The 69,210-nt window shown below is 51.4% G+C and overlaps 7 protein-coding genes across 7 annotated transcripts; 4 read left to right on the top strand and 3 right to left on the bottom strand.

Annotated features, from left to right (window-relative positions):
• Positions 1-10,369: 10,369 nt before the first annotated feature.
• LOC100907001 (NADH-ubiquinone oxidoreductase 75 kDa subunit, mitochondrial-like) lies at positions 10,370-10,840 on the bottom strand. The gene is made up of 2 exons (XM_003745947.1): positions 10,619-10,840; positions 10,370-10,513 (listed from the first exon to the last, which is right to left on the bottom strand). The coding sequence occupies exons 1-2, from the start codon at positions 10,838-10,840 to the stop codon at positions 10,370-10,372; spliced, it is 366 nt and encodes a 121-aa protein (XP_003745995.1).
• Positions 10,841-14,854: 4,014 nt separating this feature from the next.
• On the bottom strand, positions 14,855-17,448 carry LOC108864560 (leucine-rich repeat-containing protein 4C-like). Its single transcript, XM_029112222.1, has 5 exons — positions 17,254-17,448; positions 16,752-17,027; positions 16,276-16,458; positions 16,052-16,163; positions 14,855-15,876 (listed from the first exon to the last, which is right to left on the bottom strand). Exons 1-5 carry the CDS (start codon positions 17,446-17,448, stop codon positions 14,855-14,857), a joined length of 1,788 nt encoding a protein of 595 aa, XP_028968055.1.
• A 14,234-nt stretch (positions 17,449-31,682) lies between these two features.
• On the top strand, positions 31,683-32,782 carry LOC100903374 (uncharacterized). The gene is made up of 4 exons (XM_003745925.1): positions 31,683-31,904; positions 32,079-32,238; positions 32,362-32,504; positions 32,661-32,782. Exons 1-4 carry the CDS (start codon positions 31,785-31,787, stop codon positions 32,748-32,750), a joined length of 513 nt encoding a protein of 170 aa, XP_003745973.1. The 5' UTR covers positions 31,683-31,784; the 3' UTR covers positions 32,751-32,782.
• Positions 32,783-36,494: 3,712 nt separating this feature from the next.
• On the top strand, positions 36,495-36,914 carry LOC108864559 (larval/pupal cuticle protein H1C). Its single transcript, XM_018640506.1, has one exon. It carries the CDS (start codon positions 36,495-36,497, stop codon positions 36,912-36,914), a length of 420 nt encoding a protein of 139 aa, XP_018496022.1.
• Positions 36,915-37,975: 1,061 nt separating this feature from the next.
• Positions 37,976-39,623, top strand: LOC100903231 (periaxin). Its single transcript, XM_003745924.2, has 3 exons — positions 37,976-38,079; positions 38,357-38,532; positions 38,959-39,623. The coding sequence occupies exons 1-3, from the start codon at positions 38,028-38,030 to the stop codon at positions 39,571-39,573; spliced, it is 843 nt and encodes a 280-aa protein (XP_003745972.1). The 5' UTR covers positions 37,976-38,027; the 3' UTR covers positions 39,574-39,623.
• A 676-nt stretch (positions 39,624-40,299) lies between these two features.
• On the top strand, positions 40,300-42,537 carry LOC100906855 (uncharacterized). The gene is made up of 5 exons (XM_003745946.2): positions 40,300-40,311; positions 40,429-40,624; positions 40,712-40,858; positions 41,012-41,729; positions 41,798-42,537. Exons 1-5 carry the CDS (start codon positions 40,300-40,302, stop codon positions 42,222-42,224), a joined length of 1,500 nt encoding a protein of 499 aa, XP_003745994.2. The 3' UTR covers positions 42,225-42,537.
• A 62-nt stretch (positions 42,538-42,599) lies between these two features.
• LOC100906710 (dynein regulatory complex subunit 6) lies at positions 42,600-44,674 on the bottom strand. The gene is made up of 4 exons (XM_029112221.1): positions 44,561-44,674; positions 44,198-44,402; positions 43,962-44,117; positions 42,600-43,831 (listed from the first exon to the last, which is right to left on the bottom strand). Exons 1-4 carry the CDS (start codon positions 44,579-44,581, stop codon positions 42,600-42,602), a joined length of 1,614 nt encoding a protein of 537 aa, XP_028968054.1. The 5' UTR covers positions 44,582-44,674.
• Between the last annotated feature and the right edge of the window lie 24,536 nt (positions 44,675-69,210).

Raw genomic sequence — 69,210 nt, 5'->3', positions numbered from 1 at the left:
GTTTTTGAAAAACATCCGGGAAATACATGTCTGTTTAAGCTTGATTATAATTGGGTCCGTATTATGAACAAGTCAACGGACCGTCACGCTATCGATGTCCAGCTTGTCAGGATGGTTCATTTTTCATGCACAAAGTTGAACCAGGCGATCGAGAGATTGAGAAGTCGGACCATTTGACCTCGAATTCCGTCAAAGGTCAATCAATGGATCATACATGCATCGTTTGCGAAAATCTACATAATCTTCTCCGTCTCGTCCGAAGATTTCGTCGTCTTCGGAAAGGTCAGTACTCCTATCGCGCTTCCGAAACTTTCTCCAGGTGGTTTTCGCCGGATGGCAACTTGCTCACTTCTTCCTCAGTCTGGCGTACATTTCTGTTGACTGTTGACGTGGTTTCGAGACAGAGAGACGGACGGGCGATTTAGTGGTTTCTGAGAGGCAGTCTCCAAGAGACGAATATTCTCCAGAATGGTAATCCGGATGGCCATTCCGGAGAAAAAGGAAAGTACAAGGAGAAAAAATCGAGGTGCTTTTATTTTGCTTTTTTATTCTTCACGATTCCGCCATCGTAAACGAGCCATAATACACAGGTAATTCAAAAAGTCATCGGGAGATTCCCTTCCACCTGCATGAGGAGCAGTCACATCGTTGTTCGTTGTTTCCTCCGATTTCGCCGTCATAAGTGTAGGGACGACAAAAACAGCCCTCTCTGGGAGTTTAATACTTTCGGTCGCCACTTTTGCTTTCCTCTATGATCAGGCTGACGTAAGTGATGACAGTACCTAAGGTCTTCATGAGAGCACCTCGGTTCAAGCTGTAGAACCGCCAAGCGGTTATCTGCACGTCTTTGACATTCATTTGCGATAAGAGAAGCCTGATCTGGAAAAAAAATTATATCCATTGGAATTCAGCCGGAAACATGTGGAAGTTGCCGGGAGGATGCCTACCTGCTGCGAGTCGATCTCGGGGTTCGAAGTCTCCCACTCGCCCAGCAATTCGTTCAACAATCGGCTCAAGCGCCCAGGAGCTTCACAGACCATCGCGGTGGTCACCGTCACGAAAGTTAGGCACGAGATCATGTAAACGAGGTTTATGGTAGAACTTGCGGTCTCGAACGCGGATCCGCTCTCCATTAGTCCGCTCCGGTATCTCTGTATCAGGGGAATCCATTGTCATTCGCAGAAGGCGTTTCAGTCGGCTTACGTGTAAACACACTACAAAATGTTCCAACTTGATGTCGAACCGAAGGCATTCGATTCCGAGATGAAGGAGTAGGTACACAGCTTACGCGCACGAATTTCCCCGTTTCCAGACAGCATCCGATGACCACGCCGCTGTGGAATACAAGTCCCATCGGAGACATGACGCCATCTAGGGAGAGAACCAATTGACACAAGTCCGCATGCTGCAGTCGGAGCCGCGAAAATTCTCTCAGGGAGAAGGTGCTGGCTGTCAAGCATCCGATGAAATTCTCCTCTAGTTTCCGGAACTTGATGACGATCAACTATTGAGGATGAAATTCCCTCATTAGCTAGGTGCACAGTAACTGTAATGTTTCCGACACCACAATCGATAGTAAACAGAGACCAGAATCGAATGTCCTTTGTTCAGAATGCGCTCCGATCTGCTGATCCTCTGACAAGATTGAGAAAGTGCTTTGCTTCGACCAGAAGATCGCTCGAGATTGTCGTTGGCAGCTCCTCAAGATTGGCGACATTGATTATTATCGTTCGGATGCGAATCGCTTTCCCTCACATCTCGGTATGAGCAGATTTCCTGCATCGGGTAAAGCCTCGAGTGTCTGTGCTCCTCGGGGAATTCAATGAATGAAGAAGATACGAGTGATAAGACGAGATTGATCTCTGGTCGCGAGTTTTCCCGAGTCGAACTAGCCGCTCCTGAGCGGAAACTCCGTGGCTGCATACTATCCACGGCCCATATCTCTTACCAGCTGATTACATCCTTACGAGCCTTTAGGCGAATCGATAAGGTTCCCAGATTTTCCCGAGAATTCCAGGAACTGCGAAATATCGGAATTCTATCCTGCGTATCGAGGACATGAGTTCCGACACCAATGCCCGACAGTTTCTGAGTATTGCATGATGCCCCGGTATGACGCCGAGCGTCGAGGTAAAAGCCTCATCCAGACTGGCTGTTGAACACCCATTCCGGTATGGCTTACTGGTCTTATTGAAGGAACGCCAGAGCACGAGAGACTGAGTTCGAATAAAATTCCAAAATGGAATTTATTCACAAGCCCATCTTGCCGGCTGAGCCCATATCTTTCTGTCCGTCCCACGAGGCATGAAATCCTCCAGCAACGGATAAACGGTATCGACAGCGGGGAACAGCTATGGGAACTCGAGAGTGAGGCGTCGCGTCGTCTGTTTGACAGGGGGGAAATTCGCCGGAATACGAGAATAATTCTCCCGATCTAGGATTGAACGTTGGAGAATCCGATCCCTGCGAGCATACTCGCAATGAACTCAGGTAGGTATACGCGTAGATTGGCGCGGGTATCGGAATAGACTTGCTGGGTAATCGAATCAATGCGATGGATTCCTGATAATTACCACCGTTCGAATTCGCGAGATTCGCAAAACGAGAACTATACAATGCTGAACAATTCAAATTCTCGGAAATCTCACTAGATCAAGGGAGATATACGTGAAAATTGCTGTTGTAAGACCCGTGGAGATGATGAGCCGCTGCAACACGAGGTAGATCACGGAGATGATCGTGACCGAAATATAGACGCCAATGTTTAGCTCATCCGGATTCAGAAAGAGTTCACGCTCAATATATTTCGACACATTATCCTTGTCGAAAAAGGAAGCCAGGTCGACGGCAACCCGCGCGAAGTTGTATATCCACTGTGAGAGATTGAGGATCCGGACGAAGCGCATCAGCCTTGCTCCCAGCACACCTGGAAGCAATATTCTCTTCCGATCACGAAATTTACGCCTCTGAAAGACGGAGTGAAGATGGCCTCTAGTGAATGATAAAATGCCCGAGAGCCTCATCCTCACCGTCATGCGGGAATTTATCGTACATTTCCAAGACTCTGTTGAGTTTCTCTACGTTTCGGGTCTCATAGCCGAGAATCAAGAAGACGATGGACGCTCTGGCGAAGGTCGTGTCAGGTTCCAGTAGATGTCGAGCGAATAGTGATTTGAACGCGAAGGATCCCACGATTCGGACGAGAACGAATATCATGAAGGACCTTGCAATTTTTTTGTAGCGCAAATACCTCCAAACGGCGCTTCTGGACCTGGAAAACTCGCAAATACATATCTGCGCCTTAAGTTCAAAGTAGATAACTCTAGTCACGAGATAACTCTCGCGTGAGGATCGCAAGTGAGTCACCGCCCACCGGAGGTTCTACAGGAGCTCCTCTCCACAGTCAACATATTGTGTTTCTCGTTTCCGAGATGAGGGAGCTCCAGGATCACCTTGTAACTAATCCGCAGATTCAACCGAGATGACAGTCATGTAGAATAACGATCCACATCACGAGCGCGGAAATCAGCAGATATGCTTCGATGTCTGAGACACGAGTGCCTTATGATTAGGAGACTCCCATGGTAGCTATGAGACAGAACTTCAAGGAGAAGCTCCTGGAGCACACAGGGAGGCTCGCTTCGACACAAGAAGACTCAAGGCTCCTTGACAGAAGGATGGAGATCGACAGCCTCCCCCATCAAGCCTTCGATGGAGCGGCTGCAGCGTACCGAATGAATCCAGCGACGAAGATGAGTGTGCGCTTAAGGTTAGAGCTAATTCCCGAACGCACCTTTCGAATCCGACAGGTTTTGTGAAAGGTCCCACGGCCACCATTTCGTTGGTCTGCAGTAGAGGTGCGAGAAGTAGAGCGGCTGAGTGCACTGTCATGTTCTATGGGGTGAAGCTCAATGACAAAGCTACTCGGCCATCGTGTTCCTCGCTCCCAGATCGTTCTCTGCAAGGTCAGATCGGATTCTAGGCGCGCCAGTGGAACACTCACTATTTGTCACATGTGTCCAAGCTTGTATATGTTTATCGGAGTATCCAAAAGAGTGTCCCGCTAATAGACCTGGCATGAACAGGCTGAAGACGATGACGAGTATTCATTAATTTCCCCACCGCATGCTCAGCGAGCGGTCGAGGCAACGCCGACAGCCACAGCAGAGCTCCCATCAATTTCAATCCATGCGGACGGAAGGTGGCGAGCGATCAATTCCCCCCCCCTAACACCATTATGAATCAGCGTTAGGGACGGGGCTATATTTAGTCAGCCGGGAATCTTTTCACATAGGTACTCAGTTCAGACTCGAAACTCCTCATCGAGCTCACTCGTGATTTCCAAACCACTACAAGGGCGCCCGCGAGCATGTCTTCCGACTTGACAGGAATTGCGCACCATCAGGCGAGAATTTCCGGACGTCCCTCACGGTCTACGGCTTGGGGGGTTCCGTTTGGCAACCAGGTAGCGTGACCCCAGAGCTTCGCCGATTGACCATTCCCGCCACTGCGACGATCCTCGGAGATTCGTCTATTAGCGAGTCCTCTCGTCAGCGCTCTTTACAGCCAAGTGGCGCTGCCTGTCCAGAAAACTGTTCGTGTTTTCCCCCCACTGCCAAAGACTTTAGCACGGGCACGCGTGAGCGACGCGAATATGCCTCAAGCACGGTACATGATACATGATGCTGTACTTCAAGTGTCTGTCCTCTCGATTATTAAAGTATCGCTGAGTCAAATTGGAGTCTCGTGTCGGATTGCCGCTACAAGAGAGCTGCAATCGGACTCATCCCTCCTGCCGTATCAATGAATTCATCTTCCCAGAAAAGTGGATTCGATCGATCCCAGCCCAGAGCCGTCTCTCGATGAGCAGCTGCTGTTCGACAGTATTTTCACACTTGATAATCTGGGCGACTCGCTTCCCTTTTCGGCTCGCTTTTGAAAGCGGCGTCCTTCCGTATCTTCCCGATGATCCTCGTGCCGTCACCAACTCGAGAAAAATCTCATCTCTCCGTGCATCGGATAGCCATACATGATCTCCTACGAGTTGATTCCGAACGTTGCCGGCCAATATGGGGGGTGCGTAATGGACCAGCAAGTTATATGAGGCAAGTGATATGAGGACTATTCGAGCTATGCTTGTCGAAGATATCTATTCGAAAATCCTCCCGAAGGCTGGCGGCGATGTGTTGCTGGAGCATTCCTCCGTGGAAGAACGCACGAAAATGAAAACACGCATTGAGATAGAAAGAAGCTCGAGGAGGTTCATAATTGACGAAGGCGCGAATGTTGACCCTTCTCTCCATATACTCGGAATCCGAGCACCATATTGATGGTTTTTGTCGAATGAGGGAAGATGGCATTCGAAGCGGGAAGAATTGAGGATATCCTGTCGGTATTTAATTCATTGATGCAGAAAATGCACTAAATGATCACAAGGAGCTCTACATGTAGAATATCCATGATACATGTATGCAGTATATGCACAAGACGTGCAGAATATGCGCCAAACATGCAGAATATGCGCGAAACATGCAGAATATGCGCGAAACATGCAGAATATGCGCAAAACATGCAGAATATGCACCAAGCATGCAGAATATGCTCTGGAAACGCCCTTTCACAATCCGAAAATCGAACTTTTCCGGGCTAGACTTCACAGCCAACGTTTAATGTTCCGGGTACCGATATTCACATTGCGTCCGGGGACGTATCCATAGATAAAATGTACCCGGGAGGATCGAGGCCGAGTAATGCATATTCTTCCGGCAGCCCGGATCGAACCCACACCCCCTCACGCGCAAGCGGCAGCGAGTAACTAGGTAGCCTTGTGTAACCCGTGGGCGACGCATGTGACGTGACAGAGTTTTAGGAAGAGACCGCTCAGGATGTTTCCAGTGCATTTCATGAACGCAGCGGCGTCTGTGACGAAGAGGAGGACACGGTCGTGAAACATGCGCCCTCGCCACAAGAGCGCCAGGCTGTTGCAGAACAACAGAGCAATTGTAGTCGAGTTGATCTTCTCGACGGTTTCACAAGCCAACACCGCGGAATATCCGATAGCACTGGTCCGACGATCACGTTGGCGACGTATCGCCCGCATGAGTCCGTCGTCCCGTCTATCGAGACCCATTCATGATTTTCGCCTATAGCTAGGGCTTTCGAAAACCCGTCCCTCTCGAGAACCGTGGGTCACCGGTACCCGAGAACCGAGGGTCGAAAGCGAGAAGAACCTCCTTTCCTTTTTCTTTGTAGAGGGGAGGGAAATGCCTTGGTGCACACCTGGGACGAGTAGCCAGACCCCACCAGGCAGTGTGGGGCTCGCCTCCTTCCGTTTGAGGATGTGTCCAATGCTTTTTAGGAATTAGAGACCCGAAAATTATAGGACTTTTATCCACAGCATAGAGCTCGCGAAATCGAAAGGGAGTTGTCGTGTCTGGCTGAACGGAGCAAAACACGCTCAGTTACGGGAAGGAAGAGAGTGGTCTGTATTCCTGCTTCGATGTGACCTGACCCGAGCGAAACCCTCAGAAGAGTGTCGGTTGAGAAGATCCCGTAATCCTAGACTGCACCGCGTTCGACCTTATGATTCGTCTCACACCCGAGCTCCCGAGCGGTGAGTTCGTGGCAAGGAGGAGAAGAACACAAGGGACACTTCGCGACTTTGCAATGGAACCTCAAGCTCATCCACTTCTTCATCGACTACTAGCGCTCCCGGTCGCCGCTTGGCGGCGACTTGGTATCGCTTGACTCACTACACATGCGCTAGCTCCGAGTGCGCTGGCTCCGAGTGCGCTGGCTCCGAGTGCGCTCGCCTTTGTCGCGCGTGCTCTGGGTCGCCGTCCGTTCCCGTTTCCCCGTTTCCCCGTCCTTTCCCGTTTCCCCGTCCTTTCCCGTTTCCCCGTTTCCCCGTTTCCCACGTTCCCGTTTCCCCACTTCCCCGTTTCCCTACTTCCCGTTTCCCTACTCTCTCGTCTCCCCACTCCCCCGTGTCCCCGCTTTTATCCCGTATGTCCTTCGGAAAATCTATCACGGCTACAGCAATTTTCTGCGAGAGTCATTAGTAGAGAGACAGAGGCCAATGATGACGGCGACCCCCGACAGCCTTCTTCGGAGCTCCCGAGAATCCGCCCCCACATGGTGGTCCAGCCATTGAAAAATCCTGCAAATTCCCGTCTTTCCATTGATGAAATCCTTGATTCTCGATGAGAGGACCACTCAAATAATTTTCTCATGGTGGAAGGACCCATCACATGAGAACGACGACCCTCATATGACCCTCCTGAAACTCCCGGGAACCCACCCCTGAATTTTCGCGGCGATCGGTTCAGGCGTTTGTGAATTTAGCGAATTTCGGATTTCTCATTTTTTTCCCGAGATTTCGTATTTTCGTGGGTGGAGCACTCAAATAATTTTTTTAAGGTAGAAGGACTCATCGCATCGGAGAACTGACCCCCCTATAACCTCCGCTAGATCCCCCAGAACACGCTCCTAAATTTTCACGACGATCGCTTCAGCCGTTTTCGAGTCTATAGGGTAGCCCGGACATACAAACAGACAAACAAACAGACAGACATACGTTTTTATACATATACATAATTCCGGAAACCTTGCGTATTACATCTTCTGAAGCTCCCTCATCTTTCAACTTTTTTGCAAGTCTGCGCACCACTCTTCTTTTTTCTTCCTCAATTCTTCCTTCATTTTCTTCCTCTATCGCGGCGATTCTCCTTTCTTCTTCAATTTTCTTCCCCGACCTTTTCGAGTTCCCGCTTGAGCAAGTCTTCCATATGTTGCTTACGAACGGCTTCGTCGTGGAGACTCTTCTCCCGCGCTTCGTAAAGCTTCCTCTCGACACCGCTGAAGCTGATTGATTCGAGAACGGATTAAGTTCCCCTCATGCCTTCGACTTCCAATCCTTCCGGCAAGCTATCCTTCCCCGTAAAGCGGGACGAGTCAGGAAAGCCAACCAGCAATTCAGAGGGGCTTTCACTGTATGACTCAAATCTTCCACAGTTTCACCAATGGGTTTTCACCGTATGACTCAAATCTTCCACAGTTTCACCAATGGGTTTTCACTGTATGGCCACCAATGCCTTTGGAGAATTTGCTCAGCTCTATGAGATGTATCTCCGAATCATGGAGCCCCCGCCGTCTGGTGAGCCGGTCGACGTATTCGTAGGTGCTATGGTAGTCCTCTCCTTCAGGCTTTACGTCAAAGTTTACCGATCGCCTTCTTTAGACGAGCGTACTCCTGTCCTTTTCTGAGTTCTTTCTCGTACAGCTTCGCCCAGTAGTACAAGGCCTTTTTTCGTAATCTGGGCCGTACCCCACCTGGACTTCGATGTTGTAGTGCTTGCCCGTTTTAACCGTCGGCGTCGCCTTTAGGAAGGACAGGGACGGGGAAGGGTCCGACGCCGACTCTTACACGAGGGAAGATGCGATCGCCGCCTGGCAGCTCGGGTGGTCGGGGATAGCTCCCGGCCAGCCAGGATACTGGACGTCCCGACTTATCCCGGATCTGGGCCCTTGGCTCGACCGGAAGGACGGCAACCTCTCGTATCCCCTCGCGCAGCTACTCTCAGGACACGGCTCCTTTGCCAAAAACCTGTTCCGCATCGGGAAGATGGACTCGCCGGCTTGCGTGCTGTGCGCCTCGGGGGAGGAGGATGACGCCGCACACGGCTTTACGGTCTGCAACGGGACGCTAGACATCAGAGAAGAATTCCGGAGAAAGGCCAACTTTGCGGAAGGCGCTTCGTGTTCAGAGCCGGTTTCATGCATGCTCAGGGGCTCGGAGGAGTGGAGGTCGGTGGCTGGCCTCGCATGGGCAATAATCGCCCGGAAGGACCGCATACACGAGGAATGGCGACTCGCGCAGACGGCCGCCCCCACTCTAGGAGACGCGCGGCCAGCCGCTCAATGCATAATCTCGTTTTTACTGTTTTGTGCGTGAAGAAACAGGGTCGTCATCGCCGCGTTTTGGCCTTCTCTCGTCAAAAACGGCCACCTCGCCTCATCGTCGCTGGGCATCGCCCTCAGCAAACTGAACAATCGCGTTTTTCACTGTTTTGTGCGTGAAGAAACAGGGACGTCAGCATCAATAGAGGGGGAGCTGGCCACCAGGCCAGTCCCAGCTCCTTTCCGCCCTTCCCCCAGAAGGGTTGCAGAGGATAAGGGTTTTTTGTGGGTATTCACCGCAAGGCGCGAGTCCTACACTGCCGGTCCCCGAGAGCGTTGACATCACCTCGGCCCGTGCGTGCGTAAACGCATTTCTCCCTAACCTCCACAAAAAAAAGCTTGTCGCCTTTATATCGAGGATGGATTCTTCGTCTTCAATGAAATCCTTTACTTTATAGGGATTAAGGATTGCGAGCTTGACGACTTTATCCGCTCGAGAAACCACCGAATTGATTAACTCGACGAGAAGAACCTTGTTGTCGTACACTCCAAATATATTCCTAGATGCCATGTCGGAGCGAGGATCGACACTACGCCTGAGTGATTCCGATCCTCGCTGATTTTCCTGATCCTCCAAATGAAATAAGTGCAACATTTTAGTTCGAGAAGCTGCAGGGTAACTGAGGACCCATGAATTACAGCGGAAAGAAACTACAACGCTTCCATACTACTTACGCGTTCCTCAGTATTATTAGGAGGTGAATTGCTGGAACACAAGCCTCGTCTTCCGGAAACATCAGCGAGCGAAGATCTCTGAGCCTACCACCAATCACGAATCGGTGTCTTGATGGCGACTCGCCGCGCTGAGCGCCTCCATTTTTGCTGAAATCATGGCGGTCCACCGAAGAGCGTCGTGTCAGATTCAGTGAATAAATCTGACTCTTTGATGCGAAAATCGGAAAAATGGGAAATCAAAGACTTCACAAGCATAAAAGAACGAGACTCATATCTCATTCGATTCGACTTCTTCTCGTCTCACCTCCAGATGTGGCGCGGAAGATGATCCTAATCTATGCACGAGATAATTTGCGGCCATCCTCTCATCCGGTGTCGTGGCGATCTCGTTGGCGACGATCTTAAAATTACTCTCTTGCCAGTCACACGCCTCGAGCACTCCGTACTCACGGACCGTGGGTGTGTTCGATCGCTGTCGCTTGGAACCGTGATTCGAGGAACGAGCCTTATCTGGAATCCATTTTCCGTCAACGTCATCGTTGTTCTTCGAAATACTTCTCAAAATGTCACCACATGACGTTGCAACGACTTTGCTGCCGATCGCATCCTGGACATCGATGATTTCGCGTCGAAGCGTTTCCCACGGACGCGCACTGTCGCTGTACGCTTCCGAAGTTTGAGATCTCATCGGACACACAGCGATCACTCTACCTGAGAGTTCGGAAGGGAAGATTCTCTAGATGTACGTGCTGATCTGTATGTCTTTACCACGTGCATAGGATCCGAGGGTCGGAATAGCTGCGTTTTTCGAAGCGAATCGAGCGCGGCGTGTTCTTTGAATGCAGCGACGCATGACGGTTGTCACCGGAAGGCCGAAACCCTGGAAGATGGAGCAAATCGAATGGTGACGAAATACTGGAGAATTCGCACTCATCTTGAACAGCTTCCTTTATCTTCGTCCTGATTTCGCCTTTAATGTTCTCACCTTATCCTCGAAAAGTCGTTTGGCCATCGGGTACTTGACGCCGGTGAAAGGACTCCGATTCAAACAGAAAGCCATGGACTGTTCGAGGTTGCCTTCACCAGCCTGATTGCAGATCATAATATCAAGGGGATGCTTGTTGAGCAAAAACTCCACGACGCCTTTACGAACTTTCTCCGTCGAGAGCGAGCTCGTTTTGATTTTCCACATTTTCGTGACAGGCATGGCGCCGGCCGCCGCCACTGGTTCAGGAGACTTCCCCACCTCGAAGATCCCTTAATAGAGGATTTGTGAGAAATTGTGTTCCTTCTTCATCGCGAATAATTCGGTATGGGCGTTCGTCGTCAGCGCGTAGAATCCGCGAAAGTTCACGGCATTTTTAGGCGATTCCCCATGTAAAGCCCTGGGTGACCGAAAAATTCCACGACATTCCGGCTGAACTGAGGCGACGAACGCCCATACCTCTTAGGAAGTCCTCATTTTTCGTGAACCTTCCAGACCATTTGGAGCAATCAGATGGGCCCGGAAATTCCCCACACCGATAATTTGCTACTCATAGAAACTGATTCAGATCAATTGCTATTCACAAAAACGTCTCCTTTCGCCGGTGCACGAAAAAATCACTTCGAGTGGTTTTTCGTAACGAATTTCGAGAGGACAAGTACCAGCAGAAACTTGGAATCCTCCCCATGTTGAGAAATTCTAGCCCCGACAGGAGACCTCTGGAGGACTCGAGGCCTCTGAGTGGGAGAGAAACGATTTCATCAGACGCTAAAATCCATTATCGAGACGTACCTTGACTGACTTGACATGTATGGATAAGTCGACCAATCCTAGAGCTGAGCCCACAAACTTCTTTTGAACCTGCTGGGCATTGCTTAAAATGCCAGATACGCCTCGACGCGACATCTTCATCCCTAATCCACCAAGGCACTGCGACACACACAACTGCCGCTGGAAGCTGCCGGGTCAATCAGACTGAAAACGGGGATACAGTATAATATCGCTACCACGAACCCCCAGTAGATAAAGCACGATTGTTCCCCATTTGAGGCGCAAGATATTCTAACCAAGGAGATACGTAATCTCAGAAACGAAAAAATTTTGGGGACTGGCAACTTGATGGCTCGGTGGCGAACGCAAGAAATCATCTTTTTTTTCAATCAAGTACCCACGGCTACATGCCTCATCGAGCATACCATGCCCAATGTGGACATGCGCTGCACTTCGGGACTCCGGGAAGACGGCTCTCCTCTCTTCTCGTGTGATCCCCCGCGATCTCACGAAGTCGAAGCGGATGCGCGATGTCCGATTTGAATGTTCATTCCTTCGCGGACAACGCGGCTCCGGAACTTCACGGGGAGGAGTTCTTCAAGCATGCAATATTGACATCCATGTAGGACTCTAGCGCCAAATCCGAAGTACAGACTACAACTGGCTGCGATCGGCGACATGCAGGGAAACGATTGACTGTTCAAAAGATCCCGCGCAGTTGCAACTAGCTTAATTCCAGAGAGCAATTTCAAATTCATCGTTATTCAAAAAATTCGACGACGATTACGTTGGTCAGTGTTATCGCTGGATTTCGTGGGTCTCTCGTAAGAATGACGCTTTCCATCAGCGCGGTGCTTCGTGAGTTGGTGCATCGTTTCCGGCCTGATCTTATGAGTCGTGACCATCTTACGAGTGAGGAAGGGGGATGTTGTGATGTATGTATTAGAGATGTTTCTGCGGCAAAGAGCTGGTGAAAGGCCGGATATCGACGGGGGACCGGCTCCGTTCGAACTCGAAAGGGAAGTTTCTCCTCTGTGCGTCGGGGGTGAGTTCCCAGACACCGCCGAGGGACCCGGTCCTCCGCATAACGCCGAGAAGTGTCCGACCCCGGAGCTTGACGAGGGCTGCCCCATCGAAGAAGAAAACGCACCGGGGGCCCTCGTTGAGAATGACGTTGGAGACGCGGCTTATGACGAGCAGGCGGATGCACAATCGCATCGGGCCGTATGGTCGAATCGGCCATCCCGTCAAGACGACTTCTAAATGACCCGCGTCCGCGTGAGTTTCACTTCCAGCGCGGTCGTGGTTTTCATGCTTTTTCCGAAACCGCTTTCAGATACGAAGAAAGTTAAGAAGCCGAAGATGTTCAGCTTATGGCTGACGCCTACACATATAGCATCCTTACAGCAGCAACCGAATCTCGATGGTCCTCTAGTTTAGATATCAGCGGATTCCGATTCCATGAATCGAAATTCTCGGAGGTCCACGACCGTTGACCTTATATGTGTGTATGAGTGTTGCCTTAGTATGACGGATTCCCCCGGTCATCGAATTCTGCACTCGAGCGGGAAGACCTATTCTTCCGCCGCGCGGTCGAGAAACGCTCCGTTCAAACAGCCCGGTTCCCCGTTCGGGAAGAATGCATGCATGACAACGACTCCGTTGGTCCGTAGAAGGGGCGCGAGAAGTACAGCCGCTGAGTTATTGCCCTATTCCACTGAGTGAGTGAGTAAATGAAGCTCGATGACAAAATTGCCGGCCTTCGCGTTCCCGCCCCATATCGCTCTCTGCAAGGTCAGATCGGATTCTAGGCGTGCGAAAGGAATACCCACAATTTGTCACTTACGACCGACCTTGTATTTGTTTACCGAATTGTCCAACAGTGTATCCCGCCACACCATCGCTAATAGACCTGGCATGGACAGGCCGAAGACTGTGACGAGTATCCATTAATTTCCCCACCGTATGCTCAGCGAGCTGTCGAGGCAACGCCGACAACCGCAGCAGAGTCCTCATTAATTTCAATCCATGTGGACGGTAGGTGGCCCACGATCAATTTACTCCATAACACCATTATAAATCAGCGTCAGAGACGGGGCTATATTGAGTTGGTTCTGACTCTTTTGATATACTTGGTACAGCTTCGGAGCTCCTCATGGAGCTCACTCCTGATTTCCAGACCTTCTCGTTTTGAGGAGCGAAATTCGGTAGATCCTGCAAGGTTCCCACGATCCTTCCCAGCATCGAAGGGCTCCATTCGGCAACTATGTAGCGTGACCCCGAAGCTTCGTCGGTTGGCCGTACTCACCCAGCATGATTTTCGCTAAAAGTACACAGCGCCTCGAGGATCGCTGGGCAGAACTCCCGATATCTTCAAAGTTCTCGGAACTCAAATCAATCGAAGAAGCAATTCTCGTTCTCATCATGCTGGAGTTGAATTCTATCTCGCTCTGGAGATTCGACAACCCGGGAAAGCGCGACACATCTCCCAATCGGGAATCTCTGCGAATTGAATGCGATCCTCGATTTCCAAGCCCTGGAATCCTCGGGTGATGTGTTATAGGCTCAAGTTCGTAATATCCATGCCCCCCATCACAGTCATAAGATTCCACAGTTGGGAGCTAGGCAGAGGGTTTCCTGGAATTCATGATTACAGGAGCATCATTGAGGGGACTCCTACTGGGGTTTACGGATCTTGTGCTCCGGAGTCGTGATTCTGACCTTTGTGAGGAAAGTCGAAAATTTTTTTGAATGGAGAAAGGAAACCTCCGAATTTCCAGTGTCTCCGGAGCATAAGGTGGGCTGACTCAGACGGTGCGGTGTTCTCAGATCGATACCTCGACCATTCAATCGAATCAGCGTCGACTCTCCGCTCGGAAATCGGAGGAGAACAAACGAGTATCTTTCTTAGGGCCTCTGCGGCTAGAAATCCGGACCTCCATGCCAGGGCGGGCTTGAGCTAGGCTCCGAGCATCTACGAAGTTTGCGGGCGACTTTCCGTTGAGCCTAAGGCGCTCGCGCGAGTGCACCCGTGCTAATGGAAAAACTTTCCGATCCAGAGCGGCAATTCGTCAAGCAGATCCCGTGTCGAAATCCGCACTTATCCCAGTCTTGGCTTTATGTCGCGAGTATTCACTCGTTCGGAACGAGCGCCGCGTGCGGTTGCTCGGCCGGGAAGAAGGAGAATAATGTTAGAAAGAGAAAAGTTCGCGGTGAAAATGAGTTTCTGATCGAGTGTATGGGGAATGTAGATGCGGAATACAAGGCAACACACGAACTGCTCATCCATTGGACTCAGGATTGAGAAGGTGGGAGGGGGACTCGAGTAATTCTTCCACTAATGAAGACATGCGAGCGATTGTATTCATTGTTTTATGCGAAATTCCGTTGACAGCAGTGAACAAAACATTTATGTACAGATCACAGGAGCTCTATGGATCGCAGACTGGAATCTACTGGCAGAGGTCACCGAACCGAGGCGTCGTCACAATGTTCCTTCTCCTCTTCACCTAAGCCTTCGTCGGGGCTATATTTCACGTCGGTCATTTGAGGTCTCCGATCGTTCTTCCGGAAGCACTCCCCGCCGTTTGAGGGCTCTCCCAACGGGAACTGGGAAATCATGAGAGAGCTCAGCTGATGACTCAGGATCCTCTGGGTGATCCGGTGTTCTAGTTCCGACGCAACCGCGCTAACGAGATGATCGCTCGGAACCCCAAGGCCACTCCTCGGAGTCTGTGGATAGCCTTCCAACAGCGGCTCGATCCGAGTGAAATGCTCCTCGGAACAGTTTCCGTGGCAGCATTCTCCGCATTTATTTTGAACCTCGGGCGAACCCCCGAGAAGGTCGACGACGAAGTGATTATCCTTCTTGCTCACGGCGAGGACTTTTTTGAATCTTGCGCTGCCGCGATCCATCAACGACACTTTCTTGTCAACAAGGCTCGGCGACCGCGGTGTCAGTTCGCTCTGGTACTTGATGTTGAGGTCTGTTGCCGAAGCGTCCCGTTGCTCGCAGAAGCGGGCGTATTGCTGAACGACCATGTGTACCGCGCATATCAGAACAATAATCAACACCGTCAACACGACGACGACACCCATCAGCTCAGTCAACGTCAGCTCCCAGAAATCGTCACGAGGCTGGACCGTTAGTTTGATGGACTTGGTGGCATTTCCCGCGCGGTTCGACACCACGCAAGTGTAGATCCCCTCGTCTTTCGACATGACATTTATGATAGTCAGGCTATTGGTTTTCGATCCTGGCGACGATTCTTCTCTGATGACGTAGAACTGGCGACCGAATGACATAAGCGTCATATTGTGAATGATTCGATTTCGGAAATGCCATCCTATCGATGCTGGCGATCGGCATTCGGCCTCACACTGGAGCGTCACGTTGTCCGCTTCTTTGGCCGAAATCGTGAAGTCTGCGTGCATGATTTTAGGCTCACACGCGAAATCATCGATCGTCAGGGCATTCCAAGAAATACCTGTTCAAGGAACAAAAAGGTCGCGACCATCCCAAATATTCATCGTCTCTTCCCCTCCTCACCGAACCTGATCGATGACTTTTCTCCCCGCTACGGCCCGTCGTTCCAGACACGACGGCGCTGGAAATATTCATATTTGTCGTTGATTCTACGAGAGAGCGATTTATTTTCTCACCCTGGAGGCGGGCCGGCCGCGCGCACTTTGGGGAAACAGACAGCGGGATGTTGTTTTTAATCATCCACGTGCGCAGGCTTCTGATTCCGCAGTCGCACAGCCAAGGGTTGTCCTGGAGAATCCTTTGGAAATGAACGCGATATTCGACAGCCGGCGATATTCGATCGCGATTTTTTTCGTCAGATTCTTGTAAGAACTTTTCGCTCGCGGCGCAGCACTCGTACCTGAAGGTTCAACTCGTAGAGATGGGGCTGGAGATGTTCGACGAGCGAGTCTGACGGGATCTTCTCCAAGGAGTTACGAGCCAGTCGTAAAAACTCCAAACTGCTCAATCCACGGAACGCGAAGCTCTCAATCGATTGCAGTTCACAGTCGTTGAGCTCAAGCGTGGCCAGTCGACTGAGACCCTGGAATCGGTATTTGTGCATCGTTCGCAGTCACTCAATTGTATCTCCATTCGCATCCAGAGGCTTGTATGCGATGCAAAGAGATCGGGACGCGCTTTTATTGATTTTCACATTGGTACGAGGAAGGCTAAATGGACAACCGGTGGCCTTTCGTGGCGATTCATCGTTTGATGAAGAAAGTTCGAGTTCAGAGTTATTATGTTTCAGAATGCGCTGACGACGGACAAGCTCGACAGGAACTGCATGTATGACGTCGCATTCCGCGTAAGCCGCGCCGGTCGCTAGGTACTTACAACAAACGAATCGTCGCGCAGAACTTTAATAGGATTGTGACTCAGAGACAGACGGCGCAGACCCGAGCAGTCCGAGAGGGCCCTGCTTGGAACTTGAGTCAGCAAATTAGAACTCAAATCCAACTCAACGAGGTTATTCAGTAGGTGGAAAGCGTCATCCGCGATCTCGACGAGACCGCATCGTGACGCAAATATCCTCTGGAGGTTTATGTAGCCACGAGAGTGAAAAGCACGGGCCGAGATGCTTCCAATCGAGTTCTCTGATATGTTGACGACCTGCGGTGTAAGCCACTCGTTAGGAAGCTCATAAACCCTACAAAGGGGAGAAATTTTTTTCTACTCTCTGTCAGGAGTCGAGTACCGGGGATTCTGAATGGGTGTGGGCAGAGAAATCTGGAGAGGGACTAGCGGGCGTATAGAGACCGATCGCCCTGCTTGGAGCTCTGGAACTGTAGACTTTCGCGAGCGGAGTGAAAGCCGTTGCGTCAGGGAAACCACTCACCTGGGTATCCCGGCTAAGCCCAGACGGGAGATCGGTGAGTCGCGCGTGAGCGCAATTCACTGTGCGTTTCCCTCCAGACCAGTTGCAGATGCAGTCTTTGAAACAACCTTCCAATTGCGCACTCGAGGGGACGAACAACATCATGAGCGTGAGCACGAAGAGCACAACAGCCCTTCTCGGCGAGCCACCAGGCATTTTCTTCAAATCGAGGTCACGTCAGAGGCATCTCCAAGAACGAATTGCCGTGGGAACAAGACGAGGCCAAAGCGAGTGGACTCCGAATCGAACCCTTGACCCGGCCCTGGGGAAGAACAACGTCCTACAATGAGACGAAATGAGAACCCAGAATCTTCTTTTTGAGCGTCTCTTGAGAATCTCGTTGTCTCGGGAGGGCATGCAACGATCTGGCCAAACGCATCGGCCTTCAGGACTAACAAATTACTGGGGGCTTGGACTCCCATTGTGCAGGCCCGCAAATTAATTATTGACGCACAAGAAGGGTCAATGCTTAGCGGAAGGCTATGACCCCCGATGTCTATCTCGCTGATGATCGGGTGAATACCACACACCTCACGAGGACCGCTAGAGTTCGCTAGCACTGATGAACATGAGAAATCGCGATGTTACTCACGGAAAAATATTATTCGGCAGTGACCACCGCCTGAGATCCCAAGGGGGCGGGAATAACTATTTTTGAATTCCGAAATTTATGCGACTCTGGGTTCCAAGTCGATAGTGCTTCGCAATGCAATTTTTCTCCGAACCGATCCCCCGATTCCAGTCCAGCCTCTCGGCAGATGGAGCGACTCGGGGCAGGCACCGGAATATCTGGCTCGGGATCGACCACGATTGCATCGCGAGAGAGGTTCGTCAGGATCACATTGAGACTTGAATCGGATTTGGAGAGTTAGGATCGATCCTCGGCTTGAGCCGATCCTGTGTGGTCTTTGGAGAAGACGGATGCCCCTCCGCACTCATCGGACCGCCGACTCTTTCAAGATAAAAATAGACGCGTATTACTGTCGGACGCCTGCAAGCGATCGAGTCGATCACCGTTGATCTGATGTCGACAGAAACCTATTGCGGATTCTTTGGAAACGGCATTCGGCAAGTACCTACGTCCCGCTTGTTTCGGGGGTTTCGGCATGGAGCCTCGGTCGAATTCCGTGGGCTTCCTCTTTTCAACCCTCTGAATCGTGAGGAATAACAGCTGCTATTGAAGCGAGCGCCTGAGAAATACATTCCCGTGCTTACGTAGACTGATCTGGCTTTTATCTGAATCATTCCCTGCGATACGAGAAGAACTCGTTTGAGTGAACAGCTGCTCGCCTTCAAAGGCCCGGCCATTGCTACGTGTCGAGGGTTTTTTCCCCGAGGACAGATGGCAAGGGCAGAGTGCAAAAAGGGAATAGAGTTTTGAGCTTCGAGGAAATGAGGGACAGCCGGAGCGTAGGATCACCGACGGCAGAACGGGAAGACTAGCGGTGGAGGGGACGGGGCGAAAGTTGGGAGGCGGGAATCCCACGATAGGTAGACGAGTATCGTCCAACAATTTGAACGTTGCTGCCCGCGCGTTCCAGGCCCACCCTCGGTCAGGGAGGTGGAGGTTGTTCTCGTGAACAGGCGCTCAGCTCGTTCAGTTGAAACCAAGCCGGACAGATGAATGAGTACCGCCTTTCGTGACATTTGCATGGAGACGAATTTCCGAGCACTCGTGCATGTTTGTACCGCCAGCCTACTCGTGATCGCGAAGCGTGAGTGGGGCAAGTTCACGACGTGCGCGGACGACGCTAAAAACATCATGACGACCCCACAGCGTAAAGTGGATGACCGATGGACGCTGGAGTTATCGCAGCGAATATCCCACGAATCACTGTGAAATTATGAGTAGACATGAAAATGGATAAATAAGGAACTTATAACAAGGGGCGTGTCATTGAGAGTCGGAATAGATCGGGACCCTCCCCAGGAACGAGTCGTGAGGGAGTCCGTTCTGTATCCGAACCGAATGCTCGTAACGCAGAGTAAACACATCGAGGAACCCCCTCGCTCCGTAGGATCGATCAGCGACCTTAACTCGGGAGCAATTAGCGACCGTGTCCCCTTTCGCGTAGCGCCATTTAGCTGATGTACCCGCTAACAACAGACAAACCTCCCTGTGAGAAAGCGTCCAGACACACTTAAGCAACGCCAGAGCTCACAAGGAATACGTAATCTTCCCACAACTTCCGCTAAGCAAAGAGAGAATGAGCGGAAATAAGTACCTAACTAATGGAACTCGTAAGCAAGCTTCCTAGTCGGGCTCATTCAAACCACGCGCGAACACCATTTATACCTTGAGCTAGTTATCGATGGATCAGAGCAATCCGGCACGGATGTTTACGGTGAGCCGCCGTTTTTCGCGTCATCAATTAGCAGAGCGACGAGTCGCCCCGAGTGGAGTTGAGTCGCGCTGGCAGTCCCTATCATAACCTGAATTGAATGACCTTGGACTGAAACGAATGAAAAGACGCCGTCCCGGTGGAACTCCCCTGTCGTCTTCCATTAATCAAATCCAGAGTGAGAGCTCTTATTCAATTTCGCATCTTCCTCTGCGGCTTTACGTCGCTTCTATCTCGCGCTTCGATCGAGGTTTCATCATAAGGGACGTACATATGCCAATGCCAATCGGAACACCGATAGGTCTGACACAAAACAGATCCAGCGGTCTCAATCTGGCATTTCCCATCTCCGACGGCCGGAGCCCCGTCCGGGGACTCGGGTATGCATTGATTTACAATGGTTCGTGACTCGTGCAGCAAGTCTGATACATTATTTGAACATACCGCCTCGGAGCGTAGACGGGATCGTGCGAAAAACAAACTGTATGGGTTGTTCCGCCTTCTTGGCGCTGTAGCTAGAATGCCAAACACATCGCAGATGTTTTTCCAGTCTGAGGGGCGATGATTGATGGGGTTTGCATTGAGTTCATCGATCACCTCGACGGCAAGGGAGGTGATGCCTCGCGCAGCCGGCCGAGCGACCGATCACGCAAGAAACGACCGACCAACAAGCAAACTGTCTTTCACTGGGAAGCACTGGGAAATCGACCGATCGGCGGTGGACCGAAACGGCCGAAGAGACGACCACGGAACCTACGTGGCGTTGCAGCGGGCGCGCGTACTCTAATTCCCGTCAAAGTCGGGCCGGACACCGAGGAATGCCGCAGTTTTCGTAAACCCAGCCTACTGAGCGAGATTTGGAGTCTAATCTTTTCGCGCAGATCGAGCTCCGGCCCCGAGCGCCTGCGCTCAGATTGCTCATCCATCAGTACCGCGCTCGAGTCCGATGGTTTGTCCGGTCGATGTGCATGCGCCCGAAGAACTCGATTCGTTCGACGTCCTATTGTGTACAAAAACATAACCGATACACGCAGCTTCGGTGGGCTTCGCAATGATTCCAGCGAATCACGCGATGTTTGAGACATTCTAGCGGGGACAGACATCTTCAGAAGACGATTCGAGATCGCGAACGCGATGGGAAGACACGGAGCGTCCTGCGTAATGACTGGAGCAGCACGGAACGAACCCGCTATCGCCATGAAATTCCTATCTCGTTCTTCTGAAGCAAAATGCGGAGGAGAGCCGCGAGCTCTCGCGATCTCTCCCCGGTTCCAGACCCTTCGCTTCCGGGCTCGCAAATAACAACAGCAGTCGGCACATGTTTCGACACGCTGGGTAACTCTCCGTTCTATGAATAGACTCTGAACGATCGCGGCAGAACGACCGAAACACCGGGGCAGGATTGTCCTGAGGTATTTGAGGCAAATACCTGTCCTCCGACAAACTCGGAATCCCTCCCTCGAAATCCGAATCCAATGAAAAGTTGGCGTGCTCTACTCGAGCATCGGATGGGCTTTGATCGATAGGTGCCTAATGAAAACTCTGAGCATCACGAATCAGGAAATCGACTGACCGCAATTCGAATCAGAGTCTGCAAACATAAGATCAAGATTAAGCGGTCGGACAACGACGTCGTCCCTAAAGGTGGAATTGAGCATCCGAGCGCTGTTGTGAACATCGGCCCCTTGTTCCACTCGGTCGATCCAAGTGTATCTGGTCAAGACCGAGAGCTATCACCGAGAAGGGCTTGAGTCGCCCGCTGTAAGGAAACTGCTCAAAGCCCCTGAGGAGAGTAACTTGGTCGTTGCTTTATTTTAAAGTGATCCGCCGCGGTTAGCAGCAGGCGAACGTCAACGACTACTCAGCCTAGATTGGCACTCTGTCGGTCGACTGACTTCCCGGACGCTCTGACCCTCCCACAGCGAGACCGCAAGCGCAAGGGTTTGCGGCATGTAGGGACAACGCGAAACAGGAAGCGAGAAGAAGAGAGAGTCCCGGTCGGGTAGGAATGACAGAAGAGATAGAGACGCTTGAAAATGAAGCCCAACCTTGTCAAGGTCGACCTTTCATAAATAGATAGGATTCGAAGTGAAGGCTCATTTTTCCCTGGATTGGCTTCCCTGCGTCGGGATCGAAAACAAAATGCCTGCTCCGGGAAGGAGAACAGTCGAGTGCTGTTATTCCGATGTCCCCGGAGATAGGAGCAAGAAGCTTGAGGAATTGAGTGTCATAAAAAAATGATCGTCCCCTGCATGAATTTTGATGTTATCAGGGGAGCCCCGTTCGACCGGGGAAAATCCCGGACCTTGGCGCTCGCGCTCGACACCATCGATCCGCTTCATTCTCGGAGCGCTATTAAAATCGTGATTCACTTGCCTCGCGAATGAGTCAACACGAAAGCATTTTTCTCCCTAATGGGACGGCGAGGCGAAAGCGGGCGACATAATCGGCACACCACTTTCGCATCGGAGAATACCTCTCGGTCAGGACAGTGCAGTCGACTCTACCAGAAGTTCCTGCCTCCAGGCGGTGGAATAATCTCAGTCTGTCGCTGTTCCAGGGAACCATTACGTTCCGGTGTTATGGTTCGAGATGACCGCTCAGCTTCGTTCGGCGTCGACGATTCCCTCTTGTATTGAGCCTTTGCTGAGAGGTCGTGAGACATTACTCTAAATACATTACTCTAGCTACTGGAAGCGTAACAACATTGGAAAACTGTCCATGGCATTGAGATAAGCCGATTACTCGTGGAGAAGTCTCGGAGCTCAAGTTTCGATCGAAACGGCGCGGCGCTCGGTCCATTCGAGCTTTCTCGGTTCTCCAGTCACCATGCGATCTTAACGGATCCGATGGTCAGGATCATGGAACGAGGGAAATATTCAATTCGCTCCCGATCGTACTCGGCGCGCCTGAGCGCAGAGGGGTCCGCGGATCGGTACGAGCTCCTCTCGGTCGTACGAGTCCAAGAAGCACTATTTTTTGCCGAGTCATACAGTTGACGACAACGACGATGAAAGCTCACTGCCTGACAGGTTCGATGAAAAGTAGTATTGGGAGAGCGGGCGCATAATGGACAACCGACATTACGCGGCCTCCGTTACGGAACAATGTTGATGACGAGTTGGCCTTCGGGGAATGAGGAGACGAGCCATTAGGAGTCGCATTGAGGTCGGCCGTGCGGTGGCAGAGAATGTGAATAGCGGAAGAAGGGAATATTCGTTCGAGAGACTTGGCGAGTGATTTTCGCGAGAGTTTCTCTTTTTCGCAATACTCGGCTGGCATTGGTGACTGGTTTGCAGGAATTCATCGGGCCCGCTCTTTCGAGTCCAAAGGGTCTCAAACTCGGCGATCCGAGTCCACGAGGAACGTTTAGCTTCCCTGAGGCCGAGAGGGGGAATCCTCCCGGAAGCGATCATCGTGAGAATTCGGTCGACGGGAGACGTTCCCTCGCAGTATTCAACATTACGCCTCAAACTCGGCTCTTTGAAGGAATTTCCCGCGTCACCCAATCGCTCAGTAGCCCCCAATCACCAGCATATGAAGAGACTCGTTTTTAAATGAAGTCCTTGCAAATTCGACAAGTAGATAAGATAAAGGATCCCTCCAGAGCCTGTTGATTTTATTTCACCAGGCTGATGCATTCGTACAATACATTTCCTCAAGGAATCTTTCCGAGCCACGGAAATCGGCTCCCGCTCAAGGTGGAGGTTTCGGTCTAGAAGAGCGACCGAAAGTCAGATGTTCCGATGGAACGTTGAGCTTCAGACTTGCAAGTCAGGCTCTACGGCGGGTCCACGGCCGTATAGTATGTATCCAGCACGCTAGGCTCCACTAAGGAGGAGAATGCGCACCGAAATACGATTTGCTACGCTCGGTGGCGCCAGCCGTCGATCGGGAGACGACCGACCGATAGGGCTGTGGGATATGTGAACGCGCGTAATAACACATCACACCCAACAGAATTGGAGTCCTCCAGTCAGAAGGCGCTTACGTCGAATCAATCGCAACCATTTATCGATTCATCTTGCTCGTGCAAGTGAGAGTGGCTTCCCGCTGTGCGCTAAGATAAGAAATGAGATGCCTGGATGCATGAGTTTCTCTGAGAGTTTTGCGGTCGTGAGTGCGCGGCTCGGAACGCCGCGACGCACTACGAGCTAGGAAAACGATCGTTCCGTCCAACCTGGAACAGAGGGGAGCGGGATTTGGGCAACGCTCCGAGTACCTCATGCTTACCTGCTCCTACCCGTGAGCTCCCGTACGATAAAACAAACATGTTATGCAAGCAGAAGATGGGGGAGAGAAGCTGACTACCTACTCATGGCTATACTCGTTCGGAAGCCGGTTGGAAAACCGAACCGGAAACCTCGTGAAGTCTTTGCGAAATCATTCTTGAACCCTACGGCTTGCGGATAACTCCGTTTTTGCCAGTGCAGACGCCGCGGCCGAAGGAGTCCGCCTCTCTTCCGCGATTGCGTCAAGATATTCCTTCCGCGGAATTACCCTTAATCGTTAACATTCACAAGCACTCACATGCCAGATGTTGTACTTTCAGCTCGGGAGCTTGAATCGAGGGATTCTCTTAGTCGGACTGACGGCGGGCTCGGAGGAGAGAAGGACGATGAAGATGAGGAGAATACTGATTGGTGAACATCGATGTATCCAGCCGGTGTCAAGCATATAGTGGCGATTCCGGATGGTCGGAAGGTAATAACGAGGCCGCCGGGTGAATAACGAGAGTGAACGTTCGAGCCTCGACCGCTTTCGCGTGCGTGCAAGCAACACAGAAGCGGCGTGAAGTCCTCGCCGGGGAGTCCTCGCCATAAAGTCGTCCACCACAGGTGGCGCTCCAGTCGACCAGGAAAGGACCTCACTCACTTACTCGGTCACTCTGAAGGCGGTGCTATAAATCAAACTTAAACCTTTCACTAATCGTCCTATCGTCAAGCACCGGATGATGTATGGATTGCTTGTGTTCGCGGTTTGCCTTGTTGACTCGCCTTTCCTCAGTTTGGGAAAAATCCATCGGCACAGCGAAGTCGGTCAGAGGAATACCAGCGAAGTCCCAAATCAAATTACTAGACTCGATTCCTGCGTTACGGAATCATCGTGGGAAGCGGTTATTTTCCTGCTCGAGCGTTGACGCCGATCGGATCTTGCTCGATTCCGAACTAGTATGTCGATTGGAGTAGGGAGAGAGAAAGTCTGAGAGAACTTTTGAGGTCGATTGGGGGCGCTTTAGAGGAGGCTCTTGATTCGCGCGTTTAATTACAGAGCAACGGAGAAAACTTTAGATCACGCGAGACTCCGCTTCTGTCCCTTAATATGAGTCGTGTATGATATTGGTGAAGAGTAGAGCACGGACTGGTCTAATGGATGAATCTCGAGCAGCGAAAGAGAGACCTTATCCGATACCTCCCAAATCCGAGCATTCTCCTTCCCGCGGATCGACCGATTCCCACGCTGCGCCGGAGCCGGAATCGGCTCATCTGTCCGAATCGGAGATTGAGTATTCCATCCGCAGAAAGGCCCCAGGTTGACGCAATATCATTCCTATCGTTCCTCGACCTCGCTCCCGACCGTCGGGTTTATCGCTGAGAGACAATTCCCGGCTCGACATCTGACGAGGAGCAGATGTGTTAGGGCTCGGGTTCCGTCCCAAGAGCTGGTCGATTGAAACACAATATCGAAAACGTATTTGGCTCATGTGCGACCAAGTTGATGATAAAGTTGAAATGTGCGCTCGGCTTTGCGCGAAGGGGATACAGTGGCGGTCTGGCGCCCGAGGCGAAATGGCGAGAAAATAACATTCTCTCCAACAATCTCCATCTTGTAACACCAGTGATACATTCGGAGTTTTGGGGAAGAATCCTACTCCCCTCCAAAAGTCGTACTCCGAACAGAATGGACACTTGAATTTCGAAAGGAATAAATATGTACCTACTAGTTTTTTCCACGCCCGATCCTAGCCCGAGTCGAGGATATTACGTGGGACAACTCGGCGAAAGCTAGCTCCGGAGGGGGGAACGAGTCGCGAATATCCTACTCTACCCTCACTTGTGAGCTCCGGGCCTCGGTGGCATTGTTTCCTCGAGCAGTCGGTCGGTCAGCGTGAGTCTCGCCCGGCCCGAGAGGTGTCCATGGACTTGCAGCCATCTACCTCCAGTCGACTCGAGTCGATAATTCCCAGACGCTCGCCTTTCAGCGGAGACGCCATTCAGAATCAGTGCAAGCCTGTATCGATCTCATATCGGTGCTCAACTCCCGCGGGCCGACCGATCGACGGGACAGACTGCTAAAGGCAAAAAGGGTTCAGAATGAAGAGAGAGACTGCGAGCGAAAGAGAGACCGAATTCCGGATACGAGTCAGTTGTCAAAAGGTAGCGGCTCCCGGAGGGTCCAAGGGAGTGCTCCGAAGCGGTCGACGGGGGGTTGCGGAACTCACGAGATTTTATAACTTCTGATTCAAACTTACGGCGGCCTGCGCCTCCGGCAACGGACCCCTTTTCAAAGTAATTTGATATGTACATTGAGTTTGTTGCTCAGTGGAAAATTCCATTCAGCACGTCCACGACCGTAAGCGAACGGGGAGAAAGTTCCAAACGTAACACGGTCGAGAGGAATCAGGGAGAGCCCTATTAGAAACGAATTCCCTCAGACAGTTTTGCCTTTTCGGCAGCGATCTGATATTCTGATACCCAGTCGAGCGCAACGTCTGGATCGAGTCGTTAATCTCAGGGTTGCTGCGAGAGTCGAGATTGCCCGCGCTGATTCACTCGCGGGGAATCTCTCCGCGGGCCTTATTTTTCAGAGGAAGTGTCAGACGGTTGTTTCGTTCCTCGGAATTGTGACATGAATAATCAGATTGAATTTATGATCCGGCCCCTTGGACTCCAGGAAGTCCCGAGACGCTGCCCGCGAGAAGGGAAGTCCGCCTAAATCGTGGTGCAATGTTCTAGGTTCCTCAAATTCTAGAGATATTTTCCTACCTCCCACTCAAGTTCGGATCGATGAGGACTCATTTTTGCATCGAGGAGGGTTCCGTTCCTCCTCGGAATCAATATCGCGTGAGAAAAACGAGACAACTGCCGCAAAACAATGGCTTGTCCCAGAATGGCGCGTCGGTTGCATATCCTCAAGGTAGTCGCCGTCTTTCTTTGGAAGACTAGAGAAATTCTGCTCTTTGGCGCATCTATCTCATGTCCATCCGTGTTTCATATAAAAACAAGTACTTGAGCATGGAAAAACGAATCAGACCAGGTGCGGAGAGCGACATCTCGGGGTTTCGACATCGAGGCTGGCCGTCATCTCGTGACTTGGCTGTTTCCGACCTTCAGCGGCGAAATTAAACTCAGCTGCTGGCCGGTGAAACTCATCATGAAGCTTCAATTGCAGGAGAACATGGAACTATCCCCGCAAGGCAATGCAGTCAATGCTATCGATGGGACTCTGACCGAGCGGATCGCCAATCTCCCGAAGAAGCCAACTGGGATTCAACCGGAAACAGCTTAGCCAGCGGAATAAAAGGCGAAAACACATGAATATTAAGTGAAGGGCGGTCCGAGAATCAGTTTCCGAGCTGGTTTTTCGATAATGTGAACTCATAAGGACACCTGTGTTCCGCGCTCAGCGACACTAGGTAGCTCTAAACTCTCTACACACGCGCTTGCTCTTGGTGCGCTTGCTCCGGAGCTGCTCGCTATCAGCGCGCTTCTCATGAGTTGGCTCGGTGTCTGCATAATCCTCGTCACTTTCCCTTTCTCGTGATCATCATTTCCCATTTGCCCCCTGCTTTCTTCTCCTTGTCTTCTCCGTGTACCTCAGTGCCCCGTTCCATCCTTTCCAACCTCTCTGTTTTCCCGTTCTCCCGCTGCCCTGGTTAAAAGTCCCCGAAGTTCCCAACTCCCCCGAAGACCCGTACTCCTGCCCTTGGGGTCTTCGGTTATTCCCGTTCCAAGAATTCCCTCTCTCATCGTTTCATAGGTTCCCCTATTCCCACCTAATAAATCCCCCCTTTCCCTTTTCGCCGTTCTCCTAGGTCCCCTGTGTCGCTCTCCCCGCTCTCCATTCTCATTCCATGAGGACACCAGTAATCCATGATCCAATACGGCTACAACAGCTTTAATCGAGATCTATGAATGGGAAACAGCATCGTATGATGACGGCAACCCCTTATAATCTTCCTAAGAGCTTTCAAAAATCCACCACCGAATTTTCATGGTGGTCGGGTCCAGTACTTGAGAGATTCCGCGAATTCGTATTCTCCCGTCTCTTCCGAATGTTCGATGGGAGGTGCAGTCAAATAATGTTTTCAGGGTAGAAGGATCAATCGCATGGGAACGACACCGGCGACCCCTATACCCTTCGGGCGGCTCCCCTGAACCCATTCTCGAATTTTCACGGCGTTCGGTTAAGCTCTCCTGGAGTCTATAGGGAACACACAACAAACAGACAGGCTAACAGTGAGTGCTCATATTTTTTTCTCAACAGTTCAGCTATTTATTCGTAATCATTCACTGCGGATTCGCTATCAGCTCCGCGCATTATAGCGAAGAGTTCTTCCGATCGTAATCATTGACACCATGCACGACGACCAGGAGGTCTGGGCGAGATGCGCCCGCGTCCATAGGCGATTATTTATCAATTATTGTACCGATTTCCATCGAGCCAGGCCCGCGTAGAGCGCGTTGTCGGTCCGGTGACTCGGGATCGTATTCCGTCGATTATTCGTATATGTAGATAATCGCTGCCATCGCCTCCGGATTCCCAGCTACGTGACAAAAGTGCGCGCCCAATGATTGCACAGAGCAAGTGGGGGCAGCCTCGCTAAGCAGTAAACGACGAGCTTCCACACAAGTCGCTGCTGTCGAACAGCTGCATTCTCTGTAGGATTCTTCCTTTGAACATTTCTGTTTGTTCTCAACTCGATGCCCTGGCGCTTTGTTGTCCTTCTCTATTACTGTGTTGACCCTCCTTTCACTCGTTTTCTCTTTCTTTCCTTCTCGGATCTCGGAGCCGTCGCCGTCGTCTTTGAGACCTTTGAGCTGCGTTGTTCCCTAGACCGTCTACTTTTTCTCGCCGCCAACCGAAGGCTCTGACTGCACGACTCCGAGGAGTGTTGTGTCGACTCCATCCCTCCTCGGCGGTCGGACAAAGCTCGAAGAATCCAATTTACATGATTGTATCCGTTAGACATAAAAATCGGCACTCCACGAGAGGACTCGAGGAACATCCAAATCAATTCGTGATCACTCGGCGGACGTGGTCGACAGCAGGAAGCCTTTCTGTGCCGAGGTTGTAGTTGACAGTTTTTCTCCAGTTCTCCGGACCGCGTGCTTGAGTGAGCTCCAGTCTAGCTTTGTGTCCATCGTCCGCCTCGAGCCATGAGTTCGGGCGAGTTCGGGGGCCGGCCCGCTGCCGCAATCGCCGCCGCACCGACGTGTCCCTGGCCTTCAGCCGTTCAGAGGGCAGCCGCCCACAAGCGCGAATACGAAAATAGAAAGGTTCTTCTAACGCTTTTACGGCCGAGCAGTGTAAAGCATGCCTCCGGGGAAGAGCTTCGATCATCACCAACACTACGTTGGCGACGGCAGCACAACGCTTTCAGAATTTGGCCCGGACACTGTTCCTCGACGAATTTAATTTCTACATGTACCTACAGAGCCGACGAGGAACGCGGTGAACTTCCCTCTGTAACAGCGACAGGCGCAGCCCTCGTTCAGTACAATTTAAAATGCGAGTATATTCGTGGCTAAATGTTCCTAAGAGTTCCTCGAGGCCCAGGGGCCACATGGGCTCATTCGGAGGAAACTTCACCGGGCTTCACCCTCGCGGTCGAGCACGAGCGGTACTCGTTTTTTTCCCCGACGAGAGCTAACGAATGGCCGTAATGACGTCGCTGATGTTCATTATTGCTCTTTTTCGACTGGAGAAAATTGAACCGCGTTGAAGCTGCGGAGCTCCGGATCCTGGCCATACCATCATCGAATACCCTCGTATAGCGTGCATGAGGTGGGAATCACCTCGCAAACCGTGAGCAAGGAAAAGCGCCCGGTTAGAACTTCGGAGCCCATAATCACAGTCCTCGGTCTCATCGATTAGATATTACTTCGTACACGTAACCGAGGGATAGATGAGAACCCGAAAGAACAAGGCCGGGTACATCGAATCTCGCCGACCGCGAGGATTATGTTTTCCCTGACTGAAAACCTAACGGGAGCCTGACGAAGACTCGAAGGGAAACCTTGAGGAAAAGCTCATTGACACCCTAAGGGTGAGAGATCACGAATCTCGACGGAAATTCAACGGAGTCAACCGGAAACCCTCACTGACGTCTCACGAGGGCCCGGAGCCTCGCGAAAACTTCTCGAGAGCAAAAGCGTGCGGCGCGTTCCACAAAATGCCACCTACATACCTACCCACGAGACGTGTCTGCCATCGACTGGCGGTAACCGACCGTCGGCATTGGTCACCTGGGCGCTGGACTTGGAGCAGCCGCCTGCTGATCGAGGCAAATCAGAGAACTTGTACGGCAGTGCGGATCCGCACTTTGACCGCTTTGATTTCTCGGCGAGTCGCCCGTATTCATCGCTCCCGGTGGAGCAGTGTCCCCGCGAACGATGTGACGTTCACTTGATTGTCGAGCTATTATAGATGAAAATGATCATGGAGGACGACGCCAGGGGATTTTTTATCATACGCTCCACGCTCGTCTAATGATTTCTTCGCCTGGCTCTTGCTGGGACAGCTACGCCAGAAGACCCGACGCGGTGATCGATTTCGGAATGCGACTACTTATCCAATCCAGGAAAAGCGATCTCGTCCCGCCGCCCAATAGATCAACGGGTCTCAACCTTTCCCCCTCTTCGGCCGCCGGAAATCAGGCGGCGGTCAGCAGGAAGATGGAGGTGATCTCGACAGATTCGCCGAGTCGCATTGATAACTTGTGGAAAGTTTTGCTTCGAGTTCGTCAGCGCATCCTCCACCCCTCCCCATCCCTCGATACCAGACAGCATTTCATATCTGCTAAAACTGTCTTATTAGTTATCAGGTTCGTCATCGAGCATGCTCCTTGTATCTTGAGCGATGTTTTCGGGCTACGCTTCATCAAAGTCACTTCCTCGACCGGAGTTTCGCTCAAAAAATGTCGCAAATCTGGTCTGCTTTCGAACTCGGAAACCGTTGTGATGAGAAGTCCGTTCCCGGAATCAGGCCAAGATTTTTTGCTCAAAGACCGCTCTAGAGACGTAAAATAATTCAAGGCCATGCCTCTAGCTCGGGCGCGACGCATGAAACGCCCTGGGACGAGACGGGGAGCCGTTTTACAATCGGCATCGATTTTCGATAGACTTGACCACAAAGCCGGTCGTAGCAGCTATTCATTCTCGCTGTTTGCGTAAGAGCGCCCATTACTTCGCCATCACCATCATCGCTCCATGAGACGGCAATACGGCAACCTCTCCAATTCGAATCAGGCTACGAATAAACGAATCGGGAATCGATGAAGCTCGTTCAGCACGGAAATGTCCCGAGGATAGGGAATCGTTCAGCAGGCGTTTTGATTACGGACTTCTCTGCGTGTCCGTACACTCCGTCGATAACTCAGCGTGCGCGCCAGAATTCAGATACGCGAGCTGAACTTTTGCAGGGTGGATCTCCCGAATAAATCCTGTCGTCTGAGATATCCCGACTCTGACCAAGAGAAGCCCAAAGCCAGGTTCGAGCCATCAATGGATATCGGAATAGCGGGTGAGGAGTAGCCACTGCCGAAGTTGTACCGCAGTAGAGTGCTAAGAGAGCTACTCGCGCTTAATCTCCTCCAACCTGACATCCGGCGAAGATGATTGAGCGGATTCTCGCCACATTCAGAGCGGAGCGGTGTTCTTGCTTGCCGAATCAGTCATAACTTCAGAGGATTGATCATATTCAGAGATACAGCGATTCTGACATGAATTTCGAAAATGCGCGCGAGAGCAGACGACGTCGGACACCGCGGGCTTTTTTTTGCACGAGAACATCTGAATTCGTCGAGTGGATGTCGGACTGACGTTCCCCAGGAGAACTGAGGACCGTTGAGAGTGACAGCTGACTGTGTTTCGTCAAAAGTTTCCAAGGCGGGCGATCGACTCCGCCTCCACACGACTGCCCGTGATCATGAGTTCCTCTCGTTTGACAAGACTGCGCCTTGTCCATGTGCAGCTCCAGCAGAATTCAGAGAAACGAGACCTAGAGGAGAAAGTTGAGCAACATATTCTGGCGACAGGCACCCTGAAGGTAGTCAATGTTCGGAGATCGATAATTGAGTTTTCCCATAGAAGCTACGGAAGCTTGAGCTCAGTTTTCTTGCCCATTTCGCTTGCCCATTGCCCATTGCTTTGTTTTGAGGATCCCGATGTATGAATGTGGAGAGTTAGACAGTATCATGAGATGCTCAATCCCGATTTTCAGGGAGCCATCACCGCTGGTGAGAAAGAACGGGTCGCGCTTGCAGAGAGCCTGGAACGACTCCGGTTATCGAAAGTGATTGAGGCCCTTCGTCGAGTCAACTCGAAGGAGGATTTCAATGGAGCTCTAGAAGATTTGATCAATCGTCTCGGTGAGATATCGGGTGAGATATTCCTTGCAAAGTTATTCCTGAGTAACTTTGTCCTCTTCCAACGTCGTCATTCTCGACAGATATTCTCTCAGGATAGAATATCTCCCGATCCTCAGACTTGAAGTTGTATTCTAGGGATAGTCAACAGCATAGACGGCGTCACCATGAGAAATATGCTGCCCCTCGACGTCGACGCCTTCCTCGAGGAGCTGCGAGATATGAACGAGGTCTGGCAGAAATATGATGATACTCCGATAGAACTCGCAACTCTGCGCCAGGTGAGCCAGGCATGATCCCTCTTTTCCGGTCGCCTTTATTAGGCCGATACAAGACTTCACAATGACATGCTTTCGACGGAAGATTTCCTCCGGAACGAAATGAGAAAATTGTTACTCTGCAGGCTGACTTCGATCGTAATGGCTGTATTCTTCTAGGAACTCAAAGAAGTCTGCGAAAAAATGCGGGAGATGGATAGAAACCTTCGCTCGCTGATAGTTCAGGACAGGATCGCGAACGCTCTATGAGATAGCAGGAATTGGGAGTGATCAGAAATACTCGTTTCGAGGCTCCAGAACAGGCTCCCGTGGTACCATGCAGCCTGAGAGCACTCCTGTGATATCGGAGATATGGACTCCGATTGAAATTTCGGCATCGAGAGCTCTCACGAAGGATTGATGCCTGGTAACATTAAAGGAGGGGATGAAGCTCCACAAGCTGAAGGGGGACGGTATCGGACTGGAATGGATCGAGGATACGTACCCATGGTGTAAGGTTGAAAACCATGAAGTCCGGGACGAGCGCGGCTCCGATGGTGCTACGGTTGGTTTATCGAACATGACCTGCAAGATTTTCTTATGCCTAATGATAAGTCAGATACCTACGACGATATTCTGTGATTCTAAGCTTAGTTTGACAAGGCTTAGCGAAATTCCGGTCAGCAGAGACTGAGCCCCATAAATTGTTGAACATCACAACAACCAATCACTCCCCAAGAGGTAGATTGTATAATAGGAGATAGAGTGGGGAAGGCACCCGGGTTGCTCTACACATTCTCCCTGTTCTGTAGAGACGAGCACGATCGATATCTTCATTCGAGTACCATGAGATCGCACTTGTCGTTTGATTCATTCGCGGTGAGTTCTCGTCGGCACAATGCGGGAGTTCAGAGCGTCACCAATAAACTTCAGCCGTTCAACAAGGAGACAATGAGGCAGAAAAGTTATTCAGGTCCGGAGAAAATTCTGGACACGGCTAAGAAGTCCGAGCGCTGAGCCGAACAGTGCAAACGAGACGACGACGTCGATTTGACCTTGGGTAAAGTCTGCCGATCGTATCATCATACGCGAAGGACTAGATCCCGCTTCGACAGAGCAGAGCGTATCTCCCTGATTGCGTGAGACTTCTCGAATTCGCTCCAATGACTGAGTGTAAGCGTAAATATTTGCGCATTTCAATTCCCTGGAGAAACGACCGTGAGCCATCGCCTCATAGATGACCGTTTCGAAATGACTTTAAACTGCGATAGATTTCAGAAGAGGGGCCTTTAGCATCTGAAACATGGACCACTTTCTCTATCTAGGGCAGGCGTTCCCGATAGGGGGCCCTAGGACCCCTCGGGGTCCCGAAGGTCGGTGGAAACAAGCTATGTAGACATCCTATGGAAAAATATGCTCGATATGGCTTGCGAGAATACGGACCAGCAATTACGCAACAGAGTTTCTCACTGAACCGAGAGGATTCATTCAATTGAGGAGGGGGATGATTCTCTGTCTAGCGAAGCCACCAAACACTCGCACCTTCGGAATGGCATCGCGAGGGTTCCCGAGCACGATCAAGGGCTTCGGGTGGGGGAAAGCGCCCTAAGAAGAAGTCGAGGGGCGCAGGTGTAGAAACTTAATCTACCTCGGAACGCGCCCCAGCCCCGAGACACTTCTACGGAACTACGCGACGTGACTCATCAGATGCTTATCCCGACCCGTCTGGTCTGAAGGTTCTAGGGAGTCAGAAGTACGCGAGTAAGCAGCAGGGAATCCTCTCCTCTGCATGGGGTTTCAACGGACTGCATTCTTTCCCGCCGAGAGGAACCCTCCCAGAGCCCCACATCGGTGAGGAACCTCGGATTGTCCCGCGGTATCGCCTCTCTCGACGGCAATATTCTTAATCAGTGAGGCAGTCTTCCAAGATTTTCAGAAGAACTCAATCCTAGCATGTAGGCAGGTGAAGGATATTGCGAGCCCACGGGGATCGTGTTTCAGAGCTCGGGTTTTCGCGATGAAGTCCGCGCAGAGGGAGCGGCGAGACTACGAACTGTGAGACTCTCATCTCTCGGTGTGAGACTCGAGCTCCTTCGAAAGTCGGAGATGCATATACCTAGCGTCTGCTAATCGGTGTACTCCTGACTCCTAATCAGGGAAGATGTCGAAATCTAGTCGACTCCGATTCGCCGATTCCCGGCCAGGGTCCCAGTAGTGAGCGATTTCTTGTTCTCGAGTTTGGGCTACCGATATTCGGTCCTGAGAGTGGAGCTCGATGGGGATTTTCCGCCGCTGCTATTTTTCGAAGGCTCATACCGCGAAAGAACGTGATGCGCAGCAGCCCCAAGCAGCCGCAGATCGGAGTTCCTCTCAATCAGATTCCATACTGTTAGCAGGAGCGGATCAATGGAACGAAGGTGTTCGTCGTCGCTTCGGAAATGCCGTCACTGCACCCGTATCAGGGTGAGAGTCGTAAGCAGGCTCTTCAATCTTGTTCGAAGAAAACTTCTGATGATTTCGAAAGTCTCCAAAAAACTTCTGGGGAGCAAGAATGGAGGCGGATTTTGAGTCAGCAGGGTTCCGCGAGAGAAGCACTCCCAGGATCCATCGATCCGCGGAGATCCGTCGCGAATCAGCGAAACTAGCATGAATATTCCTCGACAACCTCGAGGCATATCGCAGGCATATTTCGGTGATTGATCCAAGCTCCAGGTGATGGAAGATATCTCTGGTCACAATCAAACGGGGCGATCGTCGTAGCTGAACCGCCTGTTCACCTCGCACGGCAGGACGCTCCTGTTCCGACTTCAATCAATGTGTCAATCAGAAGCTGGCAAGCATATTTCCGTCAGATATATCAGACGGTCTCAAGAATCATTCTGGACTCTGCTCGAAATCTCGGAGACTGAAGGGAATGCAGCAGGGAAGAGTGGGTCAGAAAAGAAGATCATCGTCTCGACCTCTCACGAGGGGATATGGACGACTTAGTCAGGCTGCTTATTATCACTCTCATTCAACACATTCGTGGAGATTTCTCGGAACTCATTCGAGTGTTCGAAATTTCGAGCCCTAGAAAATTGCGATACTTTCTGCTCATGGTCGGACGGGCGAGACTCAATAAATCAATGAACAACTCGATGAAGACGGCGTCGTCCCGAAAGTAAAAGTCATCCGAGCGGGAAGGACGCGCAGGACCGTAGTACATTCTGAAAACCTGGCACGTTCTCAGCTCGCCCCGGCAACCAGACCGTTGGTCAATCACGCTCATTGGGATGAGTTTCTCGGGTACGCTGCTCGATGAGATTGAAGTCTCAAACCGCCATTAGTGAAATACGAACGAAAGCGTAATCACCAAGAACGACGGCGGCACACAAACGGTTCATTAATTCCACGGCTCCGATAGAACGTTCCGACTTCACAGAAACGTTGAAGGCATCTAAAGAAAACGCTGTATAAAGAATCAACTCCGTCTTGTTGAGTAACACATTGGACAGGCGCGACGCCACCGCCTCATTCGGACACCCGAGCATCTCGACCAGAATCCGAGGCGAAGCTGGAACTTCGTCATGCGATTATTGTAGCTACCGCACTGTCTACCACGACTTCGATGTTTCTCGGGGAAATTAGACGGAGGGGAGGAGGGATCTATCCGTCGACTGTTGGCTCCGTCTCAAATTTATGCCCGAAAGTGACGGAAAATTACGTCAACGCCGATGGGAGAATATTCGGGAAAACGGGTTCGCCTGGGACACTCAGGTCGATTCCCGTGTTCGATTCCCCACGCCGCAGCGCGTTCCCAATCTCTAGAGAGTTTCCACGGGAGCATCGCCACCACAAAGCGCTGTGCACATGGCGCCGAAAATGTAGGTACGCGCCGTCGGCACCGTAATTGACCCAGAATACCGAAGAGCACCCGCCAGAAACTTGAACACCTCCTCTCCTTAGCGATAGATATTTATATGTCGAGAGAATGGACGAGAAGCAGAGTTCACTCAACGCTCGACAACAAGCACAATGATCGCCTTCGCTTTCGCCGCTGCCGTCTTGGCCACCGCCAACGCTGGAGTCCTCCACTCCGCCCCTCTTCTCCAGGCTCATCATGCCCCCCTTCTGTCTCACGTCGCCGTCGCCCATGCTGCTCCTGTCGCAGTCGCCCATCCCGTCGCCACCTCCTACACCTCGGTGACCAAGACCATCCACGCGCCCGTCGCTAAGATCGCCCATGCGCCCGTTCTCCACGCGCCACTTCTCCACGCCGCTCCCGTCGCCAAGATCGCCCATGCGCCCGTTCTCCACGCACCCCTTCTCCACGCCGCTCCCGTCGCGAAGATCGCTCATGCTGCTCCCCTCCTCTCGACTCACATCGGCCACGCCGTTGCCGCTCCCATCTACGGAACTGCCTACGGAACTGCTTACGGAGCTCACGCTTGGTAAACTGTGGATTTACCTCACTGAGATCATCATTGTTACATTCGTGTCATTGTTACAATACAAACTCGATGGATCCAAATCGTGACAGCTCACTTTATTCGTGCCGAATTTCCGAGAGACACGAGGTCCACTCATGGTGATTTCCCTGCTAGAACCCCGGATAGGAAGGTGGGCTATCAATGTGGGAAAAAAAAGGGTACTTCATCAGCGAGGCATTTTTCGCCAGGAGCAGCGATTTACCAAGCGGGGAAGATTGGGCGGGGGGTTCCGACCGCCTATAGCAGACTCCAGGCTTTATTCCTCCTCTCCCTCGATGCATTGACCGCCCCCCCCCTGCGCTGGACAGCCCGAACGCACGCCCAACTTCGCAAATTATCACGAGCAGTGGTATACAGCACCTCGATGAAGTTCTCTCGATAGTCGTCTTCGATTCAAATAGAAGGATACGATATCGTCCTCAAGGCCTGAAAGATATGTCTCGCGGCTCGCTTAACCAAAGAGAGCAACATCGAACAATTTTCGTGAGACTCCAATCGAGAATCCCGAAGACATATGAATTTTCCCCACCGCGGCAATCTTCTGTCCTTTTTTCGCGACGCTCGACTGTGAAATTTCAAAATTAGGCTGACACCTGACACTAGCTCAATCCTGCATGAAGCACCGAGCTCGAGCGGAAGGTTCTCTCGTCCATATTCATGCACGAGAGCCTTAGTCGGTGCTTCGAGGAGTGGTATATACGGAAGGATTTCGAATGGCAGGGTATCGAGCGCGACCTCGTCCAATCACCGATATTCCACATGAGGTGTACATATGCTCGAGTAGCACCGACAGTACTCCCTAGACGGGTATGGCGGATACTTTGCCTCGATATGAGCTGAGAGACTTCCGATGAGCGGTTCGAGGGAGACCCGTCTATTGACTGAATTCTCGGTTTAAGCCTGTGTCAAAGTGACAGCTCCTCGTCTTTTCTGCGCGAGCTGAGTTGGATTTCATGGAAAATTACGGCGAACGGCGATTTACGACTTATTGTGGCGAAGCAATGGGCAGCAACTTAAATATCCTAGCGCGAGTCTAGCGGAGGGCACATCACGAGCCCTCCACGCTTAAGCAGTCAGAATGAGGTACTCCGCGGTTCTCGCCTTCGTGCTCGTCAAGACCGCCGATGCAGGTGAGTGGAAGGAACCACAGAGTAAGAGCGAATCTTCCCTTCGGAGAAGAGGAACTCCTTCGAAACCTACCCGGCTAAAACATCGCAGGAGCGGGTTTGCCGAATGATTAAATAACAGTCTCCTTCGACGTGGTTGAGAATCAGTCCCAAATCCTATGGAACAAAGTGCCGATCGAGCAATCGGGTGTGCCCGAACGGTACCTATAGATCATTCCCGAATACTACTTCAAGACATCGAGGAGTCCCAGAGCGGCTCCTTCACAAAATATTGCTTCAGGTTTCTTGTGCTCGCAAGGGGAAGGATTGTTTCCCGATCCGAGAAATTGCGGCCGATTCATCCAATGCATGGATTGGCATCCCCATCTCTTCGACTGTCCCAGCCAGCTTCACTTCAACCCGGGAACGAGGATGTGTGACTGGCCCTCACAAGCCGGATGCTCTGTTGAGGCGAATGTGAGTTCATCCCAGCCGCCTCCATAACACCAGAGGCGTACCCGGAGTTTTTTTCGGGGGTCCAAGAAGGCGACCTGCTCTTATGCTTTAGCACTACGGATGGGGATTGTAGGAGGGGGAAGGGCATAGCTCTCCCCACCTCCTGGATACTCCGCTGGACGGCACATACATGAGCTGTGTGAAAAACTATCGAACAGGACGATCCCATTCATCATCCTTTCCCCACGCGGAGAACACATGCAATGTAGTACAAATCCGTCGCTATTTCCGATGCACGGAGTAGCAGATCCTATGGAGCTGTCTACGATAGAGAGCATGGGGTGGGTCTTTGAGCTCCATGAGCCTCCCCCTATCCCGAGTACTCGAGAAACCTGGGATCAGTAAGCCGGGCAATAGATTTCGAATAATATCAAAAATATTTGTTAGGGCGACGTCGACCCCGTCGCGGTAATCGATCCGGTGACAGAATCTGCCGGAGGAAGTTCCGAAGCCACTGGGTCGGATCAGGTGAAGAAACGCGCTGATGAGGCAGGTGGAGAGGACTCCAAAACACCGGACGCCACCATTCCGGACGCCAAGCCCACGGAAGCCAAGATGAAGGAATCAAAGACTACGGACGCCGTGATGAAGGGATCAAAGACTACGGACGCCAAGATGCCGGAGATCGAGATTCCGGACGAAGAAATCGACATCGCCGAGATCCCGAAAGCCGAGATTCCGGACGCCGCCAAGAAGAAGGAATCCAAGACTGCGGACGCCAATATGCCGAAGGTCGAGATTCCGAATGCCGAGATTCCGGACTCCAAGATCCCGAAAGCCAAGACTCCGGACGAAAAAATTCCGATCGCCAACGTCTCCGAAGCCGAGGTTCCGGCCGCCAAGATGCCGGACGCCGAGAGATCCAAGGATGAGATCGACTCCACGTGGAAGAAAAGTATTGAGAAGGGTTTTCACAACAGGAACCTCGGGAGAAAAGATTCTCGAAGAGATTACAGCAGGTACCGACGGCACAGAGGCTGGAGCCGCGCCAATTCAGAATGAGCACGTAACAAGAAAGGAATGAGTGCAATAAAAAGTACCTCCTTTCTTAAGCAACCTCTGGGCAGTCCGTGCTTTTTCCAAAAATTGGTTTCTCCTGCATTGTAGAAGCTGGTCTGGAGAATTGATTTCGACATTCAGGCGAGCTACGTTCTGGGACTTTCACAAACACGCTTCTTTCACAAGCACTTCCACAATCTCTCTTCTCGATACCGATCTTTCAATTTAGATCCGAACAGTCAGAAGCTGAAGCCTCGCAGACTTCGATCTCAGTCAGAGTTCGGAAACTAGGCCCGTCGGTGGTGATGGCGCATTCGAATTCGAAGGAGGAGATACGTTCGAAAAGCGGGTGAGGGTAGCTTGTCATGAGCGCATGTTTATTCGAACGTCACGGAATCAAGATTTGTATTTGGTTCAAAAGTCTGGCTTCCTCTCGTCAGGGGCGAAGATCAGAGGCATTCCGTCGATTTGAGCCGATATCCGCCCAGAGTGAGAGTTTTTCCCAAGTAGAATAATCATTCACCCACTCGGACTAGATCATCAGCATCGGGAAGTATCGAGTGTCCCCAAGTGGTGTGGCGTATAGGAGCGACGATGTCAGGAATCTTCCTGTGAAGCGGACCGCTCGATCACCTCGCGCCCAGAATCGATGAGCTCGCGGCATTTCCGGGAAATCAGACCCACTCTCGTCTAGTATAAGTGGGAAGCGAATTCGAAAAGATGGACAGCATGCCTGCTGAGGTTGGTGTTCATCCCGATCGGGGGAAAAATCTGCTCCGCAAGATGGAAGGAAGTTTCCTCTGACTCGCTACGACCGCGTCAGCGTTCTATAGTTAGAAAATGAGTTCTACCTCGCAGCTACTGACACGGGTTCTGTCGGATCTGGATCCACGGAATCGACTCCAGATCGCCCGCACGTGTCGACGGTGGGCACAGGTTGTTTCCGGTCTGCTGGACGATGTCCGACTCGCGATCACTGGGGCCAACATGGATAAGGCAATACCGTGTATATTGAAGAGCGATCGCATTTATAATCACCTCAGCATTTCAAGGGGTGAGAGACAGTCGCTCTGAACGAATTCGTCGATGTGGAGCATTAGGAGAGGAATCGTGCCACAGGCTCATATCTCTCGCGTTTCAGCCGATCTCGACCAGTGCGATCCCAAGTTTTGGATAAAGGTCGGAGAAAACCTCCGGGAGCTTCGTCTCAGCAGATGCACATGGTCGCCTGCGGTTTTCTGCTCCATCATTCGGCGGTGCCCGAACCTGGAAACTCTCTCGTTCTCAGGTAAGGATGAGCTTGTCTGTAGCGTGTGTGTACGTATTCAACGGAGTCCAAAAAACTTCAGTGGTCCGAAGAATGCCGAGCGAGACATCATCGTATGGAGCCGATTATTATCCTCCGGAGCGTGAGGTACTGAATCAACTCCAAACTTCGCAGGTTTTTGGGAGGGAGACGGAATTTTCGTCCCGAAGCGACCGGAGGATGTCGTCCTCGAAGAGTTCCACCTATCATTCCTCAAAATGAATAGGCTCTTCCCGCGAGCTTACATGTCGAGCAGTACATTCGATCGTTTGCTCGAGTTGATGCCGAACTTGACGTCGATTTCGACCCGCTGCTCCACGGAGCAGGAGCCTCGCTATACACGCGCTCCAGACTCGAGCCAGCGCATCCTGATGCTCCTCACCGATGAACATGTAATCAGTATCGCAGAGAGATTTTCGAAGACTCTCCAAGAGCTCCGATTGGCGTGGTGCGCCGGTCTGACCGGTAGGGCTTACGCTGCCATCGGCTGTCTGACGAACTTGCGGACACTGTCCCTCGCATCCGCTCGGCACCTCGACGACTGTCATTTGACGCAAATCATACGCAATGCTCCAGACCTAGAGCACCTGTCTGTGACGGAAATAACAGACCTCGTTTCTGACACTGCACTCGTGAATTTGCGCGATCTCAGAAAACTTCGGCGTCTCGGCATGGATTTTCCGCCCTCGAGTGAGGGCGAATGGCTTCAATACTTGGCGACCCTTGCGGGTTTCGAACGTCTCAAGTTACTCGACTACGATTTCGAAGAAAGTTACGAAGCTTTCGAGAGCATGGCTCGGCTAGCTAATCTCAGAACGTTGACATTGATAAGGTGTTACTTCAATCCCGCCTGGTTTGACTTGATTCTTGACAATTTAAAAAGTTAGAAAAGCTGAGCCTTGAAGGTCTCGATGTGGTCAGCGATGCGCACGTGAGCAAGATCATTCTGCTGGAGAATCTGCAGACCCTTAATTTCTACGGAGAAGAAGAGGATTGCTGCGACTCCTGTCTCGGGGCCCAAGCCTGCTGTAATATGAGCCTGCCCGAAAGTCCCCCGAGGCATGAAGAGCTCCTGGCCCTCCCACCGCGTGAGGGCCGGCTCCGGACCCTTCATCTTTACCGCTGCCTGAGAATCACCAACGTGGGTTTGATTTCTCTTCTTCGCGGCGAGCCTTTTCTCGAGAGTTTGCTAGTACAATCATGCCCTCTGATATCGGGCAGAAGTCTCAGGGCACTCGAAACCCTGTGTCCTCGCCTTCGTTGCCTATTCGCTGAACCTTTCGCTGACGCCGTCAAGAGAAGCTTCCATGAGCGTCGACCATCCGTCACATTATTCGGACACTGTTGAAGCACAGCTGGCTATCAACGATTCCGGGAAAACGTCGGCAGGTACCATCACGTCTCCGAGCCGGAAGATGTCATGATCAAAACCGAAGTTGGGTTTCCTCCCATTCTTGATGGAGGAGGAGGTCAATCCTTCTCTGAAAGGACAGGAAGGGGAGGAGGGATGCGAGCCCCTATGGAGAGATCACCGATCCTATGTCAATCTCGAGTATGGGGCCCTCACCATGCGGTCCGAGGATCTCGGGATGGAAGAAGGGAAGAAACGAAGTCATGCACCATGATGGGATACGGTTTATTGGTACGAGGGTAGAAGAAGAGTTTTATGGATGGTTGTTGGAACGTGGTCATGTAATGTAGTCTACTTCACTTCGAATGGCTCTTATGATTTTATTGCGACCTGTGGTCTGCGGTTTCTCAATGAAATTCGAGCTTCTTTCGACATGTGGGGGCTGGTCCGGATCGTATGGAGTCGGGGACACCAAGTTTCCAGCGCTCTCAAGCTAACGTCTGTCAAGAGAGTCGCGCACATGTACAGCTCCTGGAGCAGTGGCGCTCGACGGATGAAGTACAACAAACCGTCGTCTGTTAATTCCTCGCAACCGTTTATCGACAAATACTTTAAGTGACTATGATGGGTCACTATGTTCCTGAGTCCTACGTCCGTGATATTGGCATCGTCGATGCAGAGAGACCACATAGCAGACGAGCCGACACCATTTTCGAAGGTCAAGTCTGTGAGGTCGCCAGCATCGAGTATCTCGAATTTCCTAAGGTTTCTCAGTTGACGCAGCTTTACACCGTCAGAATCGACCATTGGAGAGAAACCGACGTCGAGCACCATTAAATTCTGGAAATTCTCGACAATCCACGCAAATGATTCGGGGGTATAGCCCTGACCAGTCAGCCTCAAACACCGTAGATCTTTGAGGTTTTCGAGCTTGCGCAAAGTCTCCAGATCCGCGGCGTGCGGCCGAATATCGAAGTCTTGGACCGTGGTCATTCTCCCTACGATCTCTAGCGCTACCGCGAGTAAGTTTGGCCGGCTAGATATACGAAGCTTTTTGAGTTTCCTCAGTTGGTTAATGTAGTTAAATATTCCATCGCTTGGTCGCGGGACGTCCAGGGTGAGGGTTTCGAGATCGGGGATTCGCCGAAAGATCCGCCGAAGATCGGAATTCCGGATATGATTAGCTTCGCAGAGCCCCAAATGACGTAGTGCGCTACAGGCGCTGATCGCTTCGAAGACCTCTCGCCCGAGTCTTCGGCAGTTTGCCAAAAACAAGTATTCCAAGCTCCCCGCGTTTTTATCGATGAGCTTGCTCACCCTCGAGTCGGTGCATACATGACCCAGCGCCAGACTTGTGAATTTCCGCTCGCACTTCATCATGCTTCTCAGAATCTCCGGGAAGCCGAGGGGATCGATGCCACTGCTGTCCAAGAAGAATGACGTTAGATTCGGCATGCAATCGAGCAGGGGATCGAGAGTGTTCCCGTTCAGACGAACTTCTTTCAAATAAAGATGTCGGACGCCAGCTAAACATCGGCGGATTTTATCCAAGTTTGCACCGCCTGGGGGTTCCAACGCTTCAGGCAGTCCGAAGACGTTGTTTTCTGAAACCCGAATAGAATTTTCGAAACCGGCTGGATCTAATCCGATTTGAATAAGCGTTTCGTTCCATTGCATTCTGTGAGTGCTCCGAGCCGTATTGAAGCTGAAACTCCACCCGGAATCAAAACCCACCGTATGGCCCTACGAATTCCAGAGACTCCAGTCTCGGACAGTGCTCGAGTATCGAATAAAATGAATGAGACGACCACTTGCAAACGGTGATGTGCAAACTACGGAGGTGTGCGCCGACCTTGCCCCAAAACATTGCGTCGAAATCCAGTAGACTTACTGAAAGAGAAAATGTGACTACAATTGGACCAGGCGAGATCCAATCAGGATCGGCAGCCTACAACGCGAAAACTACTCACAGCTGTAGAGCTCGAGGTGTTTGTATTCACGACGAGTATTCATCAGGATTAGTGAGGCTGTCTCATTTGTGATGCTTTGACGAGCAACGAAACGAACATCTCCCAGCAGGGCTGGCGTACACAATAGGTCGGACCAATGGCGACAGACAGCGGAGAGTTTCAATCGATCAAGGCTGTGAATTTTCAGCAAGATATGCTCCAGCACCTATGGGGGAGAATGAGGAGGGGGAAACACGATGCTCCCGCGAGGAAGAGACTCAATCGGGAAGATCATTCCGATCCCAATACTTCTATAACCCGCTGTCTCGATTCGAGGCTTGCATAGCAACGGATTTCTCCAGAGGAGAAAGGAATTGTACCCACCTCCGGCGGTAGTTGATTCATACTCGAGTCTTAGGCCTCCCCCAGGCTGTGCTCTTTAGAAATCGCAGGAACCTCGCGCAGACACTCGCGGATCTCGGAGACTTTGCACACAAATGAGTTTGCGGAGAGGAGGTCCGTCAGAGCGTATATTTGCGGTGGTATGTTTCGAACGTGAAGCGTCAAATATCCCTCATGCTTCCGGATATTTTCTACTCGGCTTTCGTCCCCGCGTCTCGGGGTGGGCAGCATATCGCGAATAGGACAGAAGCCTTCCTCACCGGTCGCTCCTCCCAGGTTAAAGTAAATGAAATGCTGTCAGATACGGCAAGAACAACGAACAGGTTCTGGACCTCAGAGAAGCTCTTTAGGCGCCTTAGCTTCCGTTCTGCAAGTACCTCGATTCGATCAAGAATATTATATCCCAAGATGTACCTCGGTTCTCATCACTCGAAAATTATTTCACGAGTCGCTCCCTGTGAAAACCTTTCGCGTCTTGGAGTCTGCTACCATAGGTTCTATGTGCAAACCATTGGACTTGATACTCTGGATTTATGAATGAAAAATCTCGCTTTTCGCGTACCGCACCGCAAAGTACGACTCTCGTGAATCCGTTTTTCCATGTTGGCAGACCGAGAACCAGAGCAAAATAAGTGCACAGAACAGAGTATGTTGCCAGAGAAGTTCTGGTTAATGAACTCCTACCGTTCCGAACTGCTGGAAGATCGCGCTATCTGAGGCACACCTTCATGTCAATGAGGAGTTTCTATCATTACAATTATCAAATATCTAGGGAAACCCTATATCGATGCGGATTCGGGGCTCCCAAGTATCTGGATGGTGATGTAATCGAGATGTGACATGATTCGGGTCCGAGGATGAAACCGGAAGAGGATCGCGGACCTAAGCCTTGCCTGGGCGGGCCTTGTCAGAGCGCGTGGACTATCGACGGATCACGTGAGTGGTAACAGGAAGGCGCCTGATCCACGGGGATCGTTTCTGCGTCTTTGATCCCTACTATGGGTTCTAATCCGCTAGAGCGTCCAAATCCTGCGTGGAATGCTGTTAGATCAAAGTTCCGCATGAAGTCGTCAGTCTCTAAAGGCATGTAGGCATCATATGCCTTGAAAAGCGGCGATTGAGGAAATCGAAAGTTCCTGTGACCTTCGCTGTGATTGATTTTACCTTGGCAGATTCTCGCGATCAGAGGCAGTCCGTTGCGTCATCCTAGTTTGTTTCTTTCAAGAAATAACCCACCCGACCGGGCTCTCGAGCCTGTGAGAAATTGCACGAGGAAAAAAAGGCTCCAAGTGAGATGTCTGTTGCGAACTCTTCCTTGCACTGGACAAATTCATATCTGGCTCCTCTCGTCCTGACGGAGTCACGGTGATGCCACGAGCGGAAGCGCTGAGGCTGCCTGCTCTCTACTGGCCGCGCATAATGTTCATTCTCTCTCTGAAAAGTGTGCAGCCGCGAGGAATAGACGATTCTTATCCGATGCTGACGACGAAGACCGTCGGTGTCTCAAAATTTCCTCACTTGTGCGAGGATCATCGCTGATTGTCATTGAGGCATGCTAAGAGGTTTCGCCGTCGATGGGCTTCTCCCCGAGGTTGGGCGGAGGGAAAAAATACAATCACCGGAAACCATGGTCAAAAGTATGGTCCGCCCCGACGTTCAGTTTTCACTCGATCGTCGATATATGACCTAACGAACGCAACAGTGAGAACAGCAGCACGACTCATCCATACCACGCCTACAGATCATGGCGATCACTCCCATTTCGCCGGAAGGTGAGCGATTTGCCTACTGTGAGTTTCTCTCACGGTGGGCAGGACGCAGGACGGCAGGACATTTGAGCATGCAGATGACTGCATTCATCTCGTAACTTCGGCATCACGATGCCGAGGGGCCGAAACGGTGAAGGATGCGATCGTTCGGGTTACCCAGGAGCTCATCGGCCGAGACCTTTCTTGGACTCACCTCACGAGCGGGAATTGCGAATCTCAGTGCGAATTGGTCATTAGTCGAGCACTTCCTCGGCTTTTATGACATGGCCCCGGGAACTTCCCCATGCTTTTTCCCGTTAACGAACTCATGCTCATTTGATGCCGCGGCTGCACGACGAGTGCTCGGAGAGTCTCTCCGCACGTAGTTTGGCCGAGCCTCGGTCAGGGGATGGCCTCTCACACAGTATCCGGAGAAACTCCCGGACATGTCGTCATTGTGACTTCTATTCCATGTCAAGGAACGCCGTGCCACCGCAAGTGGAGAATCATTACCATCGTCGTTTTCCAGACCTGTGTCCGTTCCTCTCTGTGCTCAAGGCGGGGAAACAATCGGAGGGTTTCCTCGGCCGAACGTCAGTGCCCGTCCCGCGCGGAGAGCGACGAGACCGCGGCGTGACTGCAGTATCGCTGCCCTCTCCAGAATATCGAGGGATCGCCAGAATCGACGCCAGATCTTCTACAGGAGACTGCGGAGAGTGCAGAGCTGTTACGCACGGCTTGAAGACCCTTAGTCATTCTGGGCCCGACGATCAGGGAAAGGAGTTCGAATGCTCACAGGGAGCGGGTCGCACCTGAATAAAATAATCGTACGTAGAACGCATTCAAGCTGTTCAGAGGAGTACATTGTACTGATCGTCTTCCCTATTCCTGCTCCCTGTTTTTTCCTGATTCTGGCGCAGATCCGGAGTAACTTACCTACTCTGATTCTAAACGCTCATCGAGCCGCGGGTGAACTCCCTTGCCTCCATGAAGGGTTCCGTATTCCTGAGACGTCTCAGGTCACAGAGCGAAATGGTACGGATGCATTCTTTACCGCCGCGTGAACCACATCAGCTCCTCCATTCCATCGATGGCTCCAAAGTCGCGAACTCACCCGAGGGCTTTCGGTTGCAATTCGTTCGAATCGACATCCGTTCTTCATATATCCCGTACAGAATCTCCTCGAAAATCGGATCATCGGCTCGTGATTCTTGACCCATGAATGTCTCATTGTAGTTACCCATTCGCCATTTTAGCTTCTCTCCAATCGCTGCGGCATCCTACCCACGGAGCTCTTCGGGAAAGCTCCGTCCCCATCCATCATCATAGCGATAATCGAGCTTCGAGAAGCTCTTCCCAACTGCAAAGCTGTGAAAGCTCACTCGGTCAGATTTCTAAATTCGTACGACGAATCTGCAGCGCACACACTCATCCGCAGTCGCGAAACTGACTCACGAAGTTTTCTAAGGTCATTACGGGAGCCACTCACCTACCACCGCGAACTCCGGCTTGTTTCCGTCGTTACTAAAATTCGAATTGGGTACTTGCGCAGTATGAAAGCGATATTCGATCCATTCCAACCCCAGCGATGCCTAACTAATTTGCAGTGGCACCAAGTTGGGGAATTCCTGGAGGTGGCCCCAGGTGAGCCTAAATCGCGTCTTCGCATCCGGAAAAACCATCAATACCCATGATGATCATCGATGCCTGAGACATCGCCGAACCTGGGGTTTGTTTTTCTACTTTGCATCCAGCCCCTTGATCGCACTGTACCCGTCCTGACACTCAAGAGCGGAAGAGGCTGCTTCGACGGCACGTCTAAGCTTCACCGAAATTTGGTCGGGTCTCTCCTTAAGAGCGTTTGTGCGGAGTCACAAAAGACAACTCGAACATAAGACTTCGACGCGTTACGTCCGTCAAGCAGAGCAGGAAAGACTAAAACCATCTCGGTTTATGGTGCCGGTGGCTTAAGACGATCATAAAATGAGTGCCCGGCTCCGAAGGTGTTCAGAACCTCATAAAAATTAGGCAATTACTTCTCCAAAAGAATTCAGCGTGCCTCACATTGTGTATACCGTAAGCCACGAAGCGTAGACGCTCCAAGGCTTAGCCTTTTTTTCGTGATTGTAGAGCCTCCTGAAGACGTTGAGGTCTGAAGATGGTCTTTCATAATATACAAACTCCATCCACAGGTGGAGAACCTCAGCTGACAGAATTAGGCTGATTCTGGTCCCAAGCCATCCTTAGTAACACAGAAGCTATCAGGGTGCGAGACCGCGGAGATCTCGGACGGGATCCGGGATGGTTTCCTGAGACTCTATGGAATTTCACCGGCTAGGTGCAATCTTCGAGCGATGATAGAGATGGTGTGCATGGAAAGCGAGGAATCCGAAATTTTGACACAAAATATGATTCCCGTGATGGACGTAGAGTTTGATGTACGAACTGACATCAAGGTGAAGGCAGGTGGACTTCCTCGAATGTCATGAAATCTCCGAATTTCGCTGCATCGGCGGCGACGCTTCCACCATTTGAAGCACCGGATTCGAACAAGGATAAAGGACTCGACATCTCGACTAAATTCATCCATTGTGTCCTTTGTCGACGCCGGGCTCCGAGTTTCGGTATTTTCGCGCACAAAGCACGACTACCTGGCTTACTTCTCGGAGCCAGCGACTCGAACACTGGTACCAACAACAGCATCGGTTCCTGCAGCGAATGAATTCACAGCGAGAGAGAAGAGCCTTGAACACAAAGCACTCAAAAACGCCATCAGCCCGGCAAAGGACATATCTCGTTAACACGACAGCTTTCCGCCGAGAATTAATCCATTCGGTGACAAGCTGCAATCCAAGACATTTTAGTCGGAAGGCGACCGCTTATTGGGACACAATGAATGATTCGGAGATGAGTTCAACTGCTACTGAACCATTCATGGCGTTCCCTGAAGCTCTGAATGCTTATGTCTCCTTCGGTCGTCAAGTTGCGAGACGAGGGACGGGAAGGTTGCAGTCTCCGCACGAGCGTTTGATAAGCTTAGCACAATAGATTGAAGATCCGCAGTACAGCTCACGTCAGCAGTCGCACGCATTTAGTAGACTCGCACTACATTTTTGCTGTACTTCCCAGTGTCGATTCGGAGTCAATTCCGATCCTGCTAGTAGAGACCTTCCGCTACACGAATCAGTGTTTGGAAGGGCTGGTGGCGCAGCTCCCAGTTCTGTCGGAGACGCGAAGGAGAAACAATTATTTATATACGTGCCTCTTCGCATGTCCCGATACAAGGAGATGGAAATGAAATCTTTGTGAGACGCATTTGTTCTCCCCGAATTATCGGGATGAGATCTAGGAAAATCGAGGGAAACGAAAGCCCTTCCTACTTGGATGGAACGTCGGTGGGGAACTGCGGATTAAGAATATACATATTCCAATGGAAGATACGAGACCTCGACGAATGGGATGTGCGGCGAACTCCGGACCGATCTCGGAATTCGCTGGATGAGATTCTCGCCACGGTGTCTGCTTTTTGAGCTCCCCTGCCCACGAGACCGAGGGTCCCATCGGTCGAGTGGGTGAGTATAACAGAGCGGCCGAGTCAGCGAAAACGGTTCCCGGATGAATTTGGAGTTAACAAAGTATTAGTCGACAATGAGCCGTTGATCACTGGGAGCTGACAATGCCGGACTGCCGTCGAGAAGCTCGGAGTCCGCTCGCGCTGTCGCCACCTCGTAGGACAATGGACAGTACTTCAGTCGCTTCAGAGGAACCCCGTTGAGGTGGTGAGTTCGCTTTGTTGCGATGTGACTTCGGCCGACGAGGGAGGTGCTGCTGTCGCCGCTGCCGTCGTTGAATGTCTACATACATGGCCAGTCGACGGGCCGATCGTCTGGTGCCAGTGAACTCGCAGTCGGGCTCTTTCGCTGCGAGCTCGGTCGACACTTTATATCTCAGCTTTGTATTTGCAACAGGCAGAGAGTCTGAATACTTCAACATGTATTCGACCGTATTGACATGAGTTCATAGGCTGTAGGAGCTTTCCTCCCAGGGAGCCGTGGCGACGCTTTCTGGAGCAGATCGCCATCGAGCTCCGAAGAGTCGCAGCGGATCGCGCGAACGCAGTGTCCGCGATGTCACATTCCCTCAATTGCCGAGTGTAATTCCCATTCAGTCTTGAGTCGGAAAAACTAGAATACTGAATCCCGGTGTGTCGGGAAGAGGACTTCCGAACGTGACGTTAAGCAAGAGCATCCTGTCCACAGGAATGAATCGGGAAACTGCGCTACTCCCCAGAAGCTTCGAGCCGACCACCGGACTGTCGTCTGCTGTCGCACAGCTTTTCTGTCAAGATATGTCGAGCCTCACATCTTATATATCCATCTAGTAGGGGATCCTCCCCGATTTCCCACTGCACCCAGCACCGGTCTACCTGATATTTGTATTGTTCCGAGTTTTCTGAGGAAATGGGGACAGCCAACGTCACTGAGCCTCCGATCCCCCGGCTTCTTTAGAGATTGAGAGTACCCGGAAAAAGGACAAAGCCTCGCAGGGCGTGGAATTTTTGATGAGACCCATCGACATCCCTCCGAGGAATGCGGACTGACCTCAAAGTATTCGCTTTGAGTCCGCAATGGTTTTCGAGATCCATGCCTTATCTTTCGCGGGTTCAAAAACCGGCGAGCAAGCTGCAGACCTCAATGCTGAGGACGGGAAAGCGCTGAGACATCCAATAGATAGCTCCGTAACAAACTGCTCCTCCCCTGACTCTCAAGCAGAGTCTTCGATTCTGTTGTGGATTCTGGTTCAGCTTTGTGCGTGGACTTATCTCGCAATGTTTCAGAGTAGGTAATTAAGTGTCTGTGCTCACGATAAGGGGACTCGCCCAGTAATATTAGGATGACTCAATCGTAAAGTCTGTCTGAAGTCGATCAAAACTCGGGGGCCGCTCCATGTTGTACGTGTTGGTAGATACGTCGCGGTTTTTGTCGTTGCTGCTCGGCATCTATTACGCTCATGAGATAGCTTTCTGCCGACGTCTCCGTTTGATCCGGCAAACTCCGGACCAAGCTTCCTGCTCACCAGAAAAACGCGGAGGAATTTCAAACACCTCAAATAAATGGTCGTTTCTCTCATTCGAACAAGCGGTAGTCGAATCTCCGGGGGAGAAATATCTCTTATCAGCGACGACGAGAGCGAGTAAAAAAAGAGTAATGTGCAGATATACGCGCGAGAATCTTTTTTTTTCATTTAAGAAAACGAGAGAATCGATCTCGGCGATAAAAGCGGTGTTTTGCGCTTGATATCGATTTGACACGATGCGTTCCATTTCTGTATTAGGACGGCTTCGCGCCCAGTTGCCCAAACTTTTCGCACCGCCGTCGTCAGAAAATCGCGGTGTCCCTGTGAAAAATGTCACACAGAATCATTTTCGTACGGAGGCTCCTTGGCCGCAGAGATCGCGTGCCAGAATGCAGCGCCGGAGGATTGATCAAGGGCACCGAAAACTTTGACGGAGAACAGGAAAAATGTCGAGGCATTTGATCTCATTCCTCGCCATCAACTTCAGCCATAAGCGAGAAGATGCCACGGCACTGTCCCGTGAGTCTCCTTCCCTCTGATGATCTGCTCTCCCGAATCCTCGTTAATCCCATTCGTTCCACGACGCTTCCTGCTTTTCCTCTTCGGCAGCTCACATCCAACCCGCTGCTGCGCGAACGGCACTCCTCTAGTGTCACCGTGGAAAATCGTCAAACCACGAATGGTGAAGACGGACCTAGTTATGACTTGCGAGGAATCGGAGACAGTAACACAGATGTTTCTTAGCCAGCTGAATGAAAAATGGAGACGACCGCTCCCAAGACTGAAAATGATTTCTTTCGGTGAATGGAATCCAATATATTTAGGTCACGATGACCCCCATGATTGATTTGCGAGCGTTCGACAAACCAGGCCGAGGGTCTATGATTCTCTTGCCGATAACAAGTTTGAATCGCATGCACATTGAGCCTCGGCATTACGTCGTCTGTGAGGAATGAGCTGTCAGGAACCCTTTGTGAATGGAATTGGCCCGAATTCCAATCATCATAGTTCCATCAACAGAAGATGTCTGGAATTATTTCACCCCAAGGTCAGTGAGGCCGCGGAGCTTGGATGAAGGAGAGAACCTTCCATCTCTCTTCTCGCTTGTACTCCCTCCGACCTCCTCTTCAAAGATCAACTCCGATCTGGAAGAGCATCCTAAGGATTTTTGGTGAGAAAAATTCGCACATTTTCATTTAGTCCTTTTCCGTCGAGCGAATCGCGACTGAAACATTTTGAGGAGTGAGCGAGCTGTCTTACCGGAGACACGGGTTCATCAAATCAGGAAACGTCATTGGTTCTCGTCAGACTAGGGAGCGAGGTGTCAGCTGAGCCGGGGACGACAAAAACTACAGCGACGCGGACCACGAAAACTATGATGTAAAAATGATCAATGTCGGACCGATCAAAATCAACCAAAACATCAAGATAGACACAGTGTCCACCTCCCACATCCAGCTCTCTGACTCCCCCTCTCGGGGACATCGAGGTGCTGGCAGATAGGCAGAGAGTTTGCATACATGTGTATACGATGCTTACTCACTGGATCATTACGAATCGCGCCGTCAGCCAATGAATGGACGGCTTCTGAGAGCTCCCCGTTCATCCCCTCTCACGGGAAACTTCCGCGGACAACTCTGAATTTCAAAGCTCCAGATATGAAGCGTAGGTTGAATCCAATCGATAGCTGGCAGGACCATCTATCTGGGAGAGCTACTCTTGTGATGACGCCAACGATGGAGCAACGAAATCAGTTTCAGTAAGACATGCTTCCTGAGGAGAGATAGCAACAGCCTTCAGTGGCTCTCGGAGAGTTTGCGTGAGTTCTCTCTGGGCCTCTCGATACCCTCTGTTTTGTTCTCCAGCTCGCTCGCTCGCTCGCCTGTACCCTATAATCGATGGTGTGGAGATCCTCGATCCTGCTGCTCGTAACCAATGTTTGGTGTGAGCTCGCTACAGCGATGTAGCGGTGGCTCAGACAGTTTTGATGGCAGCCGCGGTGGTGGTGGTGGCCCTTGTGTTACTTGTGGTGGGTTTAATCAAATTTAAATAAAAATTGCATCACCTCCCCGCGTTTTCGAGCTTTCGAGTCGCTCGCTCTATTCTCGACTAGAAACACGCTGAGTTGGTCCTTGGTAGCTGCGGCTGAGCGGAGCGAGACCGAGGTGGTGGTAGTAGTGGGGAGGAGGCCTCCGTGGCAGAAGGTGTCCGAGATTCGCCAACAGTGATTGATACTCTGCTGCTACCAACTGCTACAAACTTCTATCGATTCTGATTCATAGGAGTACTACAGAATACCACAAAGTACTCATTGCTCTCGAGTCGGCTAATACTCCGAGTCACGCTCTACCGCTTTCACCGGAGGCTGAGATTTCGGAGGAAAATTCATTCAGTGCTCCAGTGCGCCGAGGTTGGCATGAACTTAATGGAGAACACGCAAAGGAAAATCAAGCTCGAACCGACAGCGGGTCGCTGTTGACAGGACTCGGAGATTTCGATCGGGAAAAGGGAGCCGGGGGGACTCTGAGCCGGAACAAAATGTTAATGACGGGGATGTCGGCTACTCTGAAGGTATTAGCACCGTTTGTTTGTTCGGGATTTTTGTTCCATTGACGAACTTGAGAGGAGTGTTTATTCAGACTAATTGCCTTTTCGAATCGGGGGCCGGACCCGGAGTTCGAATCCACAGCGACACAAAAAGTCAAAAAGAAAGGAATACATCGAACATCGGTATTGAACTCGAACGTTTCACTCTGTTCCGCAATTAGTTTGTCCAAAGCGTTGGTTCGCGACGATCCCATGTCGGGAACGCTACAAGCAGTCGGGAGTTACACACGCACACCAAAAAAAGTATCTCGAGTTGCATGACGGTGGAGCTTTGATTGTCGTGGCTTCGCTCAAACATCTCACGCGCGAACTCTCCAAGAGAAGCCTCCCTGTTCCCTGACGGTGTGTCTTCTCTGTTTTATTGACGTTCTGTCGTTTGCTCATGAGAAGTAGCATTCGACTTTCGGGCTCCGTATGGCATGATTTCGTCAACGATCCATTCTATTCTTCTGTGGTGCCTGTTACGGGTTCGTTTCGAGCAACTATCTCATTGGCGCTTTCTCGTGGAGAGCTCTCAAAAACGCGCTTGTTTCTTCGTCTTTTCTGTCTCTTACAATTCGCTCCTCGGCTCGCCTGGTATGACGACAGAATGGGAGCTACTTCTCTCCCCCTCTCTCTAATAGAAGCTCTATTCTTCTCTCGAGAGTTTGAAAGTTTTATCTGACAGCCTGCGCATCTGACCGTACAATACCGCGCCAGAGCCCCACACGGTGAACGATATGGAGAGACACGATTGACTGAGTGGACATGGAGGAAGCGTCAGTGAGGGGACCACTTAACCCCACAGCCCACAGGCTATCACAGAGATCCAACCTCTGGAATTGAGCTCTGTGCGAGGCTAGACAGCGTCGATTCCGAGAATAAGGACTATCCCTCGGTGAGGACCTGTCCGACCCACAGAATCAATCGATCGCCTTCCAGGATGTGCGAATCCGAGGGAAATCACGTGTTCAGACGGGTTCGGATGTTGCATGATACATATATCGTCATCGAGAATCTCGGGAACACATTTTTGCGGTCAGCATTCCGAATCGAAGACCCTTGGACACCTGTCTCACGAGATCCGATCTGAAGCTGTTCCGATCCCAATTCTTGTGCACATCCTACGAGCGACACTTTGGCATGGTTATGTCGAGTCGTTCCCTCGAGCATCCGAGCGAGCGAACGAACGAACGAACGAACGAACGAGCGACGATGAATGTACTCCATGAGACAGCTATGCTACCGAATTCCTTTTGGCAACACATGTTCTCCGAGCGGCCGATGCAGCAGGCAAGCGAGCGCCTGAACGAGCGGCTTCTCTCCTCTCAATGCATTGATCTCATTTAACTGATTGAATCACGAAGTCGCAAGGTGCAGCATATTTTCGAGTCCTTGTCTCGTTCCCCGAGATTTCTGTTCATTGTTGGAGAATTTACAATGGTACTCCATCGACATCCCCACCGGCTCGTTCCGCTGACGGTGCAAACTCCGAATCAAGTGAGAACACTGATATACATTTTCGAAGGGTGAAAAATAGTGAGATGGCGGCAGTAACTCAGACGAGGCAGGCAGCGAGACTCGGAGGATAGGGATCCCCATTTGAGTGACTTCCCAGTCGGACTGAAAATCCTTGTTCCGTCCTTACGAAAAATCTTCCTCTTCCTTTTCCCGAAAGGCCGATCAATTGATCCATCGCCGGAGGAAGAAGGGATGCCATGGACGTGCTCAGCAATCTTCCGGACGGTGGGTTCCGAAAAAGCTCGTTGTTTGCCGCGGCACATGTCTGTCGGACGAAGTTCTCGAGACATTTCGGCTACGCACGCCTGACGGGATTTCAACAACGAGGCTCGCCATGGGCTCAGATCGTCATCCTGTCGGCACCTTTTGAACGTTTCAACAAGCTCTTGTGTCCCCACTCGAAACGCAGTCTGCAGAATACAGACCAGGTAGGTAGCTCATCGTATTAGTGTCGTTCTTTCTTGTCAGCGAGACTTCGCTGCTGTAGCAATAGATATAAATACGGTCATTCTCCGGCATCACTGGACTGGAAGCTCTCCACTCGTCCGAGGATGAGCCCCGCCGCTCGACCGGAACACCGGATTAGCTAGAGGACTTGTTGCTCGACGCAACATGCGGCATTTGAATGTCATCGATTAGGCGGGCGAGTGAGTGAGCGATTCGGAGATCTGTTCGCGGGCTCGGACCCCTCTCGGACATATTTTTCCGCATATACGATTTCGAGAAACGTTCTGCGTTTCCCCAAAGACGGAGTGCTGCTTGCAAGGAAGGGATCTCGGCCATCCGGATCTGAGTGACTGGGCTGCAGAGAACAACCGAATTTCGCTGGTCGAGTGCACGCGATGGCTGCGGTAGTTTCTCAAAGCATTCGAGCCGGGCTGTTTCAGGCACACACCAAATGCCGAGTCGTAAAACCGTTGTCGCATTGCTAACATATATACATTTTAGCGGAGGCAGAATCTAGACATAACTAACAACATGGAACGATAGCGACTGCGAGGAAAACAACATTTTCGGAGCAATAGAAAACGGAAGGACGACATGAATGCCGAATGCACAGAGCTGATAATTATCCCTCCGGGCTGTGCAATTCAGGACAGCGGAGTCTCGGAATCCTCGAACACGGGTGCGGGAACAAGACCCATTGAAGATTGAGACGGATCTATCGAGTGAGATTAAAGAGGCCAGCTCAGAGGAGCACGGAAGTGTGTGTCGTGAAATGGAGTTCGGAATTATCTCGTCCCACAACGCGGTCGCAATTATCTGTGCAGCGGCCGGAGGAGGATCCTGCGAACAGCTTCTATTCCTGAACTCGATCCCGTGCAAACAACGAGACGGAATGGGACGGGGGAGTGCGGTGGAACGAGGTGGGGTTCCGTCGAGTGGAGACGCGGTGGTCGGCATGTCACATCGGAGGGAGCCGAGTTACCCCCCCGTTACAGCAAGCGAGCGATCGAGGAAGGAGCCAGCGAGGAAGTCCAAGTAAGCAAGACAGCGGACGAAGCGACCGACCAACGAGCCTACCAACCTCATTAGTGAAGTCATCCATTATCAAGCTTAGGTCTCGTGCAGCATAGAACAGCATTGCGCTCGCTTGCATGTCGAGTCGTGCCGATGTCGTGAGCTGTAAAAAGAATCCTGATATAATGAGCTGCTTCCTGGACACGCGACCACCGCTGTCCGGTCGCTGTTGGATTTGCGCTTTCGACATGAACGAGAGAAAGAGAGTTACGCAATGTACACAGATATACTTCGAGAGGCAAGATCCGTTGGCAGAGAGCTCTGGGAATCCACAAGGCTCCTTCCATTTGGTTCCCCAATCCTCGCGGGGTGACGTCACGCTGCAGCTCATCAGTTTTTTAAAATTCGTCGCAGATCCCCTTCTTGTCATGGGGGTCTACGCAGAGGTGTTCGGGTAACCTTGACCTCGAGCCTACTTCCCTTGAGGCCGTTCCCGCAGTAGCACCCGGGACCCTGACCCTCAGTCGAGATGAGAAGATGATTCCGCACCTCAACGCCTGAAGTTCGTCATAGAAAACAGCAAGACGAAATTTCAGCGATCGGATATTCCATAAGATGTCTGAGGAATTGATCGATGTTGAGGGCTCCCTACAAATTGCACTTTTTCCTCTCCAGCTCGGGGGCTCAAATTAGATTAGGACGATGTCAAGGTATTCAATCAACGACCCGTAGAGTTCAGGGTACGACCGACCACCGACAAGCCTCCTGCTTTTGAAGTCCTTGACTCGGAACTGGACACAGAGCTCCGACTGGTCGTCGCACGCTTGTCTGAATTTTTATGGTGAATGATTTCTGACATAGACTCGAGGGGAGCTGGCGAAATGAAAAAAGCGGGTGATCTCGTTCTGAACGATCTAAGCCGATACTAATTGGCTTTGTCAGATGTCAGAGAAACGCTCGACGATGATGCGGGAGAGGTTCAGACTGCAGGATTCCGAGCTGCCTATCCAGCAGTATTCGATGGCACGCACTTCGATCGACAGTGCCGACTGACTGATGTGAAAGTTTTTCGTGGTATATTCCGTCGTCTGATCCCGTAAGATCCATGAGCCTGAGTTACGAGAGTTGTATCCGAATGATGCGAGGAACTGCCTTCGACGTGAACCGTGCTGTCAGTACAAATCAGGATCCTTTCTGTCACGAGTTGCCCCTTGATGAAGAGTTCCTGCGAGGATTTCCCCGCCTAGGAGAATGTCGGGGGAGTCGGCAGCATTGGGTCGAGAAGAGTTATCCATCAGAGTTTGTTTGAGCACGAAGAGAAATTTCGAATATTTCGCTTCGCTGTTGACATAGCAACTCGGAAGATGACTAAGAGTCGCTCGGGGTGGTCCACGGAACCACCTCAAACACGCTGTTGTACTCTCGTACACACACACATACTCTTGGACTCACAAACGCTCACACACGAATGGGTTTTACCGGACGCAGCATTTTTCAAGAGGGCACTCCTAGAGATTGAGTTTAGATCGGCCTCAGGAGAAGCACTCGGACTCGGAATCAAACTCGAATAGACAATTTGATTCCTGTTTTCGCCGATTCGCCCGCGGAAACCGATGCCGCCGGAGGGAATATTTCTCGTCCAGCGGAATGAGTTCAAGCGAGCGCAACGTTTTCCCGAACGCGACGCACCGGAGAGTGATTCATCAGATTTCGGAGAGAAGTCAAACTCGGGTATCAACAGTAATTTGGTCGGAGCAACGAAGTACCCCTTATCGGATTTCATCGATCAGTCAAAACATTGTTTTCTTCCGAGAGCTCTCAACATCGACTGACCAGTTTCAACAAAGAACTTGGCTTCCTCATGCCATGGCGCAGGGACCAGCGAAGCGGAGAGAGAGAGATAATATTCGAACAGCGAGATTGTTCATAAGCTCGGCTAAGCTCCTTCCATTCACTCCCCGGGCCCATGTGCACCATTCCTCTTGAAATCCGAGTAGTGTATGAACACGAGACAGGCTGTGAGGTAGCTAGTCATCAAGTGATTATATAGTACTCCGCGCTCCGGTTGTTTCCTCGCTGGTGGATAAGCCGGAATCCGATACGAATTTCTCTGGATCAGCTGGGTTTCAGTGTCCGGCTTCTCCCCGAGTTCGAATATGAAGAGGCATGCGTATGGAGCAAAAATCTCTCGATTCGGTCATATTGGGAACAGGTGTCCCGAAGGTCGAATCCAGCGGAGTCGTCTGATCCATTTCGACATGTCAGACTGGAGCTCAAAACCTAGTCACTCTTGTTCGGATGAGAGCCCCTCTCATTTTCCCCGGACTCGAAACCGGACATCGGATCAGGGACGCTGAGACGTGAGGCGTTGCTCGATCGGCGCCATGATGAAAATCCAGGAAATGAAAACCAATGAATGAGAACGGCGTTGTATATCAAAGGGTATCGATGATTGCAGAGTTCGGCTCGTGCTCCGAGACGTGTCATTACGATCAAACGAAGTCAATCGTAAAGGCTGGATTCATTGTTGGGATGAAGATGAAACGCCAAATGGTGGTCGAGGTCAAACCGTGGTCACTTGTTGCAAGTCCACCCGATTAGACAGTCCGATAGCGGGGTATCCTGTGGGGATTCGCGTGACTCCAGAGACAAACGGATGGAGCGGGCATCGATACGAAAGAATGTTTCCCCTTTGAGAGGATACAATACATCGTCATTGTGGTGTCTCGATGAATCAACAACACACCGTTTTCAAATGGCGCGGTGCGTCGGGGACGGAGTGGTGCTTCTCGGAAAAGTCGCGCCGTCCGACTGCCTTCCGCCGGATTAGAGGAATCCGTTGGCGGGAGTTCCTCGAGCAGAGAAGAATAACTGTCGACTGGTCGAAACATTTGAAGGGAAGAGAAACCAAAGCGAGTACTGTAAGGTAAATGGTCGTGAATCTATGCAGGCATCGAGCATCGTGATGTCAAGCAACTCAAGCGTCATCCAAGGATGTTTGTCGCGTGTGACATTGTCTCCGTTCTGACTGCAAACTCTCATTTTTTTCTCGGAGATTCAATTACGATGGAAGAGCTCTCGAACTTTAATCGAATCAAGCCTCCAGGTAGCTCCGACTGGACGGCAGGAACATCGAGATAGGACGAACCCTCAACAGAGAAGCGGTTGTTCCTTTTATTCGGAAGATATGTCCCATAGGGAAGATCGTTCTGGGAGTCACTCGGATAGTCATTTTACTTCCTTTGGGGACATCGCTCTTTTTTGACACCGCAAAGAACTTAATTCTCTTCCCGAACGAATAAATTATTCTGGCTCCACTGCAGGTTGTGCCGCTGACGTGTGAAAAAATCAAATGGCGGTCTACAGACGACTACAGAAGAGACATAGGAAAACGTTTTCCTCCAGCAATCTTCTGAATATTCTGAATCATTTCCACGCTTCAAAGTTTCGTCTCAATCCTTCATGTTGACAGCCCGCGGAACAGAAAAGAGGGAAATTCTCAGAAATTTCCTCAAAAGAAAAATTTCATATATTTCAGAGCGGAGCTCCAGACACCGTCGGGTCCATCGTCGCCGTTCATCGGGCTGACCCGTGGGGCCGTATCAAATTGAAAATGATACTTGTCATATCCCGTCTCCTGTGACCGCGTCCATCCATGGTACCCGAGCGCTGTCCAGCTTGATCTGCCGGGAAAGGTGACGGAAAAAGATGATCGAGTGAGGAATCGTTCCCGTGGCCGATAAATAATCTTTAGGCGAGTTCCGGCGCGCGGAGGCTTATCCAGGCGAGACATGCCGAATCTTGAACGAGCACCCCTTCCGAGACTCCCTCGTATCTTTTACTCTACCTCATCCTCTAAGTAATCGGGCTTTCGACTCAATTCGGAGATGACACCTCAAAGATTCAGGTCAGACGGTCGGCCTTTGCGCGAGGAGCTGCGCATCTCCGACCGTCAGGCCGCCCTGGCGGCTCTCAGAAACTGCGGTACCTCCCGAATCGGTGGTGTTTTCTATCGAGCCCTACAATCGAGTCTTAGAAGAGGATGACTGGACAGTGGCAATCTGATTTGGGGAAGAAAGTGATCTCCCCAGATTAAACTCCGTCGGTTCTTTGTGATCCTCGTTATCGTTGCGGTTCGAAGACGACCTTGGAGAGGAACGTTTCGTGTGACTAATTCCGTTTCGAGCGATCAACAAGAGCCATCCGGAGTGGGGATGCAAGAGAGCTCGCGCTGAGACGAAAGAAGAGGCGAAACTGAAGATGCCTCGGATCCCCTGTCTGTGAAGTTTGAGTACAAAACCTTCAGCCAGGACCTCCCGCCGTTGCATTGTGATTGCATTGTGAGTGCATCGGGTATGCATTGAGAACCTTTAAGGACCACCCGAGGGGTTTTCGAGAACCCTTTAGCGCGTCGGGTCTCGAGTACCTGGTCGAGAAGAAAATGTCCCGACGATGATAACACTCCAGACCGCCCTCCGCGTCCTCCTAACTCTGAATTAGATATTTTCCGAAAGAAACGACAATTCCCTCCGAACGATGAGATCTGAGGCCGTGCGTCGAGGGTCAGAAGCTTGAAATTCAATGTTTGCTCCGTCGGCAGAGCACAGGCCCGCGGAGGAAAATTATGCCGATAACGGGATAGATTTCCGGTCCGGAATCCTTCCCGCGGCCGGATCCGATCATTCGATGAAGGTCAAGTACGGGTTAGAATTTGATTCAGAGCCCGTGTGCGTGATCCACGAAGTGACGGAAAATCAGTATGCCGAACGGGAGCTGGCTCTTCGAAAGCTCTTTCTCCAACTGCTCGTTACCCGTGCATCGCCGAAGCTTATTTCAAGAGAGAATTCATTCGAAGTTCGCAATCCTCGAAGCGTGCTGTGGATCTGAATCGTCCCCAAAAAAAAGTAGGATTTCTTTTTCCGCCGCTCCTTCAGTCGCTTCGTGCGAGCGTTTCCCGAATCTCCTATTCGCCTCTTCCTCGTTTTTCCATTTGCAAATCTCTCGCAGTAAACAGTGTGAGGAATTCTCGCTCAGCGGCACGAAACTTCAGATTCATAGTGCTCCATGATCGCGGAATATTCCGTGTGTGGGGACAGTGTTTTTCACAATTTGCCGCAGGACTGGCCCGAGACGTAGCGTCCCGTCAAGCCGTTCTTGCGTCGAAACGCTCCTTTCGGAGACGGTAACGAATTTCCTATCAATTCCAAGTCCTGTCTCACGCCACCTGTATGGCTCAAGCTTCGAGCGAGTCTTTTTCTCGTCGTTGCCCCGAACGGATCTCTCGATCCATGTGACGGACCGGTACCGTTCCATGCGCAGGCTTACGCAGCCGATCCCGATCTTGACACGCATACGGTGGCGTGTCCGATTTCACAAAATAGAGCGTTTCCGACTCGTTTCACGTTCGCTTGTGAAGTTGTTCCTTTCCCTTGTGAGTCTGACTCGAGAGTTAAGAGTCCGATCAGAGTTCAGAGTTCCAAAGCAGCCCGGGACTCTCGCTGGTCGCTCAGGAGCCCCTCAGCACTACAGAGAGTCAGAAACGTAGCGAAAGCGGTCTCTGCAGCAACAGAAAGGAAGCAGCAACAGCAGCAGCAGCAGTTGGGCTCGTTTGTGGTAATGCGCGGGCCAGCTGAAAAGGCGGCAGGAAGCTACTCCTGCTATAAGACTAGCCTCTGAGTGCTCGGGAACCTCTTCCAGCTGAGGGGCATGGAGTTGGGGAGTGCTTCGTCGGTCGGTCGGTCGGTTGGTCGATCGGTCAGTACTCTCACAATGAGCGGGTGTGGAAAAAGGGTTATTGATTTCTACTCAGCCTGCAACTTGTCCATAAGACGGCGGGCTGTTGCCTCTGGGATGCTGTGGATAGCTCCGTCCTTCGCAGTGTTAATTGCATCCCCTGCACTTATTGTATTATGCGCTCCCACTGACACGAGCATAGTATCTGATGCTGCGCCCCGTCCCCTCGCGTCGTCCCAAAACTCCTTCTCCCTCGAGAACGAACGCCCTTGGACGGGTTCTCGAAGAAATCCGAACTGCCACGTCCGAATCCGACCTGGGTCTTGATGGCGCTCTGAAGACTTTTCCTGTTTGTAGATTCGATTCTAGCGCGAGCGCCTACAACCAGTATGCCCAGCTTGCTGACGATGCGTTGCGCGGAGTTTGTGTTCAAAGTCGCTTTTTACGACTAGACACACATATTTGTATTTCCCAAGGCGACCGCAAGCGGTACAGCCCGAAAAGAAACCCAAACGAGACAGCCATCAAAAAATGTTTGACTTCTCATTTTGCTGGGCCCATTGTTCCTCCTCGAGAGACGATGGAAACACAATAAACGTTTTGCACCCGGAGGATCGACGACGACGAGACGGTGGCGGATTGAGTTCATCATAATCCTGACCGTGGTTTGTATGTTTGGCGCAGCGTTCACTACCGAAACCTGCTCGGTTCCCTGCCGACTTCTCGACGTTGCTCTCTTTCCCGATCGGCCGGCCGAGTCGAACACGAACCCACCCGAATTATTCATGTCGTAAAGGGGACCAGTAGGCCTCCCCTCATCCACCGATTGCGCCCATCCCTCCCTCTCTCCGACTCTCGATCTCTCGATACATACCCTCTTTCATTTGTCGATTCTTCTTTTTTTGGTCTCAAAATCTCGTTCTGTTCGCTCTCGTAGTGCACAGTCCGTGTGCGGCTCGCTTGCCGATTAGAGAATGTTTCCCCTCTATGAGACCCGGTTAACGGTCCCCTCGGCGCCAAAAGCATATACAAACACAGGCGATTAATGTAAACTGATTTAGTGTTCCTTTCGACAGGGGCTTTAGGCCACATCAGTTTCAATCGCAGCTCTAAACAAGTCGCTCTCCTTTGATGGAAGCTCGTCGTCTCCACGGGAAGGGGGAGACGTTCTCTCTGCTCTCCTCTTTCTCTGTCGACGGCTGCAAGACCCTTCGACGGGAAGGTCCCGTCGGAGGGTATTTCACCTCCGCGTATGATGCCTGGGATACCACATTGCACGGAATCACACGGCTCGGTCGCTCAGTCGTTCCCGTGACCGAGCCACGCTTCCGTCGTTGGTGGGGTGGAATTAATGGCAAAACGGCTCTCTCTCCCTCCGAGCTCGAGAGGACACCCACGGCGTATGTCCTACCCCCTCTCTCTGTGTCTTTGCCATCTGCTGGCGTAGCCGTACGTGTGCAGTTTACGAAATTAATTGGCGCACGCAATGGACCGTGGTCATCGTTTCAGTCAGTCAGTAACGGACTGTCGAAACGAGCGCATAGCTAGTCGTCGCATGCTCGATGCCCGATTTTTTCCCTGCTACGAACAGAGCATCTCACCGAACGAGGGGAACGTGGGGGAACGAGGGAGAAATTACCCGCGATGTCGTCCGTGTATCGACTCGTTTTGGCGTGTACTATATACACAGATAGGGAAGAGCACCGGTAAGCGGAAGGAACGTATTACGTTTTAATGGTCGATGTTAATGCTGGATGGCGCTCCAGGGAAAACCAATTGCACCTGGGGCAGTTTCGGCTCCTGGTCCAGCATGCGTTTCCCTCGCTCGTACCTCCCGAAACAAGAGCCATCATATAAATAAAGCCTGCTGCGCGTGCTCATAAACACGTTTTGGGGATATTGTGGCTCTTCTGGAGCGTTCGGCTCTCACGCGAACTCCCCGTTTCCAGCCGTGCTCCATTCTTCTCGAATCGACTGACTGAGAGTCTCGATCGAGCGAGTGAGAATCGCTGTTCCGGCGCTGCTCTCGACCGTCGGAGACCTCTCACTCATTCGGTGATGAGAGATGGAAGCCAAGTTACCGATGGCTCGGATGACACTTAGCCGTAATGAAGCATTCAATCATAGGAATCATACGGAATAGCCGGAGTTCGCATCGACATGCAAGGAGCAGTGGCTTTAATTGGGAGACCGAGACGACTCCATAAGGTGGGGAGGATCCCTGTCCCTTCGCGTCCTCCTGCGCGATCCTTCTCGGCTCCCTTGTAATTCTCTCGGTACTCGAGCAGCCTCGAGGCACGACGTGAGCGGAATCTATTCACATCAACGAAGAGAAAAAGCTGCCGGCTACTATTCGAGGACATGGATGGATAAGCAGGATAGGAGCACGCTCGAGCTACCCGAATACCTGGAGACTCTCGGACGGATAGGAGAGGAATGGCCCTCATTTGGAGAAAAGGACGCTGCTCATTTTCGATAACATATAAATGACCTTCACATGGTATGAGATGTGTCAAAGATGAGATGTGACCTGAATTCCAATTATTCCGCATCATTCGCCCAGCTGTGGATCTGCTGGTATCGAAACTACACCGGAGCTTCTTGCTGATTATTCAAGGATCTGGAGAAAAATCCAGGATTTCCTATCCTGTGCTCACGAAACAGGGCCCAGTAAACACGAACATGTTCGTTTGCGCCCTCGAGGTTCGGGAGAAGGACCCAAGACCTGATGACGGGTGGGGAGTAGGATGGCGTACGCGAAACTCGTCGTCTGATCTCCTCCTTCAAATTGATAGCGTCCACTACGTTCTAATAAACGTTACTGAGGACGATGTCTCTACGGATTGGGAATGTACGGGAACTGCGACGAGCCGACTTGGGTCATACAATGTCCCATTTAGTGCTCGGTGGCTCGACGCTTCCCGGCCTGTCTAGCTGGATGTCTAGTCGCTCTGCCGAGACGGAGTCACAATGGCTAGCGTGCGTTTCCCAGCGACTCTGTGGGTTCAATCAGAGAGAAGAACGACATGCTTGCTTCTCTCATCTCTGGCAAACCAACGAAGCAATCGCTTCCCCGCAAAAGAAGCAGGCTCATCTGTCCGTTCGGCCTCTTTCATCCCGGTCGGGACGTACAGCACCCAACCGCTGGATTGGTCGATGTCTTGCAGATACTCCCCGAGGAACTCCCATTGCCTTCAATCAACGCCACGTTTCCCGAGGTGTGCTCGGATGAGCCGAGCTGCGAAGCTGTACTTCGCGAAAGACGCCCGCCCGAGAATTTCCTCTCATATTTGCTGCATGCTGCGTATCAAGAGGCTCAGAATCCCAGATCGAATATTCCGGAGGGTTCTGGTGAGCAAGAAAACCAAGAAATCGTCGGGCTCGGAGTCTATTCCGAATTCCAAGACCCAGCCGGTGAAGTTCAGTGGAAAGCATGTTCCACGCAACGGCTCGAGTCCGCGTTTTATTATCTTAGAAAAGTTGGTGCTGGGCGCTGGAACCCTTCGGGTCCTGGCGCGAGGTTTTACCGAATGCATTCTGATCTGTGGATACTAAGGTCGATCACAAGGCTCGAGCTCGGAGAGAACACACTCGCTCGTTTAGGCTCGGCAGTGAAAAAGAGAGAACGATTCGAACTGATCGGACTCGGGTCATGGAAGGGCATGAGCCCAGAGACTGGATCTGATGCCTGGAGTCCCGTCAGCAAGCGGGAGATCATCCCGGAACGACGAGTGGGGAAGGCGGAATCTTCCGCAGAGTTAGTTCTTCCTAGAATATGTGAAAATTGACTCATGGTTCAACACAGGACGACCGTCAGCTCACCGCGGCGGGTTGCGATCAACCTCGAACAGGGGGACGATACTACGAGCAGAATTATTTCGCCACATAGCGGACACTATGCCGCCACAAATTGTTCGTGTCTCAGGATCCGCTTGTTGTTCGGGCGAGCTAGTAAGCGAAACGTATTTCCCCTCCTTGGTTACGCGGAGGGCCCTAACCGAATCAGACTGTTCCCTCGCTCGCCCGCCCACCCACTGACTGCCGGCCAGTGCTGCTCCTCGGCTGTTCAATTGTCTGAATGCCCCCTTCCCCGCCCCAACCAACCAACCAACCATCCACCCACCCACCGACCAGTAGCAACAACAACGTACGACTGGGTAACTGAGAAGGAGACTGGGTGTCGCCTCCGCTCCTTTTACCGAGTAATGAAACCGAGTTTGTGCGAGCAGCTCACGCGAGTCTCGAGCAGGAAGAAGCGTTCATAGAGAACGAGCGTATAGCCAACGAGCCCAAGACTGGAGGGGCCGGAGGGGAACAACAAACTGTGCAAAAGAGCAACCACTGTTGGACTTCATAGAGCGAGACAGCTCCTGAGATAAACAATGCGGACATATGTAACAGCCCGAGGAAACTCACACATCATGATTATTTTATTACCGTTTTTCCTATTCATGTCCTTTTATTGTCCGATCGGCACCGATTCAGCAAGAAAAAAATAGCTTCCCTGAATTGCTGTCGATCGGCGGAGCAATGCCATGCGAGTTCTGCGCTGGAGCTGATCTAACCAGGGAGGAAATATATGGATACGGGAGTCGTTCTTTTTCTTTCTCCCGATGTCGCATGGCATACCTTGTGATGCACTAACGATGGGAATCGATAGGATGCAGGGAAAACTCGGAGAAGTCGATGAATAATTATAGAATGAGCGTAGACCTGATGTCGAGACCACGTTCGGATGAGCCCACAGGTACAGTTCGGAGTCTATCTGGAGCAACAGACTTGGATAGACGTTCCATCGAGTGATATTCTTCGTTGGCCAGGAGCAGGCGAAGGGAACGTTTCGCGTAGCCAATTGATCTCGCAAGAGGCGCTGCCGATGTCTGACTCGTACGATAACGTTCAGCCGATGGTGATGGAGTTCTCCAGAGAGAAATTCCATCAGATATGCCGTAATTGTTCGATTCTTAGTAAGTAGTGCTGTTAATGGCGGTGTTTTGCTGTTGTTCGGTCAGAGAACCGCCCTTCGGCTGACGGCGGGCGTGAAGCCAGCCACACGACCACGAAAGTGAAAGAAATCGATGGAGCGAACGAAGAACCGACCGACTAAGGCAAGACAATGCGTCGTAAAATGGGAGACACACCAGAATCAATTAATGTTGTTAAACTGCTGCCTGACCGATGCATCAAGACTGTCAGGGAGGGCGTCGAATCAAAGCGGAGGGGGACAGGCCGAATGAGGAGAAGATGTCGAACACGTGAGGAGAAGAAAAAAAAATACGGCAAGCCCACTTCTGGACTGACTCGACTTCCATCGGTTGAACGATTCGATTACATACTCAACAACCAAATGAATGTCCGGATGGGTCAAGTCGGACTCACTTCGGGCCGACCGCTCTGATGGAAGAGGTCTGACCGACTCACTGAACTAACCGAGTGAGAGACCGAAAGATAGATGGAACCAAAGTCGTATTAAACGCCAGGCGACTTTGATCCTCAATCACAAACGCCTAAAGTCATTCCGCCCCGCTGTGCACGCACATCTGAGCACCTGTATCCGACGACCGGCGTTTCATGATCAAGAGAGCGAAGAGACTAAACGAAACGGCCGTTGTATTTGAAATTAACGCTAGAACGTCCCCGTCGCTGAACTCTCCGTTGTTCTTATGACTGCTCCCTCGATCGAACCCGGAGGACAATAGGCAATCACGGAATGATGATTTTTCAAGCAGCTCTCCACCGCATGAATCCGATCGATGGTGAGACTTTGATTCTCACAGCCTTCCTGAGTCTGCACCATCCGGGACCAGCGCGGCATCATCGGGGGTAGAAAGTCTGGAAATTCCACTTCCGTATCCACAACTTCTCACCTCGTGGAGCTCACTCGTGTTTGAGACAAGGAAACGGGAGCTTCTGGAATCCACGAGCAAATCATAGCTCACACGCACTAAATTAAGTGAATTGACCTGTCTAACCACCGAAATGTCTCGACAGCCATCGGTCCTAATTCCTACTTCGACAGCTATAAGGAAAGAATGCAATTCGCATTGATTCCGCCTGTCGATCGAGACTCGTGTGGAAACAGATGATGAAGGCTCGATTGAACGTGAACGCTGACTGAATGGCGAACAAGCCTAGCGGCTAAGCAGGATCGAAGGTCTCACATAGAATTAGGTCTTTTGGTGAAAACCAGTGGAGACAGCGTAAGAAAGGAAAAGGGAGAAGCCCGACCAGAAATCGAACAATGGCAGTCAATAGTTTTTTCTTCGACTTCGATCACCAGATCACGGGTCGAATCGGCGACTATTACGATAAAGCGCTTCACGAGTGCAGCTACTAAGCCGGCAGAATGGCCTTTCGGAGCGAGGAGAGCGACATGAAATGTAAAACATGAAAAAGAATATAAAGACACCGTGATGAAAAAGGTGCCAAGAAGTAGGAGGGGTAGGGGCGGTGAAACAACGACGGACGCTCTGGCCGCTCCGAGGTGAGATCGGTAATTCATCATCT

Source organism: Galendromus occidentalis, unplaced genomic scaffold (genome assembly GCF_000255335.2).
Source record: "Galendromus occidentalis unplaced genomic scaffold, Mocc_1.1 scf7180000077486, whole genome shotgun sequence".
In the NCBI taxonomy this organism is placed as follows: Eukaryota; Metazoa; Arthropoda; class Arachnida; order Mesostigmata; family Phytoseiidae; genus Galendromus; species Galendromus occidentalis.
Note: the sequence above shows the minus strand (reverse complement) of the source record. Positions and strands in the feature narration are given on the sequence as shown.

Coding starts and splice junctions, on each gene's coding strand:
- LOC100907001 (XM_003745947.1), bottom strand. CDS start 10,840: ATGCCTGTCACGAAAATGTGGAAAATCAAAACGAGCTCGCTCTCGACG. Junction 10,514..10,618: donor AACGACTTTTCGAGGATAAG/GTGAGAACATTA, acceptor TCCATCTTCCAG/GGTTTCGGCCTTCCGGTGAC.
- LOC108864560 (XM_029112222.1), bottom strand. CDS start 17,448: ATGCCTGGTGGCTCGCCGAGAAGGGCTGTTGTGCTCTTCGTGCTCACG. Junction 17,028..17,253: donor GGCTTAGCCGGGATACCCAG/GTGAGTGGTTTC, acceptor CTTACACCGCAG/GTCGTCAACATATCAGAGAA. Junction 16,459..16,751: donor TGCGCGACGATTCGTTTGTT/GTAAGTACCTAG, acceptor TACCGATTCCAG/GGTCTCAGTCGACTGGCCAC.
- LOC100903374 (XM_003745925.1), top strand. CDS start 31,785: ATGAGTTCCTCTCGTTTGACAAGACTGCGCCTTGTCCATGTGCAGCTC. Junction 31,905..32,078: donor TGGCGACAGGCACCCTGAAG/GTAGTCAATGTT, acceptor CCCGATTTTCAG/GGAGCCATCACCGCTGGTGA. Junction 32,505..32,660: donor AACTCGCAACTCTGCGCCAG/GTGAGCCAGGCA, acceptor GTATTCTTCTAG/GAACTCAAAGAAGTCTGCGA.
- LOC108864559 (XM_018640506.1), top strand. CDS start 36,495: ATGATCGCCTTCGCTTTCGCCGCTGCCGTCTTGGCCACCGCCAACGCT.
- LOC100903231 (XM_003745924.2), top strand. CDS start 38,028: ATGAGGTACTCCGCGGTTCTCGCCTTCGTGCTCGTCAAGACCGCCGAT. Junction 38,080..38,356: donor CGTCAAGACCGCCGATGCAG/GTGAGTGGAAGG, acceptor ATATTGCTTCAG/GTTTCTTGTGCTCGCAAGGG. Junction 38,533..38,958: donor GATGCTCTGTTGAGGCGAAT/GTGAGTTCATCC, acceptor AATATTTGTTAG/GGCGACGTCGACCCCGTCGC.
- LOC100906855 (XM_003745946.2), top strand. Junction 40,625..40,711: donor TCACCTCAGCATTTCAAGGG/GTGAGAGACAGT, acceptor CTCGCGTTTCAG/CCGATCTCGACCAGTGCGAT. Junction 41,730..41,797: donor TGTTACTTCAATCCCGCCTG/GTTTGACTTGAT, acceptor CGATGTGGTCAG/CGATGCGCACGTGAGCAAGA.
- LOC100906710 (XM_029112221.1), bottom strand. CDS start 44,581: ATGAATCAACTACCGCCGGAG. Junction 44,403..44,560: donor TGAATCAACTACCGCCGGAG/GTGGGTACAATT, acceptor TCTCCCCCATAG/GTGCTGGAGCATATCTTGCT. Junction 43,832..43,961: donor GGAATTCGTAGGGCCATACG/GTGGGTTTTGAT, acceptor TTCGGGTTTCAG/AAAACAACGTCTTCGGACTG.